At 39.6% G+C, this 72,089-nt stretch overlaps 2 protein-coding genes and 2 pseudogenes across 4 annotated transcripts in view; 3 read left to right on the forward strand and 1 right to left on the reverse strand.

Moving 5' to 3' along the window:
- The first annotated feature begins 13,583 nt into the window (after positions 1-13,583).
- On the forward strand, positions 13,584-33,383 carry LOC104613398 (rac-like GTP-binding protein 2 pseudogene; annotated as a pseudogene).
- Positions 33,384-35,044: 1,661 nt separating this feature from the next.
- LOC104613385 (uncharacterized) lies at positions 35,045-42,384 on the forward strand (annotated as a pseudogene). Its single transcript, XR_016085219.1, has 6 exons — positions 35,045-37,841; positions 37,925-37,997; positions 38,430-38,465; positions 38,721-39,542; positions 39,640-39,989; positions 40,168-42,384. The product of XR_016085219.1 is annotated as an uncharacterized LOC104613385 (transcript).
- A 10,884-nt stretch (positions 42,385-53,268) lies between these two features.
- LOC104613388 (uncharacterized) lies at positions 53,269-69,294 on the reverse strand. 2 transcript variants are annotated; one of them, XM_010281179.3, is made up of 6 exons: positions 69,114-69,294; positions 62,017-62,093; positions 54,529-54,701; positions 54,071-54,169; positions 53,835-53,986; positions 53,269-53,733 (listed from the first exon to the last, which is right to left on the reverse strand). In XM_010281179.3, exons 3-6 carry the CDS (start codon positions 54,697-54,699, stop codon positions 53,358-53,360), a joined length of 798 nt encoding a protein of 265 aa, XP_010279481.1. In that variant the 5' UTR covers positions 54,700-54,701; positions 62,017-62,093; positions 69,114-69,294; the 3' UTR covers positions 53,269-53,357. The 2 variants fall into 2 exon arrangements, with proteins under 2 accessions (XP_010279481.1, XP_010279480.1); XM_010281178.3 differs by lacking the exon at positions 62,017-62,093.
- A 145-nt stretch (positions 69,295-69,439) lies between these two features.
- LOC104613389 (uncharacterized) overlaps positions 69,440-72,089 on the forward strand; it is a 5,337-nt gene continuing 2,687 nt past the window's right edge. The window contains exons 1-2 of the mRNA XM_010281181.3: positions 69,440-69,568; positions 71,376-72,089. The exon at positions 71,376-72,089 is cut by the window's right edge and continues 172 nt beyond it. Coding sequence (XP_010279483.1) covers positions 71,413-72,089 — 677 coding nt within the window. The 5' untranslated portion in view covers positions 69,440-69,568; positions 71,376-71,412. The remainder of the gene's footprint in view (positions 69,569-71,375) is intronic.

Below are 72,089 nucleotides of genomic sequence, written 5' to 3' on the forward strand. Positions count from 1 at the left end.
TGAAGCAAACCCAAGGAAAGAACTTGCTCTAATACCACTTCATGTTGGACAGTAAGACAAGTTACATGCAGTACCTCAAGTATACAACAATAAGAACAAGAAATACCAAGCTGAAAACAACAAAATAAGTTAGATTTTTATGGGTTTTAGACCTCACAGTAACAATGGCAGCTAGCTGGCCTCCTGCACGGACACGCAGCGATGAAGGGATTGGTAGGTGCCAAAATGGGTCAACTCCTCAAAACCCAAGCTCCCAATGCTTGAAAACCCTAGCTAGGGCTAAGCTACAACTCAAACAAGAGAGAAAGAACCAAAAGACCCCTATAGGAGCAGCCCCCTTCTCTTTTATAAGACTCATTAGCTTGCTGGACAAGCTAGTTAAAATATTTATACATAAGCCCCTAGAATGTTTCCCTCTCACCAACAACTCCTTAGGAACAAAACTAACTTCAAATGAACACCTAAAAGATAATTTTTGTTACAAAAAGACCCAAGAGACCAAAACCCAACATAAATGCACCCAACTACCCTTGACCAAAACTTAACTTATAAAATGAGGAAAATACCCCTGGTCCGAAACTGTCAATGAAGCTACCCAAAGACAACAATTTGGAATCCCACTACATAAAACATGAAAAACAGAATACATTCACAATTTCTTTGTTTTTCTTCTTTTTTTGCCTCATCACATACTCGCCATACTTGCAAAAGACAAGAAAAATATTAGCTGATCTAATATTAAATTTTGAAGTAAAATATAAAGGACATGTTGGCCGACCTACCTACGTGGCCCAGGCCAGGCCCAATAAGCATATACTCGACTAAGAAATTATCTACTTGAAATTTCCGACGCACAAGGCATTGCACCTCAAGTCACAGACCTTCATCGAACTCTATGCTGAATTTCTAGCAATCCCTCCACCATATAGTGTCCATGTTCTAACCGCTCCTATAAGAAAGGAGGAAGTATTTGTTCTTCTAGTCTTTGATGTTGGAGGGAAAGCCGACTAACAGCTTGTAACTGCGACGGAAGGGAAGATAAAAGGAAATCAACCTGAAAAGCACAACAACGATAAAAGGTTGCAAGGGAAAGCGGAGGCCGACGACCAACGCCTCCTCAAAGACACAGACCTCATCTCGGTCGTGACTCCATGGAAAGTGATCTAGGTCGAGCTAGATGTAGTCGAACTCATTGGGTATTTGATATATAGTGTACAACTCAACTCTACGCTCACTGGTTAGCTCAGAATGACCGAATGGGGCTTCCTCCTCTTGGGCATCCACCTCCACCTTTGGTTGAGACATTGAGGTCTTGGCCTGAGAGCCCTCCTAGTCTTGTGACAAGCCCCCTCCCCTATCATCCATCTAAAGTTCAAAGACCTACCCTCAGAAGGACCAGAACACATAGCTACAAAGGAAGTGACTCACTAGTTGATGGGAAACAGAAAGTCAAAACTAGTGACAAACAAACTCGGATAGGTGAATGAATAACAACACCTCGATAGATCTATCCTCCGATCGGTAACTCTTTGCCTCAATGAAAGCTCCAAAAACAGTGTGAGTGGGACCCTGGTGGGGACCCCCTATTTATGTTAGACAGTTTTGTATGCCCTTAGCTTCAATCAGAATGATGTACTTTATGAGTTTATTGTAAATGAATAAAGATACATATTTGATTCATGTTCCCTTGATATGTTTCTATGTAATACCCTTAAACTGGACACTTAATGAGACTTGTGTTAGTTTAGAATGTTCACAGCCAGTGGGTCGGTCTGGGGAGACCTATCTTGACAAGGCTGACACTGTCGTGCCACCAAGTCGGTTGGGGTGGCTTGTCTCAGCTGCCAGGGTGAGACCCTAGGCACATACAGTGTAGGATTAATTGAATCTTTGAACTGGACCAGATTTCTAGTATTGCCCTGGACCTTGGAGATTGATGGGCAAAATTGGAAAGTTACACCTGACCCCTAGACTCGATTATGATACTACACTAAGTGTCGGATTGGGCTGTCTTTGATGTACCAATCAGTGAGATCCTTAGCGGGGGTCAAAACCTGGGTATGTTGGGACAGTCCGAGAATTCATCTGAGTGGGTGATCATAGTGACAGGATCAGCCCCTTTGTCGGACAAAGGTAATGATCGAGGATGCACTCTCACTGATGGAAACCAAGACTGCCGGCAGCCGATTTCAACCGTTGAGATTTGTTTTGCAAAATATATTTTATATAAGATATAAAAGTATATATGTATGGTTTCTAAATTGTTTGCAAGAAGGTTTTAATTCCCGGGATCCATAAGTGGAGAGTGCAACACTGTTCCTTGCAGCCGAGGGAGAGGTCCTCTCTTGTCGGGCAGTGTATGATCATTATGGGCTGAGAGGTTAAGTGTAAGACCATTGAGGATAATGCCTGATGGGCTAATCTTCCATCTGCCCACAGTCCCTGGGTGTTACAAGGTGGCTTGGCCCAGGGACCACTTAGTGTAAGTGTTGGGCCCATACAGCTCATTTGATGGGTTTCAGGGGGTACACTGTCTTCAGCAGTGCATTCGGCTAGGCCTTGTAACAAAGGCTGGGCTGAACCCATGTGGCTGATGTGTAGATCAATGCTTGGGTCCCACGCCATACAAGGAAGCCCAACTGGGCAGCAATTTGGAAGCCTTTTGAGTACATAACCTTAAATGGGCTTTAAGCCCATTTCGAACTGGGCTGATTTGATCAGTCATTTAAAGGGGGCAAATTCTAAAGAGGGTCAGCTGAAAGGATTGGGCTTAGACCCTATCCACTCAGAGAGTCCAAGATCTAAATGAGATTTAGATCTGGAAACCTCCTAATAGATTAGGAGACAACTGATCTTATCTGCAGATAAGATAAGGGTTATCCCTTATCACTAAGGGACTTCTAACCCAAATATGATTTGGATTAGCAGTTCCTAATCTGATTAGGAGCTGATCCCTTTTGAGATTATAATAAGGGGAAGGGGGCGGCAGCCTACAACACAACAACATCCATAGCATTCTTCTCTTTGAAGAAAGAGAGATTGAGAGATTTCCTGCATACTGCGAATTCTCTCCTGCCGCCACCTTCCTACTTTTGCCATTCCTTCAGTTCGATCTCCAGTTCTTGGGAGCAATCAAGATTGGATCTTGATTTCAATCTTTTAGGGAAAAGATTGGTTGGAGCTGTACTCAAGTCGTCCAGTTGATCCTTAAGAAGGGTCAAGTTCTTTTGGAAGAACGTTGTTGATTCTGCTCCACCCTGCACTGCGCCATCTTCAGTGGGAGCAGTCTTTGGATTCTTCCTTGGGCGTGAACACCTCCATTGGGAGATATTACATCTCTGTATCAGGTATATTCCTCTCCCATTTTTTTTTTGTTCAGATCTGGTTCAGTTTATGGTTCAAGATTGATCCTTGAAAATATGATTTTCTAAATAGGGAATACGATTCCCAGTTGAAGGGAGAGATAAAATTTTTGAAATTCGCCCCTTATTCCGCAATCTTTTGGGCGTCCATAGGATGGATCTCTCATCCCTTCAATTTATAATTTGCTGAGAAGAGAAATCAATGGAAGGCACACTACCAGCGAATCAATGCCTAAGAAGAAAAATCAATGGTCAAGGCACACTACCAACGAATCAATGGCTGAGAAGGCCTCACCACGTATGAACTATTTGGATTTTGAACCTTGTGCGCCCCTTTCAAACATTTAAAATTCAAATTTGCCACAGTCCCACCTATTCTCAAGCCAGATCAAGTGGGCGAGCCGAGCGACTTATGAACCAGCCAGATAGATTACCATATTGAGAGCCACTCCCTTCGTTGATCTGACATTGACTCGGGAGTGGGGGTAATTTGGTTCTCCGAATGACATCACGACATGTGGCTTTGAAGTGACACCTCGACGCTGAGTAAGCAGATCACCTCAGCAGGTTGGCTAGTAACTCCTTGCCAGGGCTGACCTAAAGTACCCTGGCTTGGTCGACCTGAAGGACCTCCAAACAAGGTGCAACCTACCTCAGAGACCAACCGAGCTAAGAAAGGTACTATCGACAACCTACAAGGCTTGCTCGTTGACTTGTCACATAGATTCGTTGCCAGATTGAATTCTCTAGAATATTAATGAGTTGACTATTAGGCCGGCCTACCTGCATCACGTGCATTAGAGTCAATCTAATGGATCTTAACCCTCTGTACAGATTACGTAATTGATGTCATTACTCTCTCGCAACTTAACGGAAACAACTCTACGAGAGTCAGGGACCTATTACAGGAGATCTCAGACCACTCTGACCTATATAAAGGTCTCATTTTCACCTGAAGAGTTACGTGCGATTAAGCTCTCGCACTCTCTAGTCTCCCAAGAACTTCTAAGAAATCTTCATTGACTTAAGCATCGGTGTCTCCACCCCGGGTAAAAGCAACCTGGTCACTCTAATTCTCTCTTTCGTAGAATCACACAACTCGACCAGACTTAGCTTGGCCACCGACAAAGTGAACATCCAATTCAGCGTTCAAAGCATCTGCCACGTGAGAGTCGCTGGATCGCACTCCACCAATAACCATTATAATGTATATTTTGGAATTGATGGCAAAATTGATTAAAATTTAGTTTAATTTATCCACCTATGGATTTAGCAACTTTTCTTGATTTTCAAAAATTGAGAAAAGTTGTCAGCCCTAGATCACTCGATGTATGGGTCAAGTGACCATTTCACTCTTCCTATTTGGGCAAATTAATTAAATTGTAGTCTATTTTGACCACATATGAGTTCAATAACTTTTATTGGTTTTCAAAAACTAAATTCTCAACCTTAAATCAATTTTCTCTCTTTATACTTGGAATACTAACCCACACCTCATAATATTTTCCTTCTTGGTGCCAAAAGTTGTGGCCTTTCTATTTGGTGCCAAAAAGTTTTTCACGTTTGGAAAAGCATTGCCTATTTGCTTCATACCCATTACGCATGAAATGTCTAAAGTATAATAAACTACATTAAGTTTGATCCATTATTACCCATCTCTGATGCATACATTTTTTTTGTGTTTTTCACAAATCTCATCATTCCTCAATCTGCACTACTGTCCCAACATGTTCTAAAGTCTCTTCGGGGGTCCCAACATGTTCTAATGTGCAGTTACATTCTTATAGGTGTGTTTGTATAAACCCAAAAGCGTTTTCCATACAAGATATCTTCCTTTGATCAAAACACTCTACAAACACCAACTCCACAACGACAAAACTTCAAACTCATCTTGATACAAGAATTAATTAGAGCCTCTTGACTTTTCATACGATGATAAAAAAACAAGAAAAAATATTATTAATATTATTTATATGCAAATACAACTTAATAATTAATTTAATTAAAATAATGTTGGACATATTACTTGGGCATGCAAAAATTTTTCGTCCATTGTTCTCAGGCTTGCCATGTTGAGACTCGAGAAGAATACATTAACCTAACCCCATACGGACATAAAACTTTCATATTATGCATGCTTGTGGTTATAAACAGTAAAACAAGTTTGTAATAATTTATTTAAAATTCCAAAATGTCCTTAATTATATATTTGTCTATTTTTTATGCAATGGTTTTCCTTTTTAAATTAGATAATTCTCTAAAAGCCAAGGCTCAATCTAGAAACCATATCCTATGGACTAGTTCTCAAAACCAGATCTCACATCCTGAAAGTATCATGTGAACTGAGTTTTCAAATCAAATCAACAATTTGGTCTTACATAAGTCACAACCCCTTAAACAAGAATATATATTTATAGAATTTTTACTTTAAGGAGATCACATCTCTCCTCAACCAACCCCACCCCAAAACATATCAATATATTATTAGCATCATCTATATTTAGAATTACATATAAGCCCCTCTCAGGGGTTAAATTTCAAATAGAAAATAAATAGAAAGAAGACAATGAACAAAACAAAATACATCAAACTTCCACTTTATCTATACTAGTAAATGTGCACGTGTGTTGCATGTGACAGTTTCAAATGATGATGACAACAATAATATTTTAATGTTTTTATTAGAATTCAAATGTTGCTGACTTCCACTTGATCAAAGCATATTGTACTGGTGGGTATGTTGTCTTTCAACCTAAAGACCTAATTTCAAATGTTCTCATGGTTTGTATCAATGTTTTCAACTTGCGGTTGAACCAAACAATTGGATATATTAGTTTTCCACTTGGACATATTTTTTTAGTTTGTTTTAACCTAAACCACCTTTTTTTTTTCTGCAAAAGGAACAAAAAATCATTGACTTGGTGAACAACCAAATGACCTTATTGGTTAAGTCACTAGCCTATTTGATCAGGTCTATGGGCCGTGGTTAAGACATTAATTAAGTTATTTATTTTTAATCATTTCCATCTTTACTAACAATAATTCTCATTTTTTTTAAATATACTTTTGCTTAATATGAAGAATATATAAAATTAATGGCATATTCAAAATTTTCTATAAAATTTATAAAGAATTTTCTATATTTTTTTATTATTTAATTTATGACATAATAAAAGTTACTTATTTACTAGGAGGAAATGCAATTCCATTATATTATTTGAACATTGGTTTTTAATATTGTGGTCAAATCAATTGATTAGATTGATCAATTTGTCTCCCAATTTAGGATTATAGGTTCATTTACCACCAAACCACTTATCCGTAGTGGCATAGCTAATTAAACCATTATACATGGTTAGTAGGGTCGTGTGTTAGATATTAATGTTCTTTTTCTTCCTAATTTTTAATGCTCAACAAATTTTTACATTTTTGTAACTTTATGTATATTATTTAATAATAGCATCATGTGTTGACCCATTTGACAAGGATAATTGAACTACTAACCCACCACCTAAATGGGAAAAACTATTTTGCTTTTCTAGTTGATTTTAAATTTCATATTTCATTCCCATCATTAATATAAAAGCATATTTTCACATTTATTTTTGTTTAATATGATGAATATATAACATTATAAATGTATCAAAATACTTTATACGGAGCTTATATTTTTCTTTGAGAATATATATATATATATGTTCTTAATATTTATTACTTAGTTATGACATCATAGATTGACCCATTTGACCCAAAAAGGTTACACTGTTAACCTGCAATCTAAATATGAAAATGGTTTCATTTTTAGATTGATTTTATATTTCATTTATATCACTCATAAGAATAACTCTTGTTTATCACACTTATTTTTGTTTTATATGATTAATATATAATATTATAGATGTGCCCAAATTTTTTCCCTAATTTTTTGTATTATTCTATTTTAAAAATTTTATTTTCTCCCATTTAACTTGAAAGGTTGAACAAGTAACACACCCCTAGATGGGAAAATGGTTTCATTTTCCATCGGTTTTAAATTATATATTCTAAGTCCATTACTAATATATAATAACAGAGATGCATTCTATTTTTTACTCTATTTTCTATTTTTGTATTTTTTATATTTCTAAATTTTAATTATTTATTTATGACATCATGAAATTATCCATTTAACACAAATGGTTGAACCACTTACCCACCACCTAGATGGAAAATATGTTTCCATTTCTAGGTTTATTTTAAAAATATAAAATTTCATTTTATTAATATTATTGTGTATGAATTTATTAGGGTAATTTAATGATGAGAAACAAAAGTAATTTAAATGTTGAATTCAATGAGAGAGAGAATGGGATTTATTTATCGTCTTAAATATGAGACTTAATGAGAGGTAATTAAATATACTTAATAGTATTATTTTAATTACTTTTTCTACCCTCTCAATAAAGACAAACCCAATTTAAGAAGAGAGGTATTTTAGTTAATAAAAATTCCAGAAACCCAAAACCTCATTCATACTTTTATTATAGTATAGATATAGATATAGATAGTTAATAATTGCATTTTCTACAAGTTGCGCAGTTGTTTGTATTGTTGTTTCTGTTATCTTATTTGGGACATCTGCAGGCATGCTTAGTGCTTAGCATGATATGTTACTCTCTTTTAGGTTAGTGCAAATTCAACCTCATTGTTAAATCCATCTGATATTCTCAATCTTTTGGACTCCCTAATGCCTATACAATCAAGTTAAAAAAATAAAAATAAAAAAGTTATTGGATCCCATCATATTTGCATGCATTGTATTGTATGTGCTTCTAAGCTGCTTGTTAGAATTCCTTTTTGAAATCATGCCTTTGACATTTAGTTGTTAATAACACTTTGAAGCATGCCTCTGTTATTGTGTTATGCAACTAAGAGGTATGGGCCTAAAGAATGGTATGCAACAGTCTAGGCCTACTAACCAATCAAGCCAATGGATCTGATAAAACTCGTTGTAATCTGTTCACATTTTTTAACTCTTCAATTTTGACTTAGAAACTCCTAAACTTCCTTGGGGTTATTGGAACAATTATTCCTCTATATTTATAATAAGTCTACCGGTTCTGTTCTAATGGTTTAAATTTTTTATCTTCTTTCTGAACAATGCTTCCTCTTTTATAATGAGGAGCAAGAAATGTAGGAGGATTCAAAGATTCTCATCAAGCGAACTAATATCGATGGAAGGAGGTGGGACGACTAGGATTTCCCTTTGGGTTTTAAGAGGATTTATGTGGGTTTAGGAATAGGTGAGGGATTTCAGGAGGGGACTTTTTGTAAACTTCTAAAATGAAGGGGGGGGGGGGGGGGCTAAGGTTGGGGTTTTTTGTAATTTCGAGTGAGGGTTTATAGGAAGGGTGTGATGCTGATCCTTAACGTAGGGAGAGACCAAATGGCGCTTTAGTATTTTTTTAGGGCCTGCGAACACATGCCAAATTTGGTAGCTTGGGGTTCAATGGTAATATTCTAGCAATGGGAAAAGTGGAGTGGATTTTGGTAATTTGGGATTAGGGGTATTTTGGTAATTTAGGATTAGGGGTATTTTAAAAATTTAGTATGAAGGTATTTTAGTAATTTGGAAGGAGGGGTATTTTTAGTAATTTATGATTAGGGGTATTTTGGTAATTTAGAAGAAATGAGGTATTTTGATAATTTGGCATAAAAGCTATCTTTGGAAATTTAATATGAAGGGTATTTTGGTAATTTTCCATGATGGGTGGTATTTTGGGAATTTAGTATCCTTATGCTCTAAAGGTAATTTGTGAATTGGGTCATTGAAATGGAGTTTACGACTAGTTACGATCAAATTCTGGGGTTTGAATTTGATCCTTGATCTAAACAAGTATTTTCAAAGTTCTAAGTTTGATGATCATGGTGTGAAGGGTTTGGTTTAGGTCATCGGATTGGAGGGGCAGATAGGACCGAGCAAAAACCAGTTAGGTTCAGCGGTGGATTTTGAGGATTTGCAATTGAGATTCGGAATCTTTTGGTTTTCTGATGTTTCAAAGGGAGATTAGAATGGTTTGATCGGGTGTTTGTGGATAAGTTAAGGTTCAGACAAATAGTTGAGCAGAAATCGAGTGTTGACAACTGCCCCTCTTTGTTGTGACATAGCAGGTTACAAAACAACAATGACCAAAAGAAGCACATTGAGATTTTTGCGAAAGGTAATCTTAAAAGAAGGTTAATGTGAGGAAGGAGGTTTAAGGCAAGGCATTGGTTCCCGTGCAACATCTTTCCATCATGTGAAGGCTAGCTTTATTATTTTGCACTTGCTTGATTGTTGGGGAATGACGTATCCTCAAGGAATGGGGCATAATGCGCATCTGAAACCCAAACAAACCCAAAATATAAAAAGGACCCAGAATTATTTCCACTTCCCATTCAACTATTACTATGATATTTAATTATTAATTTGCATTTTAATGTCAACACATAAAGAGGGTTAGTGCATAGAGACTAACATGACTTTGGAAGAAAATTTGTAAGGGTCAAAGCAAAGAGAGTGACATGACTTCATCAAAAAAATGGTGAAGGTCAAAGCACAGAGGTTTACATGTCTCTAACGAAATATTGGTGGGGGTTAAAGCATAGAGATTGACATGGCTTAATCAGAGAATTGACGTGGGTCAAAGCATAGAAGCTTACGTGACTGCAATGGATGGACTATTAACAGGGGTCAATGTTAAAATCATATCAACCTTTTGCTCTTGAGAAATCAGAAAAAAAAATTCCTTACCTAAAACCAGCGATCTTGAAGAAGCCATGACTACTTGTCTTTTTTAGGAGATCACTTCAACCCCATTTCAACTATCTATTCAATGGGAGAGCTTCTCTGTGGATTGGGATAGATTTCACGGAGCTTCTTTGTGAACATATATTGGTATTGAATGGTCCATTGCAAGACCATTAAAAGAAAAGAATTATTCTAACAATCTCCCAGTTGGTCTTGCAAAGATTTATGAATTAGTGTATTATTTCATGATATATTATTATTATTATTATATTTTTTAAAATACTTTATCATACTTAATTAATCATAATCCATTCACATTCCTTATGGCATTCTTAATATTAAATCGAACTAAGACAAATGAGACTGTCAATACAAGATCACATAGATCATTATATCTCACTAACAATGTAATGTCATTTCATGGTCATTATACTGACATCCCTCCATAGTCCATAACTAAATGTGGAATGATCCGTATGATGTGGTGATCAATCACATCTCTTCCACCTGTATGGTCCCTTAGATCTTTGCTATTTACAACCCACCAGAATCCTTACAATGGAAAAGTAGATAATTTGGCATAGAACAAATAGAACAAAAATTATATTATATATGGGAACAACAATGTTGTATTCATTCTATTAAAAGATACTCCCCTAACCATGTGAATCAAATGATTCTACAACACCTATATGGGTTACATGTTCTATGAACAATTTTACATTAAGAGCCTTAGTTAATTGATCAACTATCATAGTTGTAGTGCTTGTTCCCTAACCTTCTCTCTCACAACAAGAAACTTTATGTCCATGTGCTTGGATGCATCCAAACTCTTATTGTTTTTAGAGAAGAAGACAGCTGCAGAGTTGTCGCAAAGCTCTGAGATAAAGTTCTGTAACCAGATGGCTTGCTCAAGCCACAAATTTTTCCTGCATAGTCAACAAAGCTGTAATTGACTGTTTAACACTCTTCCAAGGGATAATACCTCCAGCTAACATACAAATATAACCAAATGTCGACTTTATATCATCCGGACAATTAGAAAAATCTGAATTTGTATATCCAACTACCTCAAGGGTATTAGATCTACTGTATGTGAACATGAAATCCTTGGTTCTTTGAAGATATCATAAAACTTTCTTTGCTGCTCTATAGTGAACCTTTCCAGGATTGCTTTGATATCTGCTAAGTTTACTAACTACAAAGGCAATATCTGGTCGGGTGCAAACATGAGAGTACATGAGGCTTCCAATAATTGAGTCATAGGAGAATTTGTGCATTACTTTCTCCATTTCTTCAACCTCTAACTCAGTCTTTGAACATTGATTCCTAGTGAGTTTCTCACATTTAATGATTGCAACATCCCCTGACGAACAATAGTCCATGCCACACCTCTTGAGATATCAATATAGGCTCTTTGAGACAGTACCAACATGCCCCTGTTTCTATCATGATGTATCTGGACACCGATGATGAAAGAGGCTTCTCCTAGGTCTTTCATGTCAAAATTATCTATTAAAAACTGCTTAGTTTCTAAAATCAATTTCGTATCACTACTTGCAAGTAAGACGTCATCAACATAAAAGACCAATATAATAAACTTGCTCCCTCTAATCTTGAGATAGATGCATTCATCTACCACATTTTCTTTGAAACCAAAAGAGGTGATGATTTTATCAAACCTTATGTACCATTGTCTTGATGCTTGCTTTAAGCCATAAATAGATTTCTTTAATTTGCACACAAGGTTTTTCTTGCCTTCCACTTCAAACCCTTCAGGTTGAATCATGTACACATCTTCATGTAATACACCATTTAGAAATGTTGTTTTGACGTCCATTTGATGTAATTCTAGATCAAAATGAGCCACTAGAGCTATGACAATTCTTAAGGAATCCTTCTTAGAGATAGGAGAAAAGGTTTCTTTGTAGTCAATGCCTTCCTTTTAAGTGAAACCCTTTGCAACCAATCACACTTTGTATCTTTCTATATTGCCACTTGAATCTCATTTAGTTTTATACACCAATTTGCAACCAACTGCTTTGGCTCCATCAGGCAATTTTACGAGATCCCAAACTTCATTTTCCTTCATTGATTCCATCTCATCAATCATGGCACTTAGCCATTTGAATGATTGTTGGCAATTGATGGCTTCTTTATACGTGGTTGGATCATTTTTAGAGCCAACATCAAAATCACACTCCTGTAGATAACAAATGAAATCTCCAGAGATAGCTGGTTTTCTCACCCTTTGAGATCTTCTCAATGGTACTTCTACTGGAGGGTCATCAATTTCCATAGGAGAATGTGGACCTTCCCATATATGATCATCAACCACTGCTTGGTAATCGATTTTCTCTTCATTTTGAATAGGCAAGACATAATGTTGAGACTCTAGAATAACAACTAATGTAAACCTCTCCTCAAACTCAATGTGTTGAGTAGACACATCACCACCAACAAGCCCATCTTCAATAACTTTTACATTTCCAGTTTCTATAATTCGGGTTGGACATGATGGACAATAAAACTTGTAACCTTTACATTTGTCAAAGTATCCTACAAAGTGGCAACTCATTGTTCTAGGATCTAACTTCTTCTCTTGGGGTTTATATATCTTGGCCTCCACCCTACACCCCCAATCATGCAAATGGTTTAGACTAGATTTTCTACCAGTCCATAATTCAAATGGTGTCTTGCACACTGCCTTACTGGGTACATGGTTCAAGATATATGCTGCATTTTTTAGAGCTTCTGCCCAAAGTGATTTTGGCAATGTAGAATTGCATATCATACTTCTTACCACATCCTTCAAGGTGCGATTTCTTCTTTTCGCTACTCCATTATGTTCGGGAGTCCTAGGCATAGTATATTGTGCAACAATACCGCACCCTTCTAAAAACTTGGCAAAAGGTCCTAGATGTTGCCCAGATTCATTGAATTTCCCATAATATTCTCCTCCACGATCAGATCTTACTGCTTTAATCATTTTTATTCAATTGATTCTCAACTTCAGCTTTGTAAATCTTGAAGAATTCCAAAGCTTGTGCCTTTTCATGCAGCAAATAAATATAACCATAACGAAAAAAAAAAAATCATCAATAAAAGTAACAAAATATTTTTCACCATTCCAAGCAGGTATAGGAAAAGGCCCACAAATGTCAATATGTGGGCCATAGCCGAGGCCAAGATTTTGTTGAGGGAAGTCTTAGCGACGCTTCCCATAGACAGTGCCCATAGCCGAGGCCTCCACAGATCCGCCTATGCACCGGTAAGCAAAACAAGGTAGGGGCAAGATTCCTTCTCACCCATCTCTAGTATGGACACCAAAGTCAAGGCCAAGGCCTCCTAGCAGTGGGAGCCCCCACGTCCCTTAGGGAAGGAATTGAAGATCAAGTCGACGCCACTATAGGCCATGTGGGACGTCCAAGAGGGGGACTCTATTGATGTCGATGGGGGTTGGCCGAGCTCTAATAAAGGGGATGATCCCTCTGAGGGATTGTCTTGCCATGATGAATAGCGACCCTTTCACTATCCAGGAGCAGGGTCTGGAATTCCTATATGAGATGAGCTTCGACTAACTTTTGCTTCATTGTTTACTTGTTTTTGTTGACTTTACTAATGGAGACTCATTTGTTACAGGTATGTCGGCATTACGTTGGCTTGGGGAATCGGGTCTACCTCCTCCTTGGTCACCTGAATTGGGCTACGAAGAAGAACGAGTAGCTCACAATGTGACTGCCTCAGCTGAGAGTAGCTAGGATGTGACTCTCTTAGCTCTAGGAGAGGAGAAGCAGCTTCAACAAACGCTGGAGAATGATCTGAAAGGCAGAGAAGGCTCAGACCGCTAGGCTTCAAGAGCAGCTGAAGAAGTCCAAGCTAGAGCATGCCTGTCTCGATGGTGTTGCATTGGAAGCCCAGAAGCGGGCTGTAGAGGCCGAGGCGGGGGCGATGGAGGCTGAGCATGAGCAGCAGAGGCCGGGGCGAACTTCAAGGATGTTGTCCTTGTTTGGAAGATGATGGTGGAATACAAGAAATGCCTCACCGACTACGTGGCCAAAGCCTACCTAGAAGGGATTGAAGACATGAAAAAAGAGTTGTTGAGGCTGGTACCAGACTTCTAGGTGGATGAGTTAAAGGTGCTCCCAGACATTGATGTCCTTCCCCCCGAGGTTCCTGTCGACACCGCAGCTACCGAGGACTCCATTGTCCCTCCTACCAAGGGTGGTGTGTAGATGGCCCGCCTTTCTGCTTTCTTGTTTGTTTTTGGTTTTTTTGTAAAGGGGCTCAGCCTCCCCGTCCGAGGCCAAAACTTTTGTAAGTGCTAAGAATTGAATATTTAATGAAATAATCTTTTTGCGTATCTTGTGCCTTTGTTATTTTTTTGCCTCTTCTCTTCTCTTCTCCCTCTCTCTCTTTTTTTTAAGCTAAGGGGTCTATGCCCCCCTCCGAGAGGTCACAAGTAGCAAAAGTTATTATTCGAAGTGGCCCGTTACTTAGTCACTTGCTTTAGGAAGTTAAAGGGCATTGGCCGAGGTCAAGCTATGCTGCCGAGGTGCTCGAGGCCCCTTCCCTCGGTGGGGAGGAAAGGGAGTTACCATCATCTCTCCTGACTTGCTCCTTGTCCTTAGGGATTGGTTGGGTGAGGTCGAGGTGAACTGCCAAGGTGCTCAAGGTTGTGCTACGCCTGACATTTGTCGCGCTAAGTGCTTGAAGCCGTGGCCTGATGCTACCGAGGGTCGAGGCGAGAGGTGTACCTTGGCCGACCTGGCTTTACCTTCTTCAGAGGCGCCCAGGGGCGATCCTTCGGGCGGCCAGTGTTACTGAGGTGCGCTTGACCGAGGACACCACGTCTTTCCTTCTTGGTGAGGTACTTAGGTTATTTTTAGTGTGTGTGTTTGTTGTAGGCCAAGGTTTGCAGTCGAGGCCCCTATTACTCCATCCTTTAACGTTTAGGCTAGGCAGACATTTAGTTCACGAAGAACTATGTCCCGCCCATAGTCCGGTCCAAGCGTAGGGGCCTCATGGGAGGCTGTACGCGTTGGTCGGTCATGTGGCCGAGGGGTCCTGGCCACTTGTAAAAATAATAACTTGTACACTAAAACACTGGGCTGAGAGGGAGGAACTTTGCATTAGTATTCACTGTTCAGCCAATAGAGGTTACATTCACTGGTAATACATCTGGACATTCTCCAAGTTCCATGTCCGAGGGACTAGTCTTCCATCTAAGTGTTCGAGCCAAAATGTGACAGGGCCGACGACTTGTTTGAATTTGTAAGGACCTTCCCAGTTGGGGTCGCGCTTGCCTACACCAGGCTCAAGCACCATGACTTTCCTGATTATGAGGTCTACTTCTCTATAGTGTCTCTCTTTCACCCTTGAGTTGTAGTAGCGAGCCATTCCCTGTTGGTAGGCTGCTATTCTGATTTGCACCTGTTCTCGGACTTCTTCCAATAGGTCTAGATTTGTTCTAAGTTCTTCGCTATTCTTGGCTTCATTGAACGCCTTGATTCAAAGCGTTGATTGGCTGATCTCTACTAGAATGACGGCCTTGGCACCATAGGTTAGGTTGAATGGGGTTTCCCCCGTGGCTGCCTGAGGTGTCATTCGGTAAGCCCATAGGACGTTGTTCAGTTCATCAGCCCAAAGGCCTTTGGCTCTGTTGAGTTTGGTCTTTAGTCCTTCTAGGTTAGCTTGGTTGGTGACCTCGGCTAGGCCGTTTGTTTGAGGGTAGCCCACTGAGGTATATTGCTATTTGATGCCGAGGGAGGCACACCATTCTCAAAACCTCGTGTCATCGAACTGCTTCCCGTTGTCGATGACTACCATTCTAGCCGTGATGGTAGCCAGGGGCTCGGCTTTAACCCATTTGGTGAAGTACGACTAACAGACCGTGCCAGGCCCATACTGGCCCGACTCAGCATGGCACGGTGGCTAATGGACCGTGCCAGGCCTGGTACGGAGGTCCGTGCCATGCTGGGCTGGGGGTTCACGTGCCATGCCCACAGCTCACGTGTCAGCATGGCCAAGCCCACGACATGGCCCGCCAGGCCCGTAATGGGTCGCACTCGACCCGCTCAGGAATATAGCCATTGGACCCCCTCCCAAAGGGGCCCAACGGCTAGTTTCAGCTTTTGTGGGGGGTTTATAGAAATACCCCCCCCCCCCCAATAGCTATAAACAACCATATTTGGGGGGTATTTCTATATTTTGCTTATGGGGGGTTGAGAAAATGACATAAATGCCCCCAACAGCTATATAACAACTAGTTTAGGGGGCATTTTGGGTAAAGTTATAAGTAACTTTATAATGACCAAAATACCCCTCCCAATAACTAAATAACAGATAGTTTTTTGGGTATTTTGGGTAATTGAATTATGTTCAATTCCTATAAATAGCCCTATCCTCCACCATTCTCATCACATAAATTCAACAATTCTCTTAATTCTCTCTCTCTCTCATAGTCATACATTCTCAATTATCTACAATCTGAGAAATTCTGATTAGCTGATTGTCTGATTTTGCATTCTCCAATTCTCAAGTCTCAACTTTATCAAAGTTTCAACTTTCAACAAGAAGAAGGCTTGCTCAACCAGCTTAAGTATCTCAATTCGGGAGGCTTAGACGTTGAAAGGCTTCAACCATTGAAATCAAGTTGGGATTTTGAACTAGCAATCTGGGTAAGTCGAATTAAATTAATTTTTATCTTTTTAGAATTAAGAAAAATGGCTGGCCCTTCTCAAAACCGATTCCCCAACATGTTCACCATGGATGACATTCAATCGGATCACGATAGTATTAGTGTTAGCACTGATGCGTTTGATGTCGATGGAAGTGGAACTCTCACCCCTAGTAGTAGTAGTACTATAGGAAAAAGGAAGGCTTCTAAGCTGAGTAGCCTGGTTTGGAAAATTTTCAAAGTAGAGGATATTGAGGGGAAGGGGAAAGGGGTCGTTTGCCAAAAATGTAGGGAAAACTTTAGTTATTGTAGCAAGGGTGATACGGGTCATTTGAGCAGACATCTGCTCACACATGAGCAAGAGGAAGATGAAGGGAGAGAAACAACCCAAACACAAATTGGGAGGGGGACTAATTTTGGTACTTTTAGATATTCACAAGAAAAAATGAGACAAGAACTTGCTCAGTATATTGTACATGCAGAACAACCATTTATGTTAGTTGAAGATCCAAAGTTAGAAAAATGGTTGCGTAGTTCTGTAAACCCATAATATAAAAAAGTTTCTAGGAATACTATAAGAATTGATGCTTTAAAATTTTTTTATTCATATAAACAAAATTTAATTTCTTTGTTAGCAAATCTTAATTCTAAAGTTGCAATTACTTCAGATGTGTGGACATCCATATTTAATATTAGTTATATTTGTGTTATCGGCCATTTCATTAATGAAAATTGGCTTTTGAATAAACGAATTTTAAGTTTTACTAGGCTTGAATGGCCACATAGTGGCCCATCTATTGCTGCAAGTATTTTAAATACTTTGCATGCTTATGGAATAGAAAGCAAATTATTTTCTATTAGTTTTGATAATGCTAGCAATAATGATTTTGCAATAAATATTTTAAAATCTCAATTAAAACCATGCTTAAATGATAAATTATTTAATATTAGATGTGCATGTCACATCTTAAATTATGTATTCAAGATGCCTTGAATATTATTTCAAATCATACTCCAAAAATTAGAAATTGTATTATATATATAAAAAGTTTAGGGGCAAGAAAACAAAAATTTCAATATTTATGCCAAAATTATGGTTTAAAATATAAACCTTTTATATTAAATGTAAAGCATAGGTGGAATTCTACCTATGCAATGTTTGAAAGTTGTATATCTCATAAACAAATTCTTTCTGATTTTTATAATTTAAAAATGCCTAATGATATGATATTTGAGGAAGACCAGGAAATGGTAGTCTGTATAAGAGATTTTTTAAAACATTTTTATGATGCAACAAATGAATTATCTGGAATTTATTATCCAACTAGTTCTAATTTACCGTATCAATTAATGGTAATTACTGATTGTTTTGCCAAATACAGAAATAATTCACAATTTCAATGTATTGCTGAAATTATGGAAAATAAATTTAAAAAATATTGGGAGAACATTTCTCCCCTTTATTGTTTGGCTACAATATTAGACCCTAGGATTAGGAAAGATGGTTTAGATATTTTACTTGAAACATATTATGAAAATATGAATATTGATAAAGGAAATAAAAAAAGATGAAATGAATAATTTATTGTTTGAGATGTATAGTTTGTATGAATATGAAGTTGTAGGAAATTGTTCATATTCTTCTTCTTCTCCTTCTGACTTTGAGCCCAGTAGTAGAAGAGAAAAGCTTTTTTATTTAATAAGTAGAAGGCATAAATTTGCTAGTTCTACAACAAGTTCATTTAGTGAACTTAATTTTTATTTGCAAGCATTTTTTTCTAATTTAGATGAAGTATCAAATAATTTTGATATTTTAGCCTGGTGGAGTGAACACTCGAAAAATTATTCAGTTCTCGCCGCCATGGCACATGATCTACTAACCCCTCTAGTGTTCCATCGGAGTCTTGTTTTAGTGTAGGTACTAGGGTGCTGGATGACAAAAGAAGTTGCATGAACAATGAGAGCACAGAGATGTGCATCTACTTCAAGGATTGGCTAGATGCAGAAGATAGATTACAAGACAAGGGAGGGCATGATACAACACTAGACATTTCACCCGAAGCAGATGATGAAAGTCATGAATGATGATTCATGAATTTGACTACTTGTAGAATTTTTCATTTTTTCAAATTATTATAAAATTTTTAAATTTTATTTAATTTATTTGATATATTTTTTTAATTTTTTAACAATGTAATTTTGTATTTTCAATTTGTAACCATATTGTATTTTTTATATTTTATTAATTTATTCCATTTGTATATTTCATTCATCCAAGTATGCAATGATCCAATCGTTGTATTTGTAATTCACTAATTTGTACCATTCAAATTTAAATGAAATAAAATTCCTATTTTTCTTCCAATTTGTTATTCCATCATTCTTATTTAAATTTGGTTAAGTATTTTTTTCATTTATGTATTAAATAACTTAGATTTCTCATTACTTAATTTTTTAATTAGTTCCTAATTCCCAAAGTTCATAGGAAAGTTAAATATTTTAGTTTTACAATTTTACTTAGAAAAGAAATCAAAAATTTCAAAAAATAAATAAATAATAAAAAAGCAGTGCAGCCCGGTTTGGCCTAGGCCCAAGGCCCGCCCTGTGGCCCAGCCCGGAATGGTCCAAGACCATGGCATGGCCTGCAACTCGGCCCAACCTAGGCCCGCATGTTAGCATGGCACGGCACTGGCCCTCTTGGGCCTGGACTGTGGGCCATGCCGGGTCGACCCGCAAAATTTCCACCGGGGAGGACGGCATAGCCCGTGGCAGCCCACGAGCTAGCACAGCACGACCTGCCTTTAGGGCAGGGCCGCCCACCGGTCGTGTTGTGCCAGCCCGGCACGACCCACTTTACACCTCTACCTGTGGATTGAGGGAAGGGGCCAAGGAGCTCCATGCCCCACTTGGTGAAAGATCAAGGGTTGTTGAGGGCCGACAAGGTTTGTGGCTGGTCGGTGGGAGATGTTGGAGTGTCTCTGGCACCGGTTCCACTTTCGCACTAGCTCGGCTGCATCCTTCTGAACTGTCGGCCAGAAGTACCCTCGCCTTAGTGCTTTTTGGGCCAAGTATCTACCTCCAAGGTGGTTGTCACAGATTCCTTCATGAATCTCTCAGAGCATGTACTCGCCCTCCTCTCAACAGAGGCATTGAAGGTAGGGCAAGGTGAAAAATCTTTGATATAGTTTCCCTTCAAGTAGAGTGTAGTGGGCGGCCTGCCTTTGGATTCTCCTGGCCTAGTTTCTATCTTCGGGCAGTTGCTCGGTCAGGAGAAAGGAAATGATGGGATCTATCAAAGACAACTCGGCTTGCATTGGAAGTACTTGGGCTTCTTCGATGGTGAGCCGAGCTAGTTTCTCCACACAGATAGTGCAGCCGAGGGCCACACTAGAGGCAGTTGCTAGCTTTGATAGGGCATCGGCTCTCATGTTTTTGGACGACGAGACTTGTCGTATGGAAGTGGCGGGTGAGCTCCTGCACCTTGGCTAGGTATTTGGCCATGCTCTACTCCCTAGCCTCATACTCAGCATTGACTTCGTTCACCACTAGATTAGAGTTACTGAAGACCTCAATGTCATTCGAGTTGAGGTCCTTCGCGAGCTATAATCCGGTGAGGAGGGCTTCGTACTTGACTTCGTTATTGGATGTTGAGAAGTCGAATCTCAATGCATACTCTACTTCGGTGTTGTCGGGGTGAGGAGTATGAGCCCAGCTCCACTTCTCTTGGAGTTGGATGATCCGTCAACAAACAACTCCCAGTAGCCCGAGCTTCCTCCACCGGCTGAGGCCTTTCTTTCTCTTTAGCTAATGGCTCAGCTGAAGGTATATTCTGCCACGAAGTCAACAAGGTCTTTTCGCTTAAATTGCGGGCCTTGGCTAGTATTGCAATTCAAACTCAGATAGCTCGATGACCCATTTGGTTAGTTGTCCCGAGGCCTCAATTTTGGCAAGGATGGCTTTGAGGGGTTGATTGGTTAGGACTGTAATGGTGTGATCTTGAAAGTACGACCTGAGCTTCCTAGCCGAGACCACTAGGGCAAAGTCCAACTTCTCCACCTTAGGATATCTGGTCTTAGCATCGCAGAGGACCTTGCTGATGTAGTAGATTAGTCTCTACACTCCATCTTCTTTGATCAGTAATGAGCTAATGGCCTCATCCCCGGCTAAAAGGTATAAGTATAAGACATCTCCTGGCAGTGGCTGAGTGAGGAGGGGAGGTGAGGCGAAGTACGACTTCAACTATTCAAAGGCATGTAGACATTCTTCTATCCATTGAAAGTCTTTCCATTTTTTGATGGCCCGAAAGAAGGGTAAACATTGGTCGGCCAACTTCGACATGAAGTGGTTGAGGGCAGCCACTCGGCCGATAATCCTTTGGGTCTCCTTGACCAACTAGGGTGGTGCCATATCTAGGATAGCTCAGATCTTTTCTAGGTTGGCTTTTATACCTCGCTATGTGACGAAGAAGCCTAGGAACTTGCCTGATGTGAAGTTGAAGATACTTGCTAGGATTGAGCTTCATGTTATATCTCCGCAAGGTGTCAAATGTCTCGGCTAGGTTTGAGGTGTGTTGATTGGGTCTCAGGCTCTTCACCACCATATCATCTACGTAGGCTTCGACATTTCTCCCAATTTGATGCTTGAAAACCTTGTTCAGAAGGCGCTAATAGGTGGCCCCAACATTCTTGAGGCCGAAGGGCATGACCTTCTAATAGTACGTGTAATGCTCAGTAATGAAGGAGGTCTTCTTTTCGCCCTCAAGGTGCATTTTGATTTGGTTGTATCCAAAGAAGGCATCCATGAAGCTAAGTAGTTTGTACCCTGTGGTGGCGCCAATGAGGTGGTTTATCCTCGGCAAAGGAAAACTGTCCTTGGGGCAGGCTCAGTTGAGGTATATGAAGTTAATACAGATCTGCCATTTCCCATTAACTTTCCTTATCATAACCACATTTAGCAACTAGTTAGGGTAGTGTACCTCTCGGATGAAGCCCACATCGAGTAGTTTGTCAACTTCCTCTTCTATGGCCTTCCACGCTCATCCTGTGAGTAATGACCGAATGGTCAATTTCGGGCAAGCTAGCGGCAAACCAAGCAAAGACATTGGCATTAGTTCAAAGGAAACTTACCAGTTCGGGTAGGCTCTCTGGGAGAAGGTTGGACCCGATGCAAATTGTCTTCTTGGGCTTGGCCTTGTCTAGGGGAACCAAGATGAGGTCATCGGCCAGCTGGCCTTGGCTCGCTGGCTCCTCCCTAAGGTCGAGACCATCAAGTGGTAGTGTTTCCTTGTTTTTACCCTATAGTGCTGCCACATAGCACTATTTGGTGGTTTGCTGGTCCCCCCCGAACAACTCTGATGCGTGCTTAGTGGGGAATTTGAGGGAGAGGTGGTAGGAGGAGATAGCTGCCTTGAGTGCATGGAGGGTCAACCTCCCGATGATGGTGTTGTAGGGGGAGCCGATCCTCATGACCAAGAACTCGTTCATCCATGTCACCTGCTGAGGCTCTGTCTGTACCATTACAGGTAGGATGATTCTTCCTTCTAGCTTGACCACATTGCCAGAGAAGTCGACGAGTGGTACGTTGGTAGGCTAAAGGCGCTCGGCTGCCAGCTTCATCTTCTCAAATGCATCATAAAAGAGGATATCGGTCGAGGATTTGTTGTCCACCAGAATCCTCTTCACCATAAAATTTGCTATGATGACCGAGATAACGTGCGCATTGTCATGTGGAACTGAGATCCCCTTCAAGTCCTTGTCTATGAACACGAGGGTTTCTTCTTGTTTCAGCTTCTTGGGTGTCGGTCCCTAGATGTTTAGTTGCCTGGCGTAGGCCTTGCGAGCCGAGGCTGTGCACCCGACGATGACGTCTATGAAACCGGTTAACTGTTGGTGCTACTACAAGGATGAGGGTCCGCCCTCGCCTCCAACGTACTGTCCGAGGTGGCTATGGTGAATGAGGAACTCAATTTCATTTTTCAACTCATAGTAGTCCTCGGTGTCATGGCCGATGCCGCGGGCGCACTTGTAGTACTTTTTTGGATTTCCCCTCTTGGGGTTCCTCTTCATCTTCTATGGCCACTTCATGTATTCCTCCTTCCCGACCTACATCAGGATCTACATCCAGGTGGAGTTGAGTGGCATGTATTGATTGTAAGCTAGGGCTGAGGCTGGTGGCTTCTTGTTATCCTTGTTGTTATTGTTGTTGTTGTTGTTGTTGTTTTTGCGGTGGTCTCTGTTCTTTCTCTTCTTCTTTGGACCTCTGTGATGGCGGTCAGCCTCTCCTTCCTGACTATCACCAGCTGAGGCCTCCTTGGCGGTGATGTACTTCTAAGCCTTCTTGATAAGTTCCTCCTTGGACTTCTACGGGGTCTTGGCTACCTAGCACTTGAGGGCCAAACCGGGTAGGAGGCCATTGATGGCAGCGTGCATGGAGACCATGGGGTCGAGGTCTCAAACCTCGAGTTCTTCTTTCTTGAAGTGATCGATGTAGGACCGCAGACTCTCGCCACACTTCTATTTGACGGCCATCGGGGAAGTGACACTCTTCTGGCATCACTTGCTGCTGATGAAGTGGGCAAGGAAAAGGCTGGCAAATTTCTCCCGCGAATCGATAGAGCGAGGAGGGAGCCCAGAGAACCATCGGTGGGTGGCCCCTTTGAAGGTCACCCGGAAAGTCCGACACGCCAGGGTGTCGGAGTATTCGTAAAGGAACATGAGTGCATTTAAACTTTCCAAGTGGTCATCCGGGTCGGTCATTCCGTTGTACATTACCAACGCTGGTGCCTTGAAGTGCCGGGGGAGAGGCTCGGAGATGATGTCTGAGGTGAAGGCATCCATCATCCCAAATGGATGGCTTTTATTGGTTGAGGCTTCAACTCGACATTCTCTGACTTAGCGGAGCTCCTCCTTGATAGCTCCAAGTTGCACTTGCAGATCCACAATGCATTGGTCGAGGGGGGTCTGGGCGCCATCCTGGTCCTCGCGGACTTAGTGGGGGTCAACCTGGACCCCCAAGTATTCTGATGCGGGCCCTCCATTCCTCCTGGCTTATCTATCATTCAAGAGGTCTCAGAGATCTGAGACGTGTGAGGGAGAGGCATGGCATCGGCCCTCGGCCCTAGAGAGGGGGCTGTGATGGCTTGACCACCCGCCTTCATCTCGGGAGTGCTCTCTTCAGTGGCGGTGATGGTGCTCTGAGTCTCAGTAGTGGTCGCGAGATTATGTAGATTCTTCCCTTCTTCGACTAGGGGGTCGCGAGGTCCTCTACGACTGACTAGCATGTCGGCTGCTATCAGACTCTGAGGGGTCAGCCCTATTAGACCCGACTGGGCCGACGGCTAAGGGGTCTAGAGACACACACTCTCCATTAAGCCCCAAGCTTCCAGCGGAGCAACCGACCTTAGGGTGGGCACCTACCGAATGCCCCACCTCATCCAATCTCCTACTGAGGTTGTCAAGTCTGTCAAGGACCATTTGAAGGTCCCTTGTGACCAAGTTCTGGGTGTTCCTAGTGTTTCTTTCCGTGCTGACTAAAGCTTGGGCTTAGGAGTTGATTCTTTTAGTTATTTAAGGAGGTTTTGTTGAGGGAAGTCTTAGCGACGCTTCCCACAAGCGGATATGGGTGGTGAGGTGTTTACCTAAGATGAAGATGAAGGTTGCAAGGATCTAAGGAAGACGATCTAGCCGAGGGGTTTGGAAGCAAGGGTCACTCGAAAGCAAGAGCGCCTAGAAGCAAATGGTGAGGAAAAAACGTGACTAAGTCCCCTATTTAAAGAAAAATGGATGGTCAGGATTGCCTCCGATCCAACGGCCATGCAACGACCTCCTTCACAGCCCTATCCACTGACCGCCATGCATCGCTCGCTTCGGAAAGATGAAACGATGCCAAGCAAACTTGATTGCCTTCTCGTCGCAACTCACTAGTTCGCCCAATTGCGCTGAACCTGGGAGTGTGTGACTCGGCTCGCCTAACTACTATCTCCCTCATGGCTTGCGGACTAGTAGCAGTGAGTTTCATCCTACAAGCAAGTAAGTCCCAAGCCCGGACCTCCAAGTGTCGTGCCTTCGGCACCCATAGCTGAGGCCAAGGCCTCCACGGATCCGCCTACGCACCAGTAAGCAAAACAAGGCAGGGGAAAGATTCCCTCTCACCCATCCCCACTAAGTACACTAAAGCCAAGGCCGAGGCCTGCTAGCAGTGGGAGCCCCCACATCCCTTAGGGAAGGAAGTGAAGATCAAGTCGACGCCACCGCAGGCCACATCATGCTCGTCCCTGACAAAGTCGAGGCTGAGATCCTCGTCAAGAAGGTCCAATAGCGCCTCCCGATACATCCGATGCACTCCCTTCGACCGAAGTCGAGGTCCTCAGCTCAGACCTCCACCATGGCCTTGGGAGTGGGGAGAAAATGATGTAGGCACATGTGGCCTGGTCCAATAGAGGATCGGTAAAGTTAGTTTGCAGCATGTAGAGCGGACGCAATCAGGGCGCACGTTGGCAGAGCTCGACGGGCTTTCCGAAACCAATGTCGTGGAGTCACCTGGTGGCCTTGGGTGGCTGCGCTCCCCGCGTACGAATTGCATCCACACTGTCCAAGCTCGCCTACCCCGAGGCAGCCTCAAGTATAAATTGGAGGTAACCCTCTCAAGGTAAGGGACTGGAACTTGAAATCAAGAGCAAACACTTGAGAACTTACTCTCCTTTGTGGCCTCGTCTGAGTGTTCCCACCTCAGGCTTCATCCACCCAAACTCCTCCTAGTACTAACTTGAGCATAGTCTCCGCCTCGGGTAACAACCTGAGGCCTCTAATGTCTTCCTTCATCCCTTACAGGACCGACCTCCTAGTCCTCGGCCACCTCGAACCTCAGACCACTCAACGACACCTTGGCTTAGGAGCGAAGTTACAATGTTACCCGAGGCCTCTAATGTCTTCCTTCATCCCTTGCAGGACCGGCCTCCTAGTCCTTGACCACCTCAAACCTCGGACCACTCAACGACACCTCGGCTTAGGAGCAAAGTTACAATGTTGCCCTCAACCCATTTCGACCGATAACAAGTTTCAAAAGATCTGAACTTCTTATGTCTCCCTTCTTTCTACATATGTGCCAAAATTTGTAAAATCCAATTTTTTTAGTATTCCTTCCTTTGTCAACCTTTCAATTCTTTTTCTGGAAATGTGGCCCAACTGTTTATGCCATAACATTGATGAATTTTCATTAACAATGCAACATTTTGTACCGACAACATTATATGCATCCATTAATAAAAGAGATGAAGCATATGCAGTATCAAGATTCAATTTATGTAATCCATCACATAATGTCCCAGTACCAACAACATGAGATTGAGAAATTAAACTAAAAGAACCATTTCCAAAATTAAATTAAAACTAAGAGCATCAAGTTTAGTAACTGACAAAAGGTTTCTCCTCATACTAGGTACATAAATAACATCTTTTAAGTCTAAAACAAAATCAGTGTCTAAAATCAGTCTATAGACTCCAACTACTTCAACTTGAGATTTGAGACCATTCCCCATCACCAGATCTCTTTCTCCATCACTTAACCTCTTGTTGTTGAGAAAAAGCCCTGCATATTATTTTAAATATGTTGGATTGCCCCAATATCAATCCACCAAGTATTAGAAGATACATCAGCAAGATTAGATTCAGAAACTACATAAGCTAGCAAGTTACCTTTCTTCTCCATATTCTTTTTGAACTTTAAACAATATTTCTTCATGTGCCCCATCTTCTTACAGTAAAAACATCAAACTCCACTATTCCCTCCTTTCTGCCCTTGAGGCTTGTTCGCCCTAAATTTCTTGAACTTTCCAACATTCCTTTGGCTTTTGAAAAACTTCTTCTTATTTGGCCCTTGGGGTGTCTATATAACAAGATTCACACTATCAACTTTACTTTTCTCTAGCCTTTCCTCTTCTTGTACACACATGGAAATCAGCTCACTAGGGCTCCACATGTCCTTTTGAGCGTTGTATGTGACTTTTAGTTGATCAAATTGATATGGGAGAGAATTCAGAATAAATTGGATGAGAAATCCATCATCCACATTCATCTCTAAGCTTTTCATTTAGGTAGCAAGATCAACCATGTGAAGTATGTGTTCTCTTACACTTCCCGCACCCTCATATTTTGAATTTACTAATTGTGTCATTAAGGAACTACCAATCGCTTTGGTGGAGCCAAGAAACTGCTCTTGAACCCTAATCATATATTTCTTAGCAACTATCTCATCTGGGATACCACCTCTAACATTCTTTGAAATTATCCATTTTATTACTATCAAGGAAATTCGATTGGCCCTCACCCAATCTTCATGTTTATCTTTTTCCTCTTTTGTGCTCTGATCAATGGGCTTTGGAGGTTCGTCCTCTAATAGGACAAAATCGTTCATGAGAATGGCTATGACCTATTTGTTCTTTCCAGTAAGAGAAGTTTAAACCATTCAGAGTTTCAATACTGGACAAATAGCTAAGAATTGTAGCAGTATTCAAGGATGAAAAGAAAAGGAAAAACTACTCACTACATTGCATCTCGATTCCTTATGCATGTTAAGTTAAAATCATGCCATAAGATGCATAATATCAAAAAACCAAGAGTGACCACGAAATCTTAATGGATCTAGTTCAATGAGAAAAGTCGATGTTCATTGTATTTTCACCTTTAGGCAACAAAATACAACATACAAATGCTCTCTCTCTCTCCCTTTTTTTATCTCCATTATGGTGACAAAAATCTCCACAAGACGGATTAATACGAACATCATACATTTCCAAGAATTTACACATTTGGGTTTAAATCCTTGTTATTTAAGTCATTCATATCAAACATCTTGTCCCATTGGTTTGCACAAAATAATGACCCACCTTTGGGTGCGATCACCATTTTGATGCAAAACAATGCAACTTGTCAATGGGTAATTACCAACCACTTGAACACCATACAAATTTTCAAAATCTGACCACTTTGGTAGTTACAAGATTTATCCAATTTGAATGATTTGGAATTTATTTGGCACATGATAATTCAAAGGTATAGTGAATTAAAATGTCACATATCATGCAATAATCATAATTTAGATTTGTAGGGATGAATACTAATCAAAATAGAATAACAATAATGAAAATTAAACGATAAATTAGGGTCAATACATACTAAATCCATTGAACCAGTGCCAAAATGAATTCCAAAATTCATCAAATTTTACCAAAATGCAATTTAGACCATTATAAGGTTGTAAGAAAAACTTTAGACCAAAACAATTTAATACAGCCCCTAAACTGGCCAGTTAAAGTTTTAGGTTTTACCAAACTGAGGATGAACGTAGGGTTTTATCAAAATTAGAGTGTGGGACTCACATTTATGGATTCGGGAGATCAAAAACATGAGGGGTAACAAGTTTCATCAAAACCCATTATGTATAAAGACATGAATCGGCCTGTCTTTACAGGTAAACCGGTATGGTCAAACCGGATAGTCAAAATTAACAGGAACTCATCAAATTGACATAGTGAGTTTACTCGTAGAACTTGTTGGGACATGGCAGTACAAAATGGGTGAGGCTTTTTCAGGTTCAGGTTGACCCTCGAACCCGTCATCTTCTTCGCCCATTTTAGGTCTAAACAACCTGAATAATAACAACATCTGGGCTACTATATACTTTCCATTTCAGGCCAACATTCAGTTGGAAATTGGTCATGAATGGACGGGGACCAAAAGTCGACCATTCCCTTCCGATTACCTCATCGGAATCCGGCCAAATCGCCAGAAAATGAGAATCTGAAATTTTGTTTGTTTGTTTGTAATCTTATAGTTTCTCATCCATAGGTCGAGCAGCCTTGGCTATAATACTAATTGTTAAAATCATATCAACCTTTTGCTCTTGAGAAAATAGAAAAAAAAATCCTTACCTGAAACTAGCAATCTTGAAGAAGCAACGACTACTTGTCTTTTCTGGGAGATCACATCAACCCCGTTTTAACTATTTGCTCGATGGGAGAGCTTCTCTGGATTGTGATAGGTTGCATGGGGTTGGGGACCCTCCTTTTTATAGCCATCTCAAGGAACGGTTACCTTCCCATCAAGGTAACACGTTCATGGCTTTGAATGCTCTGTGAACGTATTGGTGTTGAATGGTCATTGCAAGACCATTAAAACAAAAGAAGAAATGTTTTAAACATTTATTTGCAAGACTCCATGGAAAAATATCGTCGTTCAAGGTGGAGAGGCTTAGATGACTCCTATAGAATACTAGGTGGGTCAGAGCATAAAGGTTGACATGGATTCTAGTTGAAAATATTGGCATGGGTCAAGGAAAAGAGGCTTACATGACCCTAGTGGAATATTGGTAAGAATATCATCAATGAAGTCATGATTCAGTCAATATATATTTTTCTTACCTCACTTTCTTTCTCTTTAGATTTCTCTCTATTTTTATCTTGCATTTTTTTTTGCATAATTATTATTTAAATAAAAAATCTTTAATCAAGTCAAACACTCAATTAGCTTTTTAGAACACCATAATGTGAGAAAAACACCTAAAAGGGACTTTTGGCAAATGAAGCAATGGTTTGTACAAAAAAGCTTAGAAGAACCAAAATGCAAGGAAGTAAAGGATATGATGTGATGGTAGAGTCCCACAATAGAAATTGAGAGTGCACCAAGAAGGTTGAAACGTCTCCCAAAATGTGATGCATAAGGAAGTATTCAATTATTGGGAAATGCATAAGTACATGAAACATGGTGAATGGTAAGAAGGAAAAAACTATAAATTCAAGGGTAAAGTGCCTTTAACATTGACTCATATAAGAGTAATTATGCCCAAAGGGGTCATACACTAGTTTGTAGTGGGTACCCTCTTTCTAGGACCATCACTTAAAAACTTGCTGACTTTAAAAGGATGCGTGATGGAAGTGTATGGTAATGATTAAGGACTTACCTTACGAAATAGGTTTACCAAGTGTTTTTTTTGGTTACCATAAAATGTGGGTTTTGAAGTTGATACTTTGGTGCAAAAAATGTAGATTATGATTTTTAATTGTAACCCAAATAGGTTTACCAAGTGTTATTTTGCTAATTTCTCAAAAATCGAGGAGGTTTTGCTTTTCAGGATGAAACATGGCATGGAATGGAGGTTACAAATGACATGTTAAAAATCCTAAATAATTATTAATATAGGCATTGGATGGTTGAATCACCATTTAGGGAACATATTTCAGGGGTTGATCTCATCATCCTTTTTCTCTTTTCCCTTCTATCTCCTTCTTTTTCTTTCTCATCTCTCTCTTTTCTTTTTTCTTTTAAGCTCTTTCTTTTTCTTTCTCATCTCTTTTTTTTTCCTTTTAAGATCCTCTCACAACCACAAGGATGGGGATAGCTCTTTATATCTTTCATCAACATGAACCATGGCTTCTTATTGATTAGGGGGACTTAATTTTATGACGAAATGTATTTTGGAAGGGAAGATCAAGTCTAGTGGGTGGATGTCATCATGAAATATTCCATAGTGATTGATTTTTCTTAGCTGCCTTAGTTTCTTATAACTAATTCTTGATTCTCCTTCTGCCAATTAACTATTGCACTAGCCTTCCTTGAAAATTGTCCAACTTTCCTTGGTTATTCCCTTAGGTTGTGTTTGGTTTGAAGGAAAAAGTAGGGAAAAGAAGGGAAAGATAGAGAAATTTACAAACCTTGTATAACTTTCCCTACTTTTCCCTTCATTTCCCTACCTTTTATTTCAAACCAAACATAGCCTTATTGACAAAGTTGCTAAAAGGTCTTCCTGCTTTTTTTTGTCTTTTTTTCTATTTTTTCTCCTTTTACCTTTTTTTTTATTTTTCCTTTCCTTTTTATTATTTTTGCTAGAGCTCTTTCTTGATTGTTCTAATTGTACTTTACCTAGTTTTGACACCCATTTGTTAAGAGGTATTTATTGTGAGGAAAGAAAAGTTGATATAGAGCCTCAAAAGGCTAACTAAAGGACCTTATTTCATATAATCAGGATTGAATGCACAAAGGTCAAGCAAGCGGCCAAAGATGACATCCCTTCATTTCATTATCGACAGTGACACATATCGAAGAAGTATAGGCTTAGCAATGCAAATGTTTGGTTTAGCATTTCTTCACTCTTGGTACAACTAGGGTTCCTTTGGTAGGAGAAAATTCCCCCTAAACACTCTCATTCTTCATTCTTTCCTTTTTTCCTTTTTTTCCTTTTCTCTTTTCTCCTTCTTTGGTCTATTTTTTCTGTTTTTTTAATCCCTTTGATAGCCCTTGAGATGCATCCTATGGATTTGGCTAGTTTTTCAAAGAAAAAAAGTCTAGTGCATAAGTTCAACTAGTTTACTAGCAATTTTTGCAAATTCATAGGGTCACCAAGGAAATATAAATGACCAAGGATGACCTTCAATCCTTTCTTTGATCAATCGACAAAGCACTAGGTTAAATGGTGCCTTTATTCTTTGCCGGCTCAAGCATTATATTTGTAGCGAGTTTTATATGCTCTAACGGTTTTAATGGTACCCCAGTTTAGACAACGAGAGTGGCTTTATTAAGGGTTAGGGGTCAAGGATGGTTTAGCAAGTTGAAAGGAAACATCTCATAAAAAAGATTTTCAACTATAGAGTCTTGATTAACAACAAACTTTTTTCATAGGCATACCTTTGGGGCTTTCCACGCGTCATGAGTCGAATGCAGTTATTTCAAAAAGGGACAAACTCTACCTTTTTCTATAGGCAACTAGCCCTAATTGGACTAACTATTCTTTTATAAGTAAGCAGTTTAAGAAAGAGAAAAGGGAATGGGAATAATACTACTTTTTTTATGGAAGTGGTTGAACCCATGAAACATGTTGCTCTTGTACCCCTTTGAAAGGAATCAAGTGGCACGTAGTCCAAAATGTCTTGGAATGGCAAGAAAAGAGAGGATAGCAAACTATATACACAAAGGCAGTCTTGATGATTGGGCGAAGGGTAGAGGGCATTGACCCCCAACCTCAAATTCATGCAGCTGGTTCGAAGCTGAAGTTGATACCCAAAGTTGACAAAAAAAGCACTCATAGCATGTTGAAGAGACAATTCTTGTTCTAGGTAAAAGATGGTTCTTGAGGCCCCGAGAATGTAACAAGACCTTGAGTAATCAATTTCTAAACAACGATCTTGAGTTTTTTTTTTTGTATTGAATTATTTGCCTTTGCCCCAATAGTGGTCGTATTTCAATTTTCCTTGGCATAGTATAGTACTTTTTCTAGCACATTAATAACTCTTCTAAAAGGGGGTGAGAGCCATCAACAACAATTTTGAGTTGATGGCAATTATGAGTGGTGTGCCACGAGCTTCTATGATATTTACAATAGGCATTCTCATTACAACACTTTGGTTTATGCTCTAACGGGGTTTCTCTTGAGACACCTCTAAATATCCATCTTTAACCAAGATAGATAGTAGCTGGGAGTGTGGATAAGGTAATAGGGTAAACTCTCTCTCTCTCTCTCTCTCTCTTCCTTTAGAGAGCTTATTGTACCTTTAGAGTAGGTCTATAATCGGATCAGACTTGGATCAGATTAATCTAAATCCACGTTTGATTCGACAAGATATTAGCTGCATCCGATTCCAATCCAAAAATCTAGTCGGATTGTGTGAAGAGCATCTGAGTTTGAAATCGATCGTATTTTTTTGGATTTCAGATTTTAATCCAACTCTTACTGATTTCTCCACACCAATATAAATGTTTAGCTAAATAAAGGCCATTATAAAATTGTTTTTCAAAAACCTTAAACTTTTATTCAAAAGTTTTGAAATAAAACAATTCTTTACTTGAAACAAAAATAATTATTCAAAACGAATGAAAAGATAAAAAAGAATAGGAGATCGATCTGTAATCTATAATCAATTAAAGATTAATTTGTAATTTGTAATAGGATTAAGGAACTTGTCGTTTTCATTTAGTTGAAAAAATGAAAAGATTCAACGGTGGTAGCTTTGTTCAGGTGAACCAAATTCACTCTTACTGTTCGTGTTTGCTTAGGATTGGCTGACGGGGAGTTTGAGGAATAGATTTCCTCATTTACCCCTAAGTGACTTTATTTATGATAATAATGTATAATATATATAATATATATATATATATATGAGGTGCATCCGAGTTCGATTTGATTTTTAATCAGATTCTACTTTAACCATTCGAATCCAATCGGATACGACATGCATCCCATCCGAAACTGAGATTATTGGATCGAGCTGCGACTTTTCATATATTGTTGACAGGCCGTCTTTAGGGGGTCTCAAACATTTCATTGTATATGGGGCCATATAATCTATTGTATCCATTACAAAGGGTATCTGGCTGATCATATTGGCTCTGGTGCAATAACATCTGCTCAAGGAGAAGAATTGAGGGAACAAATTGGTGCAACAGCTTATATTGAATGCAGCTCTAAAACCCAACAGAATATCAGAGCTGTTTTTGATACTGCAATCAAGGTTGTCCTTCAACCTCCAAGGAGGAAAGATATGGACAGGAAGAAAAGTCATATAAGATATTTGGGTGGGGTTGATTGACCTCATGAATTTGGTAGGATAATTAATCGTAGCAACCAACAACAAGGTGACAGCATTGAGAAAATAATTTTCCCTTCTCATCCCATTCTTTCTCAACAATCAAATAGATCATGAGGAAGGGTGAGATGAAACTATAACTATAAAATTGCACTTCACTTCCTCTACATTTGGGTCGAGAATTTCTGCTCACACTCACACAAGAGACAACTGAAGCATAGACTTACATCTGCTCAACTGTCAATCTCCCCGATTCCGCGTAGGCCTGTAAACGGATCGAATTTGATTCGCTATCTGACGGATATCGAATACATCAATTCGAATTCGATTTCGATTATTAAATCGAATATTCGATTCAATTCGAATTTGACTGATTGGCGGAAGAGAAAATCCCATCCTTCATGAGAACTTCTTCTCCTTCCTTCACAAGAAAAGAAAAAAAATAAAAAGAACACAGAAAAATAAAAACCAGTGAATATATGTGTGAACCTGCAAAGAAAGAAGGGAGAGCGATGGATGCAGTAGAACTTCAAAGGGTGCAGAAGGGTACCTGCTGGCGCACATTACTTTTCTTCACAGTATGAACTCTGGAACAATGTTCAACACTGCCCATAGTTCTTTGGATGCATGGAGAAGGTAGAACTTGACTAAGAAATTTGTGATCTGAAAATTTTAGCATAAGAAAAGAGCTGAAAAATCTAAATCACTATCTCATTAGAAAAAGAGCTAAAAATTTGGAAAATTTAGCATAGGAACCAATCTGTAACTGTAAGACTATAATCACCTTGAGAAAAGAGGGAGGGCACGGCGACAAGCATGGGTTCTTGGCGGTGGGCAAATGTGAGTGTGTGACGGCGTGGGTTCTCGGCGGTGCAAATGCGATGGATTTCCAACGACAGTCGTGGGTTGCAACTGCAACACAAAGCTAATGATGCTGGACGATTGAGGCCAGAGGGTTGCTTGAGCTTGAGCAGCGACAAACGAGTGATTGGGCGAAAGAGGCGGCATTGATCTTGAGCTATGGCCGGTGACCGATGCTTGACTGCTATCACTGACGTTGTTGTCGGTAATGGTGGTTGCTTGGGTAGTGAGTCACAGACTAAGATAAGAGAGGTAGAGGTAAGAGCCTAAGAGGAAAGGTGAGATGAGCGACGACGACATCTGAACTCCAACGAAAGGCTGGTGGTTGGTCGGACGGTGAGGGGCGGTGACCAGTGATAGACCAATGGTGGCTACTCGGGCGGCAATCGACGACAACGAAGGAAGTGACGAACAGAGGGTTAGGGTTTTTCTTTAGGGTTTTAAGAGGTAAAACTGAAAGAGTTCGAATGTAAATTATGTAATGTTCGACTTTGACTTGAAATTTTCAAACTAATATTATTTTTCATTTTCTTTTTTTTTTAACTTTTATATTATATTATATTATATTATATATATATAATCGATTCAGATATTTATTGAATCGGATCAATGTATATCCGAATTCGACCCAATATTCGATTGAATTATCAGAATTCAATTCGATTAAATCGAATATCGGATTCGAATTCGGATTTTCGAATACGTTTACAGGCCTAAGTCCGCGTTCTGTGCGTGCACTGGACGCGTATACCCGCCAACGAGAGGCGACCACGTCGGCTTATGCGAGCAAAGTATAACGTTAACGGACCTTTACCCGTTACCTTTGTCCGGTTGAACCGGACATCATCCTCTCCTCCGAGCCCTAACCCAAGCATCTCACCGGCCACTCACCACACACCGGTGGCTGTGGAGCGGCGGCAAGAACTCCAACATTCCGGCAGGAACTCTCCAGCGATTCCATTATCCCTTATTCTTCTTCTTCCAATGTTATTTTTGCTCTTCTCTTCTCAACAGATCGAAGATCCCTTATAGTAGCTCACACTGGCAGGTAGTAGTCACTGGAAGATCCCTTAACAACTCATATTACCCTGTAAGCATTTGATTTGTTTACCCTGAAATTGTGGGTTTAAGGCTTCCGAGTCCAAAACCTCCTAGTTCGACTGGTTTTTATTTGATTGGAGCCATGAGATAATCGAATCTGCTTTCGACTTCGGCGGCAAAATCAACATCTTCTCCAATTTCAGAAACCGGATTCCAGGAAACCCATCTTAGAGTGCAGCTCAAATGGTGCCGAGAACTTCATTTTCTTCCTTCTCTTCTTCGTTATGTTGTAGGCAAGCTTCTGCTCATACGGGTACTCTCTGCCTCTGTTGTCGTTCTCTTTCTTCTTTCTCTAATTACACATCTGTGCCCCATCTACCAGACTCTAAAACCGTGGAATGTTCTTCCAACTCTGATATTCCCCACGAGGGTACCCAGTCCCAGTTGGAAATTATGGTGGCGGATTTATACCGATCAAGAAAAATGAGTTCTGACGATGCATTAAGTTTCTTCAATCGAATGATTGATTTGAAGCCAACTCCTTCAGTTTATTCGTTTAGTCTTCTGTTACGGGCAATTTATAGAAGCAAGCACTACAAAGGGTGACTAAGGGTCTTGAGGTGGATGTTTTCAGTTTATTCGTTTAGTCTTTCATTTCAGGGTGACTAAGGGTCTTGAGGTGGATGTTTTCAGCTATAATGCATTGATAAATGGATATTGCAGAAGTAGGAGGATGGATGAGGCTGTGAATCTGTTTGAGGAAATGCATCACAAAGGATTGAAGCCTAGTCCTGCTAACTATACTACTCTTACGCATGGATTATGCTAAGTAGGGAGAGTTGAGGCTGCCCAGGCTCTCTTCAATGAGATGAAAGACAAGGGAATTCTCCAGATGTGATCACATATAATTGCATAATCAACGGCCTTTGTGATTTGGGTTTGCTGAAGGAAGCCACAGAGTATATGAATGATATGGTGGATAGAAGAATTTCACCAAATGCCATTACTTACAGTTCTGTGATCCATGGATACTGTAACTTGGGACAGTGGCAAGAAGCGAGTAGATTGTTTGGTCAAATGATGGATCAAAGAATTCAACCTGATATTTGTAATATTTAACATACTGATGAATGTTCTCTGCAAGTATGGGAAAACAAAAGATGCACAGAGATTTTTAGAGATGATGATCCAAAGAGGGAATCAACCGGATATAATTACTTATAATACAATGTTAAGTGGATATTGTTTGGCAGGGCAAATGGATGGTGCTCTAAAGCTTTTTGATTCCATGGAAGCTAAAGGTCTTTATGATTCTATTAGCTACACTGTACTGATAAATGGGAATTTCAAGAGTGGTAAAATAGATGAGGCTATAAGGATCTTTCAGAAAATGTCTTATAAGGGATTAAAGCCAACAATTGATGCCTATAATACACTACTTGGTGGACTATGCCAATTTAGGAAAGTTGAGGCTGCACAGAATCTCTTCAATGAGATGGTGGAACAGGGGATATCTCCAAATGTTGTTACTTACAATTCTATAATTTATGGACTTTGCAATTCAGGGATGTTGGAAGAAGCCACAAGGGTTTTCGATGAGATGGTCCATAGAGGAATTACACCAAATGTGATCACATACAATCATTTAATCCAGGGCTTTTGTAATTCAGGGCAGTTGAAAGAAATGATCAGATGTTTCTATGAAATGATGGAGCAGAGAATTTCTCCTAATATCATGACATTCAACATACTAATAGATGCTTCTTGTAAAGAAGGGAAGATTAGAGAAGCACATGCACTGTTTGTTCAGATGATTCATAGAGGTGAGGAACCCAATAGAACATCATATAAAATATTGATTGGTGGATATACTTCAGTAGGCCTAGTGGATGATGCATTGAAATTATTTCACTATATGCTGGCTGACGGGCTTATACCAGATGATCTCACCTGCAACATGTTGATTAATGGCCACTGCAAAACTAAGAGAATAGATGAGACTTTGAGGTTCATTCAGGAAATGCATAACAAGGGATTGAAACCAATAATTAGTTCCTATAATACACTACTACATAGACTGTGGGAAAGTGGTCAAGTTGAAGCTGCAAAAACGCTCTTCAATGATATAGCACCTGATGTTGTTACATTTAACACAATGATCAATGGCCTCTGCAAGGGAGGGTTTTTGCAAGAGGCAAATGAGTTATTCTCACAAATGGAAGAAAAGGGTTACTTGCTTAACACAGTGACATTTAATACAATTATCCATGGCTTTTGTCTAAAGAATGAGATGCACAGTGCAATGAAGTTTCTCCATAAAATGGCAGAGAGAAATGTGCCACCAGATACCTGTACACTCTCCATCATTGTTGACTTACTTTCAAAAGTTCAGTATCAAGAAATTATGGAATCGCTTCCTAAAACATTTTTACGTGAGGACGAACAAGAAGGTGATATAATGAACATTTCATCATTAATACCATCTATTAAGGGGCATCTAACATCTGGTGGTGATTTGGGCAAATTATATATCAAATTAAAAAAATTCATTGAGTGAAGGTGAGTTATCTTTTCTATAAATGAAGCAAATTTTCCTTTCTGGAATTTGAGTTAGAACTGATGCATTTTTAAATCTGGAGCAGATCAGATGGTTGAACTGTTGGAATGACCAAACTCCATTTCTATGGTTCAGGTTAATCTGCAGGCTTTAAATTGGTAAGAAAATCATTGACTTAGTCAAGATCAGCCTGTTTGTCCCATTTCTAATTTATCATCTAATTTTTGAATGGTCAAAATATCAAACTTTTATACTTATCAGGAAAATGCCAAACTTTTATTAAGCATGAATGTTGTTAGGTTCCTTTATTTATTTTATCCATATTTTATAAATTTATTGCCTTTTTATTTTTTAATCTTATTTTCATTTTTTTATCAATTCTTTAATGTAGTTCTAATTTTGTGTTGTATGAAATATAAGACATCAAGGCCATATTCTTCTATTCTTTAACTTGGTGGACATGTGAATCTATGTTAAATCTAAAGTGGAATGCTTATTATATATATATATATCTTCATAGATTTTCTGTCTTTGCAAAGTCCATCCATATTGCAAGCCAAAGTTGCTGACCTGAGCATTTTTTTCTACAGGTGGAGAGTAGAGATATTGCTGGTTTCCCAGAACAGGTAATGAATTCAGTGAAGTCTCCAGTATTTCCACAAATCTCATGATGATTCCTTAGATTTTCACTACCTAATAAATTAACTCTTCTTGAAATAAATTAGATGTTGCTGTACCAATTAAATTAAATGTAATCATCTCTCGCATGGGATTTCTTTATATAACTAGATTAGATGTTGTACCATGTACCAACTAAAGAAAAGAAACCTTGCAGTGTTCTCATCACCATAGTAATTTATGCTTTCCTTTATGATCCTCAGGTTTTTCTTAGGAAAGTGATTGAACTTCACAAGAAGTATTTATCCTATGTTAATGGCTGCTTTATGCATAATGTAATCTTTTACAAGGTTGGTTTTCTATGCAGTTTTCCTTGGATCACATTCTTTTATCTATTTCCCTTTGTTGGTTTTTATGCATCAAGTTTCAATTAGTTGAAGTTGATGCTCATTGGCTGTTTTGAATTGAAGGCACTTAACGAAGCTTTTGAGGTTTTCTGCAACAAGCAAATTGCAGGAATCTCCAGTGCAGAAAAATTTGCAACATTCTGTGACCATATATATACATCCTCAAAAAAGGTGCAGAAATCCAGTTCAAACAACCAAACTTGAAAAATCAAAATTCATAATCAAATTCCATTTTTATTTTCCATGAACTTTTATTTTTGTTCTCTAGATCTTCCATAAACTTGGGTAAGGTATGCAAGATAGTCATTTTGGACATCCCATCCAAGTGTGAAAGATTTCCATTTTTTGTTAACTTGATGCTTGGCTCTTACACAATCTAATTGATCATGTCCTGAAGTTAAAACCAATTCTTTATTTATAGGCTTAAGTCAGAAAGCTGGGGAAAAGTCACATCCATAGCAGTCCAAGTTGGGGTGTAGGGTCAAAATTATGTTTGAGTTCTTTCGCAACTTTTACTGATACTGTCATTATTTATTCTCAGTTGTCAGGACAACTTCTTTCAGCTTATGGGTATGGTGCTCCAGTGTTTGAATCTGGTATTTATACTTACCAAAGTGATGTTTACAGCTTTGGAGTTGTAATGTTAGAATTTCTTACAGGGAGAAAGTCTTATGACAGGTTAGAAATGTACATCTGAGCTTGTTGGCTTTGTTTTTCTTTTCATTTTTTTTTTTTGTAATGGCTACTTATTCTCTTCTTAAAACAATATGGATAGGTCACAGCCTCGAGGAGAGCAACATTTGGCAAGATGGGCCATTAACCAACTCCATGATATTGATGCATTGTCAAGGATGGTTGATCCTTCCCTCAATGGACCTTACCCTGCCCCTTCTCTCCATATAATTATTGTGCGTTGTTCATATTTACTGCTTGTAATGTTGACTGGGTACATTATCAAGCAACCAGATCTAAGAGGAACAGTTCTGTTGCAAGTGAGGATGATATGGAGCCTGAGGTCAATGGACGTGTTGCTGGTGCTGTTAGGCGATATATACCCATTGATACTTGTGATCCTCCAGGGGCCATTCTTCACTTTTATCTTTGGGATACATATGATGCTAACAGGTCAGTTTTTGGAATCTTAGTTCTTTGAGCTTGAGTTATTTGCATCTCTTCTCATCTTGAAAGTTATGACACTTTTTCCCTGTCCTGGCCAAGGACAATAATATGCCCCAGTCATTTATAGAAAGCAGCAACATTTTCTATCGCATCCTCTAATAATCGTTCTATTTTTGGGGTTCAGCAAGGTTGATGATGATCATATCTCGAGAAAATTTCAGCCCAAGAGCATCTGGTATCTTATTGTGCTTGGTTCCCTTGCAATACTCAACGTGAATATATTGCCCCGCTTGCATTTTGTCGTATCAAAATCAGAATCTCTCTATGAGAAAGAAGAGTTGAAACATTGTAGTTTGAACAATGAGGGATGCCCATCAATTGGAGATGAACTGCAAATGTTCAAAGAGATCAATTTGAAGCCACAAATAGAGGAGACTCAAGAAAACAAAGGACTAATCTATCAGGTAGTGAGAAATTTGACTCTAGAACTTATTGCGTTGCAAAGAGAACATTTCTTGTACAAACCAAGAATTTACCAAATTGAAATTAAGAGGTGTAGGTAAATGGTGTTCGCTTAGACCATCAGAACATAGGAGGTGTTAAACTAATACTATGCAAATGCCTGCGATGAGTCCATTAACTCATAGCACATCTACAATGAATTCACATCCGAAATAGGTTGCGATGAGCCTTGGACCTGTGCATACTTGCAATGAGTTCAAAGTCATCATAGAATCACGATAAACACAAAGTCACTGTAGATTAGAAACAAATCATATTAACACGCATTGTTAAAATAACGTGCGTGATGGAACACCCCGTGGACCTAATGAGGACGCACAAACTAAATAGTGATGTCACCCGCGCCACATCGGTTTAAGAGGGTTAAAGAAAGTAGCATACATGTATTATGAGAATTCTCAAATGAAAGGAAAGTTCGTCCTTGAGATATCTCGTAAGACATTTGGCGAAACCCTAGCAATGTTTCCTGACAACTAACATCGAATCCAAGATTCCCTTTCTTAATGGGAATAAAAAATTTTTGGTTCCTTCCTTTCAGGACCTTGGGATCTCTCCCTATAAATGGGGGTCTAATTCATAACGGGATAATCATTTTATCACCTCATTTTCCCTAGACCTTTAGCCTACCTCCTGCTCTCGGCTTTTCTTTGTCCTTCAAGGAGACCTCGTACGTAGCCTAACCACTTTGCTCACATTAGAATCTCTGGTTATTCCTTGATCATAAAGGATGGCCGCACGTAGGATCAACATTTCCCCCATTCCAGAAGAACACGACAACAACCAAGAAGACGTCAACCCAGAGACTGGAGATCAATTTGATATGGAGTAGTCTAAGCAAGTTGACATCGAGATACTCTCAAACAAAGTCTATGAGTTTGAGTCCCATTTCGATCACATGGAGCAGATGTAACAGGAGACGAGAGCCACTTTGCAACTTCTCCTCTAACAATCAGCCTGGATTGAACGATCCCCTTTTACTCCAGCTACTCCTCTTGCACCCACCCCGCCAGCCACCAGATTGCCAACCACAACCCTATTGTACCTGAGCAGCCTGCCAAAACTAACCCTGTGCCTTTACACACTAACCAACCCACCGTTGAACAGCCTCAGGTCACCCCTCAAACCAACCTAATGATAGAAGCACCACTCAACCGCGATGAATTGAAGGAATACGTTCAAGGGTTGATGGTGGAAAATCATAACAGAGCCTAGGCCTCCATCTTGCAGAAACCCTACTCTAACCGGATCCTTTACAAACCTTACCCCACTGATTACGCCCCTCTCCAGCAATGGCCACAATACGATGGGAAGAAGGGAAGCCCGCAAGAGAACGTGAATAAGTTTGAAGACGTTCTCCAAATCTTTGGTTCTCGACGGAGATCTGGAAGTCAGAGAGTTCTCCAAATCTTTAACCAAACCAGCTTACACTTGGTTCGCCAATCTAACTACGAGCAACATTGACTCGTGAGCAGAATTGGCGAAGAGGTTCTTGTCCAAATGGTTCACCCTGGAGCGAAGACTGACAATGGCAGACCTGCGCAATACAGAGCAATGCGTAGGGGAGGATCTTTTAGCGTATGTGATGAGGTTTCAGAAGCTGACCCACTCGGTCTTCGACAAACATGTCACTGAGAAAAGCTTTGTTGAACAATGCGTGCAAGGCATGCAGCCTCCCTTCCCTTCAGTGGTATCAGAGCCAAAGGTTCAATCTTGAATCAAAATAAACTAGATCTAAAGCAAGAACCAAATCGGCAGTATTGTTCTACCCGATTTGCACAATTAGCAATTTTCTGAGAATTTTGTTCTCAGTTTTTGGCCATTTTGATATGAAATTAATTCTTTATTATTTTGAAATAATTTTACAATTGTTCTATCATTATTTCTTGAATTTTTTGGTTGTTGGTGTGATGGAGATCGAATTCTTTAATGGCGTCAAGATTTGTGCACCCTGCAATTTCATTCTTTCAATTTTGGTCTGTAAATAATCTTTTTTTTTTTTACTTTTAGACAAAATGTGTAGGATTTGATCTGATGTAATTAACAGAAAATTAGGTTTTTCTATTTTTTTATATTGGAAGACTTGCTGGAGCGCGCAGAGGAAAAGAAGATTTTTGTAGAAAAGAAATCTGCAATTTGCAATTAACCCTTTTCTTGCAGGTTTGCAGTTTGTTCGGATCAGATTCAGACCATCACACTTGCAGCCCTATGTTATGTGTTTTCTTTCTGTTATTGAATGTCAATTTTGGCTATTAATTAATTCAGATCAAAATATTGAAAATTGTAACATGTCTTAGACACCAAACCCTAGGTCGAATTGACCTAGTTTGGTCCAAACTGGTTTGACTGAACCCATGGTTCGATGGGGTCTGATCTCAGTCTCATGGGCCACATTTTAAGTGGCTTAAATTCGGTTATGGGCTAGGGTTTGATGGCCCAATACATGATACAATTCGGCCCTCCCTTGTAAGACCTAATTTCTACTAAGTTAAAGCAAGATCAACCCAATTATCTACATAACTACTATATGGACCGAACTGCTTTTTGCAATTTAGCCCATATACCTAGATGTTATTATTTGATAACACATGGGCTTAATGGGCTGATTATGTGTTAACTTAAATTAATTAGGACATTTACAAGTTTATTAATTGATTGGATCAATTTGTGGATGTGAATGTATGTGATGAGCTAAATGTGATTCGCACATGGGCCAAAAGTACTTTTCCCATGTTTAATCGTATGTGGCTCTCTGCGTACACCATGGCTAAATGCACATCATTGCCATGGTGCCCTCAAATCATTGGATAATCTCCCTTCTCAATGGACCCCAAATCAGTTCATCCCCAAGAGAAACCCTGTGGAATCCTATCCCGTTTTGGGCCCATTTGAATCTAACTTTATAAAAGTTAGTGGGAGCCACTTTGGTTTGACCTAAATCAGAACTAGAGACTAATTTTAACTTGTTCCCTCCAGTTAATATAAGTGCAAGTGATAGGTAATTTCATATGATGAATTCTCTAAAGGCCTTCCATCATTAATATGAAGGTGGGCTAAATCGGCAATGAGGAGATGCACCATAAAATTGGGCTATTCATTTGCTGGTCCAATCGGTTGGATTGCTTCATAAGATGATGGGGGCATTATAGATCGATGTGGGAGAGGCCTATCCTAAAATGGGAGACTCTTTCACGGTACCTTGGGGTCCATAATATGACGAGTCGGCACTTACTAGACAGAAAGATTTAACCAAAAATGGCAATGAATCTGGTCTGAAAGAGGCCAAAGGGAAAGCTCATTGGATGAATGGATATGATCCTTCACAAAAAGTGGTGGGGTTTTGCAGCTGAAACAGTTGGTTCCATGCACCTATGTGATTTCCCACATTTCCAAAGACATGCGTCGTGTCTCTATCACTGAGATAGGAGGGAAATCTCACAGATGAATAAATGGATATGGAGCATAGATAAAAGACCTTTCTATGTAATTAACATGAATTAATTTTAGGTTGTGGACTAATCAATGTTGCCTTTTATCAGAAATAGCAAACGGACAATTTGCCAAGTTGTTGGATGATAATAAGCTTAAGGGACCCAATTATGCTGACTGGTTTCATAACCTTAACCCGGTTCTAACATCCGAGAAATTGGACAAGGTTGCCAAGAACCCTACTCTAGAACGTCTGGGTGACAAGGCTTCTGAAACCCGCAGAAGAGAGTATCAGGAATGGGAAGAGAAAAATTCTCTTGCCCGGTGTTACATCATAGCATCTTTAGATAATGCTATCCAGAGGCAATTCAATAAGATCGAAGTCTCTAAAGACATCCTGGATAGTCTAAAGACTATGTACGAGGAGCATAAACATTTTGCTCGTCAGAAGGTCCTCAAACTATTGATGACCACTCAAATGACCGAGAGCCAACAGGTCCATGACCATTGTTTAAAAATGATGGGTTATATTAACGAACTGGAGGCTGTTGGTTCTCGGCTGGATGAGAACACCAAAACTGATGCAATCTTAAACTCTCTGCCTCCCTCCTTCAATCAATTTGTCATGAATTACAACATGAACAAGCTAAAAGTTAGCCTTTAAGAACTCAACAATATGTTGCAGAACTCCGAAGAACTGATAAAGAAGGATAAGCCGATAGTCATGATTGTTGAAGGTGGCAAGTTAGCAAGAGAAAGTGGAAGGCCAAGAAGAGGCCTCAGAAGAAAGTAGGCAAGCCGAAAAAGCAAAATAAGGACAAAGTATCAAATGTATGTCACTTTTGCAAACTGCCATCAGTATGTGGAAACCAAGAACAAAGAAGGTAATTTCGAATCTCTTGTCATAGAGACCAATATGTTGGTCACTTCTAGACCGGTTCATGGGTCGAGTAGCCCGATGGCCCGACCCACACCCCGGTCGGGCTTGGTCATGTAATTAGGCCCACGGTCCTAACCTTGGGCCTAACACAGTAAGCCCGACTATGTTTTGGGTCGGGCTCGAGATTTGTCAAAAATACCCAGCCTGAGCCCGGCCCGGCCCGACTCAGGATTATATATTTTATAAAATATATAATATGTATTTTATATATTATATCAAATATATAAATAATATAATATTTATTGAAATGTATATTTATAATTTAATATATACATTTTTATTCTTTTCTTTATAATCTCTCTCTCTCTCTCTCTCTCTCTCTATTCAGTCGCTTCAGCAATAGTAATAGTATGAGCTAAATTTCGGGCTCGAGCCCAGGCCCGAGCTTTGGGATTTTTATGAGGGTCGGGCTCGGGCCCAAGTTGTAGGCCCGATGGTCGGGCCAGGCTCGGGCTCGGGCTCGGGCCTTAGAAAAACTTGTTAATACAGAGTGAAAGCCCAGCCCGAGTCCGACCCATGAACATGTCTAGTCACTTCTACATCCTGGTGTATTGACTTCGGGGCTTCTACTCATGCATCTAACACATTGTAGGGGTTCAAAGAAAGTAAAAGGCTGAGTGACGACGAGGTGATACTCTACTTGGCGACCTCTACAACTATTGCAGCTACAACTATAGGAACTATAGAATTAGTTTTTAGAGAAGGCATTGTCAAAGTTAATGATTGTCTTTATGTACCAACTTTGAGAAGAAATTTGATTTTTGTTTCAAAATTGTGCAAAGATGGTTATTCTATTTTGTTTAGTAATACGATTATTATTAAACTGAATAACAAATTTCTCACTTACGGAAAACTTGAGAATGGTCTCTATGTTCTTCATCCTTCTCTGGAAACAAACATAACCGAAACTACGTCAAAAATTACCCCCAAGAAAAGATCGCGTGATACGGTTAATCCCACATGCCTGTGGCATTACCGACTTGGCCACATTAATATAGATCGTATCAAAAGGTTGGTAAAGGATTGCCCTTTAGATTTTCTAACTATAGAACATCTTCTAACTTGTGAACCTTGCCTTTAGGGTAAGATGATAAAATGACCATTTGCGGGAAAGCCTGAAAGATCTACGGGCACACTTAACCTAATACATACTGATGTATGTGGTCCCATGAATGTTAGGACACATAACCAGCACATTTATTTCATAACATTTACCGATGATTATTCTCGATATGGTTATGTGTACCTAATGAGACATAAGTCTGAATCATTTGAAAAGTTAAAGGAATTCAGACAAGAAGTCAAGAAACAGTTGTGGAGACAAATCAAGGCCCTTCGATCAGATCGAGGAAGCGATTATCTCTTCGATGAATTCGGGGACTACTTAAAGGACAATGGGATTGTATCACAGTTGTCTCCTCCTACTACACCACAAATAAATGGTATGCAGAGAGGAAAAATCAGACTCTATTAGATATAGTCCGTTCACTTCTCGTCCACTCAAAACTACCTATATCCTTTTGGGGACACGCATTGGAGACTGCAATATATGTGCTGAACCGAGTTCCAACCAAATCCGTTCCTAAGACTCCCTATGAGCTTTGGACCGGTAAGAAACCAAGTGTAAGACACTTGAAGATTTGGGGTTGTCTGGCACATGTTAAAAGAACGAGTACTAACAAATTGTAATCCAAAACCAGTCGTTGCCTATTTGTAGGCTACCCCAAAAGCTCTGTAGGATACCTATTCTATGACCCAAGAGAGCAAAAGGTGTTTTGTAGTCCAAATGCCTATTTCTTGGAAGAATGTTACATCCTGGACAATCATTGTCGAGAAATTGTTCTTGATGAGGAGAGCTCTGGAGTAGTGGGAGATGTCCCACACATTCCAGATAGCACCCAACCTAGAAGATCTACCTGGGTTTCTAGGCTTCTAGTTCGTTACGGCTATGATCAAGAAAGTTACTTAATGGAAGCCACGATCAGTGAGAAAGATCCCCTAACTTATACGGAAGCTATGTTGGACATAGATTCCTTGAAGTGAGTAGATGCCATGAAAGTCAAGATGGACTCAATGGTAACCAACAAGGTCTGGACTTTCATAGACCCACACCCTGGGGTTAAAGCAATTGGTTGCAAATGGATCTACAAGAGGAACAAGGGCCCTGATGGAAAGATTGAGACCTATAAAGCTCATCTTATAGCGAAGGGGTACACTCATAAAGAGGGAATCGATTATGAGGAAACCTTTACGCCAATGGTCATGCTTAAATCCATACGGATCCTGCTACCTGTAGCAGCACACCATGACTATGAGATTTGGCAAATGGATGTCAAAACCGCGTTCCTAAATAGAGATCTTATTAAAGATACCTATATGCAGTAGCCACAAAGTTTCATTGTTGCAGGTCAACACATGGTGTGTAAACTTAACCGATCCATCTATGGACTTAAGCAAGCTTCAAGAAGTTGGAACATCCGGTTTAAAGGAAACCAGTGGGAGATAAGGTTATGTTCTTGGTTTTGTATGTAGACGACATTCTACTCATTGGAAATGATGTAGGAATGTTGACTACGGTGAACGAAAGATCTTGGAAAAGCCTCCTACATCATGGGACTTCGACTCTATAGAGATAGATCGAAAAGGATAATAGGATTATCCCAATCTACTTACATTGACAAGATTGTCAAAAGATACAGCATGGAGAACTCCAAGAAGGGATTTGTCCCTTTTAGACACGGAGTCACTCTCTCCTAGGGTATGTCTCCCAAGACTCCCGGGGATATTGAGGGCATAAGAGAAGTTCCCTATGCCTTAGCCGTAAGGAGCATTATGTATGCCATGTTGTGTACTCGGCCAAACATTGCTCAAGCTGTGAGTATAGTAAGTAGATACCAATCAAACCCAGAACAGGAGCATTGGACAACTGTAAAGAACCTATTGAAATACCTTTGAATGACAAAAGAGTTTTGTCTGGTATTCGATGGTAATTAACTACAAATCCTCAGGTATAGTGATGCTGATTTCCAGTCAAACCCAGATGATAGAAAGTCTACATCTGGTTATACCTTCACGATGGGGTCCTATGTAGAAAAATAGTCCATGACCCAAGCCAAGCACATTGCTGTAAGTAAGGCTGCCTAATCGATGAAGTTGTTCATCTTGGAATTTGGAATCCTACCATATTACCCAATCCATTGTTGTGTGACAACACTGGATCTATGGGAGATTGTTAGTAGAGGGGACATCTAGAATCAGAAAGTAGCATCAACGAAGAATGTGGCAGACCCATTGACTAAGCCACTAACATAGAAAGTGTTTGAGAAATACGTGGACAGTATGAGACTCTAGCTTGTACCTGATTGGACCTAAGTGCAAGTGGGAGTTGTTATACAGTGTATGCCCTTAGCTCCAATCAGATTGATGTACATTAAACATTTATTGTAAATTAAAAAAGTACGTAATTGATTCATGTTATACTTGGTGTGTTTCTGTATAATTACCCTTAAACTAGACACTTATGAGACTCGTGTTAGTTTAGAATGTTCTCAGCCGTTGGATAGACCTGGGGAGGTTTATCTTGCCAAGGCTAACACTAATGTGCTGCCAAGTCGGTTGGAGTAGCTTGTCTCAGCTGTCAGGGTTAGACCCAAAGCACATATAGTGTGTGTTTGCTTAAAACACTAAACCCGGACCATTTTCTAGTTATGCCCTAGACCTTAGAGATTGGTAAGGAAAACTGAAAAGTTACACCTAACCCCTAGACTCGATTGTGGTACTGCACTGAGTGTTAGATTGGGTTGTCTTTGACATGCCAATTTATGAGATCCTTAGAGGGGGGTCAAAACCTGGGTATGTTGGGGAAGTCTGAGAATTCACTCGAGTGGGTGATCATAGTAACAGGATCAGCCCCTTTGTCGGACAAAGTGATTGATTGGGACTATACTCTCTGATGGAAACCAAAACTACCGGTAGTCAATTTCAACCGTGTTTGAGATTTATTTTGCAAAATATATTTATATAAAAATATATACATATATATATATATATATATATTATGTTTTATGAAAATGTTTGCAAAAGGTTTTAATTCCTGGGATCCATCCGAGTAGAGAGTGCAACACTGTACCTTGCAGCCAAGGGAGAGGTCCTCTCTTGCCGGGCAGTGTTTGATCATTAAGGGTTGAGAGGTTAAGTGTAAGACCATTTAGGGCCTTTATACCTGATGGGCTAATCTCACTTAAGTCCATTGTCTTTGGGCCTTCATAGGATAGCTGGACTCAATGACCATTTAGTGTAAACGGTGGGCCAATTAAGAGCCCATACTAATAGACTCAAGGGTTCAATGTGCTTAGTAGTGAATTCAGCCAAGCTTTGTCACAGAAGCTAGGCTAAACCCATATAGCTTTTGCGAGGTCAATGTTAGGGCCCCACGCCATACAAAGAGAGATAAGTTAACCAGAAATTAAAAGGGGACGTGAGCCAACTTGCTTAATGGGCCTAAGGCCCATAATTAACTGGATTAATTAAGAAGTCACATGACAACTTAAGCAGTCATGTAACTTGGGTGAATTTGGGTATGGATATGGGCTTAGATTAGCAATTGGATAAGAGGATAAACCTTATCCACTTAAGGAGTCCAAATCCAAATAAAAATTTGGATTAGGAAGCTCCTAATTGGATTAGGATAAGCTAATCTTTAAGGCTTATAAATAGAGGGGGGCGAACTGCTCCAAATTACACCTTTCTACTCTCAGTTTTCTCCCTCTATTCTTGCCTCCCCAAACCCTAATTCGATCTCCAGATTTTGGACTGATAGAAATCAGTTCCTACCTCTGATTTTACAAGAAAATCATATCAGATTTTGTGCTCATACTCCCTTGCTCGACCCAAGCTGTTGGATTGCAGTTCTTGCTGAAGGACTACATTGCTAAACCTACTTCATCTCAAACTACGCCATCTTCAGTGGAAGCGGGTTTTGGTACTCCATTTGGGCTTGAACACCTACTTTGGGAGCTACACGTGTGGATTCCGTATCAGGTATTGCTCTCATTTTCTTTTGGTTTCAAATCTGTTTCGATTTGGTTCAAGAACGACCCTTGAAAAATGCAATTTTTCTAAAACTGAGAATACAATTCCCAAAAAGGAGAAAAGAAATTTTTGAAATTTTGCCCAGTCACCTTGCATGGTTCGGCCATCCATATGATGGATCTCCTTTCCCTTCAGGCCTCATCCATCTTCCACCTCCTGTTACTAACTTGACCATTGGAGTCTCCGCTTCGAGTGCCAACCCGGGGCCTCTGACAAGCTATCTCACCTCGCAGGATCGATCTACCCGCCCTTGGCCACCTCAGACACCTTGACTTCGGACACCTCGCACCTCGGCTTAGGAGCAAACTAACAGTATTGACCTCAACCAATCTGAGCATCAACAGCATTTAAAGAAGACTTTCTGCTTAACTACCAGTTTACTTCTCTAGTATATCTAGATACAGAGATAAGAACATAAAAAAAAAAAGAATGCATTCCGTACTTACCTTTATCAACAAAGAAGTCTTATTTAGAATGAAAAATTACCCCCATCAACTAAAAACCCTTTTCTCAATCCTATTGTAAATTTTTATTTTCAATTTTATTGTACCATTTTATTCCAATTCCATTGTATTTTTTTTTTCAATTTAATTTTATTACTTCATATATGATCAATTGTACACATTAAATTAAATTAAACAAAATTTTTGGAATTTTCTTTTCAATTTGTTGTATATTTTGATAAGCTTTTTATTATTTTTAATTTTTTTCAAATCTTTTGTCACTTTTTACTTAACAAAAATGTGAAAGAGGAAAGAGAACGGGCCAGTGACCCCGCACAATATGGCACTGGCCAGCCTGAGCTTGGGCCTCAACACTCAGGTGGTGCTGGGCTTCCCTTTTGAGGAACTTGTGCCAGGTAAGCACGACCCACTACAGTGTGGCCCACAAAAGTCTAACTAGTACTGGTATCATAAAATGACAGGTTCATTGGTCAAAATTCTTAAACACTCCCTATAGTTTCACCTATTCGTTAATTTGACCTTCTGACTTGTTCACAGTTGGGCTTTACCACTAGTCAATAGAAAATGTTGAGGCCCGAACCTGAGCCTGGCTCATGGTGGTTACACTCAATGTTTAGTGAACCAGACCGGGCATAGAACCGGAGAAGAGAGAGATTCACAAGTCAAAGGTTCAACCGGAGTCGAACTGTGATGACATAGCATATACATATATATACTATTGGTCATATAAATACTATATATAATTAAGGTTCTAAATATCAATATAGGTCAATACGTCGGCATGGCGTGTCAGTCTATATCGGTGCTTTTTTTATGTTTTATTTACTTTTTTCAAAACTAGTTCAGAGGGGTTGGTTTAAGTCCCAACTATCCTCTGAACCATGGCCTGACCCAATACACCCCTTATAGGGGCGTATTGGGAAGGCCCCGATACAATATGTATCGGCTGATACATAACGATATTTTGAAAGTTGTATATAATATATTTTACAACTTTTAATTTGCTTAAATAAGGTGGATGGATGGTAAGTTTCTTAATTTTTAAAACAATCAACTAGGGTTCAAGCCTTTTAACTTATATTTTCTTTAAAATGCGTGCATAATAATGTAATATGTATAATAAAGTCATTAATTAGAATAAGTAAAGAAGTGGATTAGTGGTAATTAAGTAATTCGCGAAATTGACAAACTGTACCCTTACTATTTATGTATTGTCTTAAATTACGCATGCCCTTAAACACTAACAAAAAAATGAAATATCGAATTTTCCCTTCACCATTCATAAAAATTTCAAAATAAAGCACAACTGACTGTGTAGACCAGTTCATTTTGCCCTTGTTAGTGCAAATTAACAAAACTACAGTTTTAGTTGTCCATCACGTTTGAAATTCAACCATGGCTAGCAAAGAGCGAGGGCAGGAACTAGAGCAAGAATGCCTTTACAAGACGAAGGCCGTACAAAGCAAGAATGCCTTTACAAGATTTGTCTTTTGTTTTAAATGAAAAACCTTTCTTCACTCAGCTCTTTGTTCTGTTTTTCTTTTCTTTATTCTCTGTATTTTATGTTGCTATGTCTGATCTGGTTTTTTTCCTTCTCTGGGTTTTCGTTATGCTTCGAAATTATCGAAGTTCATATCTATGTATCTTTCCTGCTATTTCTGCGTGAAATTTTTTGGGGCGGCCATCCAAACCTTCTCTCCTTCCCCTTTTTCTTCAACCCGCAGCTGATCAGCTCCCCTGTTTTTTCCTTCACATCGTTGGGCTGGGGAAAACGACCGCTATAGTTGCATCATTGGGTTGGGGGATAACAGCCGTCGGTTGGATTGCAAACCATGACAACATCAGCTGGGTTGCCAATGACGGAAGTCGGTTTGAGCGATTTTAATCCCAACAGAAATGGGGCCAACGCGCGGTGCTGGAGGTGATGGTGGCTAATTCCTCTATGTATCCTAATTAATGCATGAAATGGAAAGAATTGATGATGAAGTAACGGCAGTGGAATGCTTGGTAGGATTGTGTGCTTTGGTGCCTTCTAGGTTAAGGTTTGTCTTGACCAAGTTAGATGGGTTTTGGAACTCACTTGTGTTGTGGGGTGATGACAGGGGTGAGGAAGGAAGGAAGAGCGAAAGGTTCAGGTGGAAGGCTCGGTCTTCAACTGCTTAAGAATTTGCCTCCTTTCAGCCAAGTTATCATGGATGTGTTTAGCAGGCCTAGTTAGAACTTAAAAATTAGAAAGCAGGTCGTGTTGTTTCTTTAGAGACATCAAAGTGATCGTGGTGTTCCGTCGTCACTATAATTGTCACCAGTGACGATGTTCCAACAGCAGCAATGAACAATAAGGATATTTTAAGAATTTTAAAATAATAAACAATTACGTGATGTCACATGTAAATGGAATGACGGAAAATTAACGACAAAGGAGGTGTTAGAAAATTGTCAGAAAACTTAAGGATAGCTTAAGATTATATATAAACAATAAGGATACAATTTGTCAATTTTGTGAACAGTAAGGATAACTTAAGAGATTTAACCTTAAGTAATCTGTGAAAATAAGAGGTATTGAGTTCAAATCTCGTTAACAATACTTAAAAATTTCATTTATGTATGAACCCGAGTGGTTTCATGAAACTGGGACCGGTTCACCGGTTTAACCAACCAGTTAGCCTGTTTACAACAGTTTTTGAGCAAGTCCGATTATTGGGATATGACTGAACCAGTCAAGGCCCTGGCTCATGGTTCAACCGGTTCAACAAGCTGGTCCGATCCAGTTTTCTAAACACTGGTTACACTTCAAAATATTTCTTGACCACAAAACTGAGAATCCATCCAGCCAGCCAGGAAATAAAGCCGAACCAAATAGCTAAACTGCAATTAACATTTTACATAGGGTACTGTTACTAACAGCTTAAACAAAAAGCAATTAAGTCAGAATCAAGCCTTGATCCAGCCTAGAAATATGAACAATGGGATCTGAGCCAGAGCCAACAAAAGCAAGCAATAGTTGTGCATACTCGAAGCATGACTCCTCACCTCTGCAAACAGAACTCTCTTCATTGTTTTAACCAAGAAAACCCCCATGGACAAGGCTGTCCAAGTCATCAGAAAATAGTAAGAGAAGCTCCAGATGATCCTGCCAAGTATATTCACACAAACTCCTGTAAAAGCATATCCCCCATATGCCACCATGTCCAACAATGGGGCCTCTCCACTTCCCAATGTATACAACATTAATTTAAGCACCAAGACTTGTCCAAACCAACAACCAAGTCCCCATGTGAACTGTAGACTCAAGGCTTCTGGGCTAAACCTGGCAAAAATGAAGGGCCGATAAAAGAATTGCTGGGTTAATGAACAAAAACATTGAAAGAAAGAATCCCTCCCTAAATGGCTAAGAATGCAGATGCTTACCTTCCAAGAAGACCCATTAAGAATCCAGAAAGAACCACATAGGTACCAAAGGCCATTAAGGGAATGTACAAATCTGGAGCATTGATATCATAAATTGGTGGTTTATAGGAGAGCCTACCACCAACTGGTTCGGTTATCCTTGTCCAGTGCCCCTGCCAGAAATGAATGCAAGAAATTACTTTTGCAAACTTAAAGGAAGAAAGCGAGAACCAACTTCTGGATAAATCCTTGCTTACTCTGTGCAGAAATGGGAATAGGACAACCTTCAATTTGTTTCTGACATACTGGTCATTCACTTGAAAATAGTACTGGGGATCAGAGAAATACCTGCTTATCTGCACATATTGGGAGAAATGGTGAGAAGTATACAATCAAATATCCTACATCATATGGTACAATTTCCACATCCCGATGTTCTTCCCCATGGATAGAGTGTGACTTGGTATATTGGAGCATTGAAGCAGTCAACAACAATTTCCATGCCCATATCCCAAATGGAATAGGATTAAAATTTACTGTCCACGAGGAAACCCATCCTACATTACTATTTATCTGTGAAATCAGTGCATAAAACCAAATATACAATCAAAACATGAGGAAAAGAAGTCATATTTCCATTTATTTTCCCCTTATGTTCATTATATTCCCCTCTTCATTGGATATAGTTGTACTCTAGCCTCAGCATACTACATACATTGCTTTGTACATACTCAGAGCTTGAACCCAATATTTTCTCTCCATATGCACCTAGTCCACCTCGGATGAGTCCTGAACCAGCTCCATAGAAAGCATTACCAAATGGATTAGGTTGGGGATTCAGAGAGGGTCTTGGCACCCCAGACTGAGTTCCCAAACTGTCGTACATCCCTGTAATGTAAAGGAAAACAAAGAATGGTAAAATGAGATTCAAGTTTTGCAGAATAAAGCCTCAAGCTCTCTTGAACAAAGGAGGAAAAAGGGGACAAAGCTCTCTTGACAAGAAGTAAAATTCTTGTATGTAAAATAGTCATCAATAAAAGTCAAGTAGAAAGTTCACAGAATGTAGAATAAAGCCTCAAGCTTTCAAGACAAAGAAGATACTGGTGGAAAAACAGATTTCAATGGGTTTTTCTTTTTCTTTCTTTTCTGGAAAGAGTTATTGTTTTAGAGATTGGATTCTTCTACCCAAGGCCTTACTACCTTATTTCCTACAAGTACACTTAAAATAGAGAAGAAATTCATACACAAGTGAAAGACATGAAAATTTTGAAATCTGCCAAATTACTTGGAGAATATTTAATATACATTCTACTAGTAGTACAAGTATTGATCATACCTAATCTATTTGAGTCAATAAGTGAAAAATATTTATTTTAGCAATAAAAATTACAAGCATCAACTAAAATAATGTTATTTCCTTATGCAATTAGTTATATCCCAGGAACCTTCATAGGTCAATCACATAGTCAGCTGAATTGCTTGATCCTACTGACTTGCAAACTATTTTGTACCATTTGGCAAGTCGGTCCACAATAATTTCTAAAAGTTTTTCCATGTCAACAAACTATCCTTTAAGGATTCTAAAATATCAAGTTCTTCTAGGAAATCTCTCATTTGATTACACAAAAGAATGTATAGTACCTAACACTTAGGAAACTTGAGATTTTGTAGAAGGCAACCAAAAAAACAAAAGAAGGTGAACTGAAAAATGAATTTTAGAAACCTACCCATAACAAACTGGGTTCATTTAATAGCACTGGTTTCTTTTTATTTTGATAGGTAATAGAAACAAGAGAAATGAACTATGAACCATCAATCTGAATCTGAACTAAGGGAACCAAGAAACTAGTTAACTACGGTCAATCCACAACAACCCAACAAGAAGAGATGAAAAGGCTAGGTAAGGATTTTTTTTTTAATCAATAACAGAAGATTTCATTGAAGAAAACTAAGGAGATAAAGGGAGGAGATAACCTGTCTTACCTCCTCCCCCAACAAGAAACAAACAAAGCAGAAAAATTACAGTTGAACCCCAAACAAAGTACCCCAATAAATCATTTTGACTGGGGGAGGATGGCATAGGGTGTTCAGGATATCAAACACATAACTATAAGTGAACTCCTTGAGCTTCAAATGAAAATCAAGGAAAAGTGTAATCAGTTCACCATTGTACTTGCATCCAGTATTTGGTGTGCTAAAACTTGCTCAATTTGTTTGATTTTGGTGTCATTAGAAAGCTTATTTAGTTACTAGTTGGGACTCGTGTCATGCACGGGTTTTATTAAGAAAAATTGAGGAAGGAGCTCTATGATATTTCCAATTATTTTTTGGGTCATGTCTAGTTTTCTCTATACTAAAAATTCATTAAAAAAAGAGAAATTACAAGGGGAAGGTGATAAGAAATCACCCGAGAGAAAAATGACTCACAGAAACATTGACAATCAAATTCACTTTCAACATCTCTGACCAGAAAACAACTCCAACAGGCCCTTCTCATAGACAGAATTATTCATCCCCATCAAGATCCTTTTCCAGACCTCCTCCCTCAACCCACACCTCCCCTAAAGGTCTTCTTACTCCTCTCCTTTTTTTGAATTCTTCAAAAGCTTTTCTAGAAAAAGCTTCTCCACCCAAGAAAAATAATCCCAAAGCCTTGCCAACCTCAACATCCCTATTTGCAAGTCGCATCACATTCAAACTTCCTTCAAAACTGTAACTAGCTTGTCAACTTTCCTTGAGGCATCACAATTCTCCTCCTTAACTATTTCTTCTTCCTTGAAAGCTTCCAGCCTCCTAGTTCCCCTTCGTGCTCACGCCCTGCAGAAAACATTCTGTTTGTCACCTCCATCCCCACCAAAAACCTTCTGATTAATGACTTTCTTGCTTGCCCTCTTCTTTTATACACCCTTCTATATTTACTGCAAGGACAGGCACCAACCAGCCCCCTTTCAAATGACAGAAAACCTTCGTAACGTGCATCAGCTGAGATTTATTAAAACCTCCAAGTTTCTTCGCATCTACCACTCCATCAGAAACACCAAGGAAACTGGAAAACCCTTCTTTCTACCCAAAGCCACTCCAACCTTTCCCACTACCACTTTTTCAACTAAAAGAATTTTTCAAACTCCTCTGAGGAATCACACTGTCCTCCACCCCAACAGGACCTGGCTCAATGTCACCAGCACAAACATCCAAAGCTTGCAGCACCACTGCTTGAGTGGAAAAGTTTTCTTCAGGACACAAAGACTCAAGGAACTAAGGACTACCTACCTGGTAGCTGAAAACGAACAACACTCAAATCAACTTCAATCAAACCTTGTCGAGAAGCCCCACAGTTCAAGTTGCACTTTAGTGAGAGTGGCTAATTTCCTATACTCTAGATAAATTTATATTATTTTTTGTATATTAATGCTAAGTTTTTTATTAATTTGTAAATTTTATTGGTTTGTAATTATTTTTAGGTAAAATTATAAAAATCTCCTCTTATAACAATTCTACAAGCCACCCTCGTGTTTTGACCCCTATAGTTTTGAAAAAAAAAAAGCAAATACTTCCTTTCCGTTAGCTTTTCAGTAAAAAAGACACTGAAGTTACAAAAATACCCTTATCATTGTTAAAGTGTTACCATACACAATTTAAAGTTTCAACTTTACCCTCCACTAATTTATTTTGCCTAACAACTTTCAAAGAGTAAATCTCTACTCTAGTTGGACGAAGGTAAAAGCTGAAGTGAAGTAAAAGGAAGCAAATCTTTTTTCAAGGTATTTTAGTAAACTTACATCTGAATGAAGTTAGTTAAGGGTAAATTTGGTATTTAAAAAATTAAGGCATTATATCAACATTTCCTATTTCAAATACTAATGAAAGGAAGGCATTTATGGACAGAAAATTATGACCAATTTATGAACAGCAAACATATCTTCATGGGATTCGTGGGATTCCCCTTTCTTTTGTTCTTTTAAGTTAGACTTGTAGTAGTTTTAAGATTTATTTTGTTAGCTAGTTGTTTTAGAAGTCAAATTTTAGGTCTTTGTTCCGTATTAGAAATTTGTATCAAAGTTGTAATTGGTCAAGAAGTCAAATTTAAGGTCTTTTAGGAGTTCTAATCAGTTTTCATGTCAATCCAGCTATACGTATGAGTTGAGAGTGATTAGGATTTTTACATCAGGGGAACAAGTCCATATAAGGTCCATATTGTTGCTATATAAGAGAAGGATAAGAATTTGAATTAAGTTTTGCATTTGGCTTAGTTTTCTCTGGTTTTGATGCCAAATTTCTAGTTTCTTCAAGAAGCTATTAGGTATCAGTTCCTAAAGTACGTCTACATGCTGACTCTTAGGCTGTGTTTGGTTTGAAGGAAAAAGTAGGGAAAGGAAGAGAAAGGTCGGGAAACCTTTACAAACCTTGTATAGGTTTCCCTTCCTTTCCCTACCTTTTCCTTCAAACCAAACATAGCCTTAGAGATGCCTAAGTGTTTGTTCCTAGGCTACTTGTCTTTTTCTAAGCTTGCAGGCCCATCCTGAATTAGTTTGGTACCAGAACAGTTGATCTTGAAGTAAATTTGTAAACAAGGCAGTTAAACCACATCAACAAACAAGATCCCTTGAAGTGACAGGCAAGGCACATGGCAACATGGTCATAGGCACAGTTTAAGAGTAGTCCACAGGTCAATGAGGGAAACAATAATTGATATTAAATGGACAAGAAAGTCAGCCAAAAGTGTTAAGACCCAGGAACCACGACATCAGCCCACCTAGACTCCAACGGCTAGAACCAGCCCAGCTCGAGTAGCAGCTGAGAAATCTCCCTCTAACGGCAAGCCTGGACCACCTGTTAGATTTGTTTATGTGAGAAAGCCACGTCAGTAGTCTGTTATAACAGCCCATGTGCAACATGAGCTAATGATTATAAATATCGGAATCACAGAAGGAAATAGTATTGAGCATCACTTCTCAGAATTCACTTTTCTACTCTTTCTTAGGAGGCAGAGCTGCCCTCGAAGCAGCTCCTGAGGTGGGCAGTAACCCATCAATTGGTATCAGAGCTAGAAGATGTCGACCACCTGATCGACAGCCATGGAAGAATGAGTGGAGAAACTGGAAACCAACATACATCAGATAACTGGAGATATGAAGGAGTTGAAGGAAGTCATCACGGCGATGTCCTCCCAACTCTCTGCAATAGGAGATTGTGACAATTAAGGCAAGAGTTCAAGTCAATCTGGCTTGAAGAGGAACAGAGGGTTATTGGGACGACTGGCGAAGATCGATTTTCCCCTTTTCTCGGGTGATGATCCTATCTCCTGGATGAATGGTAGTAGCGGCCTCCATTCATATGGAAGGAGAAGCTATACTTTGGTACCAATGGTACCATCAGTCTTACCCCCAGTTGACCTGGCCAGATTTAACTGAGGCCTTGTGCTGGAGGTTTGGACCTTCTGGCTACGAAAACTTGATGAAACTCTCTTTAAACTCAGGCAACTCAGCTCTGTGTGTGACTATCAACAAGAGTTCGAGTGCTTGGCAGCTAGGGTCTATGGATGGCCAAAAAATGCTTTAGTCGGAAGTTTTGTAGGTGGCCTGCGTGAAGACATAAGAATAGAGGTGTAGGCCCTTCACCCTGCTATTGTCGATGCCGCTTTAGGGCTGGCTAGGCTGCATGAAGAACGCATGAATCGACTTAAGAAGATAAACAAAAATCTTGGCCCAATTTTAAAGACCCCACCCCATCGGCTAAATCCGGGAAACCCGAAACCCGCTGGTCCAATAGTTCCCCTAAGAAAATTGACTTGGTCGGAGATGCAGTCACATCGAGAGTGTGGTTTGTGTTATAAATGCGATGAAAAGTTCACTCCCGGTCACTGCTACAAGAGCCAGCAACTCTTCCTTCCATCTGATGAAACTCTTAAGGAAGACAAGCCCCCAACCTTGGAGGAAGAACTTGAGGTTGATACAAACGAACCGGAGATTTCCCTACAGGCCCTGATTGGCCTAGATTCTCCCAGAACTATGAGAGTTAGGGGAATAGTCAAGGGACGTCAAGTTTCCATCCTAATCGATAGCGGCAGCACTCTTAACTTCATTACAGGGTCGTTGGCTCACCAGTTGGGCTTACCGGTTGAACCAGTCAAATTATTCTCAGTCCATGTAGCAGATGGGAACCAACTCAAATGTGATGAGGTGTGTCGAGCCATAGATCTCTTGGTCCAGGGGCACTGGTTCAGGGTTGATTTGCATCCGTTAAACTTTAGAGGGGTCGATGTGGTCCTTGGAGTCCAAAGGTTACACCAACTGGGACAGGTGGTATGTGACTAGGAAAGCCTTACTATGGAGTTTACTGTTGATGGAAAACTGCGCACCCTTAAGGGTTTGGAGCCTAACCAACCCAGTTCGGCCGGTTACAACTCTGTGGCCAAACAGTGCTAGCTCATGGAACCCCCCCCCCTCCCACATCCGTTATAATGATGTTGGGCCCTAACCTCAGTGGGTTGGTGCTAACAACTAAGGAGGCCTTATAGCCCTCACCAGAACAGGAGCAGGCCCTGCAACATCTACTGAAGGCTTATGAAGACATGTTTGTTCTCTAATCCTGTAAGCCTTCCACCCCCTAGGGCCCAGGACCTCTGAATCCCCATACAATCTGGAGAGGGGCCCGCAAGTGTGCGCCCCTACAGATATCCACACTACTAGAAATTGGAGATAGAGAAAATAGTAAATGAACTTTTGCAACAAGGGCTGATTCAACCCAGTTCGAGCCCCTACTTGTCCCCAACTCTCCTTGTCAAGAAGAAGGATGGAACATGGAGGTTTTGTGTGGATTGTTGTGCCTTGAACCAGATCATAGTCAAGGATCGATTTCCAATTCCTATTATAGACGAGTTACTTGATGAGCTCAGACAACTATTGTATTCTCAAAATTGGACCTAAGGTCGGGCGACCATCAAATTCGGGTCCATCCGACTAACATTCATAAAACAGCTCTGAACCCATGATGGGCATTATGAATTTTTGGTCATACCCTTCGGGCTGACCAATGCCCCGTCCACATTTCAGTCAGTTATGAATGACATCTTCCTTCCTTTTTGTGTCAGTTTGCATTGGTTTTCTTTGATGATATCTTGATATATAGCCCTGATTGGACCAGCCATCTTGGGCACTTGGATGCCACTCTGGAACTTCTTAGGAAGCATCAGTTATTTGCTAAATCCTCTAAATGCATATTTGGCCAGAATCAGGTGCAATACCTTGGCCATATAGTGTCTTAGGGAACTTTCATAGCCGACCCAAATAAGGTGACCAGCATGATAAATTGGCCTAAACCCTCATCAGTTCGCAGCCACGGGATTTCTTGGACTAACAGGTTACTACTGGCACTTCATCCACCATTACGGACTCCCAGCGGGGCCTACTTACATGGCTGTTGAAAAAGGATGCATACACTTGGGATGATGAAGCTGAATCTGCCTTTGTGGTACTTAAGAATGCAGTCACATCACCACCCACTCTCGCCCTCCCCGATTTCTCCCATGAATTTATCATCGAGTGTGATGCAAGTGGTTCTAGCCTTACTACCCTATGAGAAGGGATCCACTCAGGTAGCTGTGGTAGAGGACCAACTACTAGCTATAGATGCTATCATTCAATCCCTCAAGCACCATTTGGAAAGATCAAGACAAGCTATGAAGATCCAGTATGACAAAAAACATCGTGACATCTCTTATCAGGGAGGGGACCTAGTGTATATCAAGCTACAGCCTTACAGACAAACATCAGTAGCCCGAAGAGCATGGCAGAAGTTTTCACCCAATTCTTTGGGCCCTTTTGCATCTTAGAAAGGATTGGAGAAGTTGCTTATCGACTTGACCTCCCAGCCACTACGCGGCTTCAACCCACATTTCATGTCTCCATGCGGAAGAAAACATCTGGGAGAAGGGGCCATCACTCAGTCCTCGTTACCTGCTTTCACTGACGAAGGAGAATTGATAGTTCAGCCTCTCAAGATCTTAGATTTCCATTGGGTTAAGAATGGCAAAAAAAGTAGTCCAAGAAGGTCAGGTAGTTTGGGACCAACTCCTTGCAGAAGATGCCACCTGGGAAAATTTCCAGAGCCTCAAATAGCAATTTCCTCACTCCCACCTTGAGGACAAGGTTGATCTCTAGGAGGGAGGGATTATTAAGACCCAGGAAGCACGACATCAGCCCACCTGGATTCCAATGGCTAGAAGCAGCCCAGCCCAAGTAGCAGTTGAGAAATCTCCCTCTAACGGCAAGCCTGGACCACCTGTCAGATTTGTTTATGTAAGAAAGCCACATCAGTAGTCTGTTGTAACAGCTCATGTGCGACGTGAGCTAATGATTATAAATATCTGAATCACAGAAGAAAATGGTATCGAGCATCATTTCTCAGAATTATTACCTAAACAAGGGTGGAGAGGGAATCTATGTTTTGGGCTCAGATGTAATTTTATTGTTTCTCCTTTTTTCTTTTCTTTTCTTTGGGGCTCAAATTGTAATTAGAAGATAAGAAAGTTTGTCTTCCTCTTTGTAATTATTCTTATATTGAATTAATGAATTTGTTATTGATAAAAAAAAATCATTTCTCAGAATTATCTCTTTTTTTCTCTTTCTTAGGAGGTAGAGCTGCCCTCAAAGTAGCTCCTGATTCAATAGCAGAATTTGTGGGGAAGCTGGGATGTAGAATGGAAAACTTGAATGTTTTGAAAGGTGGCCTACAAAAGAAGGAGGAAATCAAAATAAAGAAAAGAAAACTGAGTGAAGTTGAGAGACTGAAAAGGAATGTGGAAGGTGATAAGAAGTTCGGGGTAAAAGGAGATAGAAGGAAAGGGGGGAAGTAGTGGTTAGGTGAAGAAGGGAACTAAGAAAGAAGTGATTATGAAGATACTTAGTTGGAATGTGAGGGGTTTAGGAAGTGCAAGGAAAAGAGCAACGATTAAAGAGGTGATAAAGAGGTTTGACCCAGACATTGTACTAATACAGGAGTCCAAGAGAATGGAGTTTGACACTAGATGGGCAAAGAGAGTTTGGAGAGCCAGGGGGATTAGCTGGGTGGCTGCTCCCTAATGGGGAGCTTCAGGGGGGGATAGTGACAATGTGGAAGAGGGGTGTGGTTGAAGGATTGGAGGAACTGATTGGAAAATACTCAGTCTCCCTGAAGTTTAAGCAGCAAGAGGATGGTTATGCGTGGGTGCTAACAAATGTTTATGGACCAAATGATTACAGAGAAAGGGAAATTGTGGGAGGAACTGGCTGATGTTAGAGGGCTATGGGATAGGCCTTGGTGTGTGGGAGGGGACTTCAATGTGATTAGATTCACAAAGGAAACCAATAATACTAATCAGAGGGTGACAACTAGTATGAGGAAGTTTAACCGGTTTCTGGATGCCTTTGAAATAAAAGAGATATCTTTAGCCCACAAGACATTCACTTAGTCCAATCTCCAATCAAGTCCCATCTGCTCTAAGCTTGATAGGTTTCTGTTCTCTTTGGATTGGGAAGAACATTGGGGGAACTTAGCCTCTAAAGCTCTTCCTAGGCTGACCTCTGACTATTGGCCCATAGTGATCTGCAAGGAGGAAAGAAGGAGTGGAGGACCTGCCCCCTTTTAGGTTTGAAAATATGTTGTTACTTCATCCTAGGTTTACTAAGAGAGTAGGGGAGTGGTGGAATGAGTATAACCCAGTAGTGGGACGGGAAGGTATGAGGTTCCATAAGAAACTTCAATTTTTGAAAGCAAAGATCAAGGAGTGGAATCAATTGGAGTTTGGAAGGTTAGAAGAAAGAAAGAGAAATTTGATGGACCGAATTGAGCTCCTTGACTTGAAAGAAGAAAGGGGAGAATTTGGAGAGCCAGACAAGGAACAAAGAAGAGGTTTGAGAAGATAGCTAGAAGGTTGCCTACATAATGAGGAAATAAGTTGGAGGCAAAAATCTAGATGCAAATGGCTACAAGATGGAGATAGAAATACTAGGTCTTTTCATTCTATGGCAAATGAGAGGAGAAGGAGGAACTTTATATCCAGACTGGAAATGGATGGAGTTGCTCTGACACAATAGGATGACATAGCAGGAGCCTTTGTGGAACACTTTAAGTCCATCTTAAGAAGGCCTTTAAGTATGGGGTGTAGTTAGAAGGACTGGACTGTTCAGATATAGGGGTAAACAATAGACAGAGGTTGGAAAGAAGGTTTGAGTTGGAAGAGATTAAGGAGGTTGTGTTTTCTATGGACAGAACAAAAGCTCCAGGCTTGGATGGTTTTACGATGGCTTTTTACCAAGATTGCAGGGATATTTTGGAAGGTGACCTTTTGCTAGTGTTTGAGGAATTTCATTGGAGAGGAGTTATTAACCCTGGAGTGAATTCCACCTTCTTGGCTTTGGTCCCAAAAAAGAAAGATGCATCCCATCCAAAGAATTTCAGGCCAATCAGTTTGGTAAATAGCTTGTATAAGATATTATCAAAGGTGTTGTCTTTGAGATTGAAGGAAGTATTGCCAGTAATCATTGCACCAAATCAAGGAGCCTTTGTGAATGGAAGACAAATTACTAATCAAAACCAAGTATAGGTCATTTCTCACCAATTGCAGTAACAATGTGTTTATTAGGGAGATGGGTCTTGGGATACTGACCAAAAGTGGCCACCGTCATGTGGTTAGAGGCACTAAAGTCAATAATCCAAAGGTAAATTGATGAAGGGCAGTAGGTAGGAGACTTACCAGACAGACCAATAGCAAAAAAGGCAAAAGAAATGATCGAGGACATGAGTTGTCGAATCCTTTCTTCAGATATACCACCAGAAGTATCATTCTATCCAGCCACTGAAGCAATGGTAGAGGAGAGATCTGAGTTCTCTACGGAGGTTTGATCAGTATTTTAAAAGCGCAAGGCACAAAAAAAGGCGCAAGGGCCAATTTTCGCCACAAGGCGCAAGGCAAGGCGTGTGCCATGTTAAGAAAGGCGCAAAACTACAAATAAAAAGCTAAAAAATCAAAAAAAAATGTCAAAAAATTAAAAAAAAAATGTCAAAAAAAATTAAAAATGCAAAAAACATTAAACATAAAGTTAATAAAAAATATAAACATAAGTTTTAAAATAAATGTTTTAAAAAACCAATTATCTAAAATTAAAATACATAAACATAACATGTAAAGCGTATTCAAATGAAAATTTAAAAATAAAAGCAAACATATAAAGCATTTTCAAGCATGTAAAACCCACAATCTTTTTTTTCCTTAATTGCATTGCTTCAAGTAGCTAATGTGATGTAAAACATATTGCATTCTTGATTCTATGAGTCACCTTTGTACCACGCCCCTCGAGGCAAGCCCGAACAAGTCTATGTTAGGGTTTGAAATTCTTATTTCTCACATGAAAAATAATGATTTTATAACTTTAATTGCCTTTTAAGAAGATATTTTATAGGAATGAATGAATGAACAACATTAGCAAATAGGGGGTTCTCCCAGCCGTTAAACTCAAAAAAAAAGGTAAAAAGCGCAAAATTTTAAAAAGATGCATGCCTAGGCTAAGGCGCAAGGCACACTAGGCGTGTGCTTAGGACCTGGGCGAGGCATATACCCCAAAATGTGCCTCGCCTGTGCGCCTAAGCACGCCTGAGGCGCACCTTTTAAATCATTGAGTCTAATAGGCTTTATAAGTTCCTTTCTTCTTATTTGACCCACCACCTTTCTGGGGTCAAGTGGGGCAATCTGTAATGATGTGCCTGGATTGTTTGCAATAGGTACAAGTGTTCTTGTAGTGTGAGACAACATGCCCAAACTCCTTGCATTCATAGCACTGTTCTCGGGACAAATCCTTCTTCCCCTTAGGTTTTGTTGCAAGAAGAACAACATCTATGTTTAGATCCTTCCATCCATCAAGAGTGGTTTGTGTAACAAACCTGGTTCCTACCCTCAAGATTTCCCTAAGAATAGTATCCAAATCAAAAAGAATTCCTCGGCTAAGGATATTGGATCTGACAACTTCAAATTCTGGTCTGAGTTGCATTAGGAAATGCATAATCTTCCTTCTATCAAAGTGCTCTTTCATATCCTTCACACAACAATCTAACGGATCCTTTCCCATATGTACCAGCTCATACTCTGTCTAGAGATTAATATATCTTGCATAGTATTCCCGAATTTTCCTTTCTCCTTGATAATATGAAAAGATATCAACTTTTATTTGGTATTATCTAGAGGCGTTTGACTGTTGATATACTTTCTCAAGATACTTGTACATCTCATAAGCAATCCAACATCCCCTCATAGGAATTGCAATGTCAATTTTAACTGATCCTAGGATCTGTGATGCAATTTTTGCATTATCAATCTTCTACTAATGAAGAGCCTTAATATCTGAATCATCAGGTTTAGTTACAGATCCATCCAGATATCCCCAAAGTCCCTTTGCTTCAACATGAAATTGAAAATTAAATTTCCATAATGCAAAGTTTGTACCATTGAACTTGATAGGGAGAACTACCATTCTTTTTGACGCCATTGAGCGACAAAGACAGCAGTGCACACTTCCAAAAGAAAATATAGGCTTCAAGTCAAAAGGTAGAGAGAAGTACCATTCAGTTGATTTCTAGAAAAGGAAACTATAATGGTCTACTGAACCCAGAAGTAGATCAAAACCCTTCTAGATCAAAGCCAATCCAAAACCAAACCAAAAAGAATCAATAGATCTCCTCTGGGCAACACCAGATCTAAATTTTCAGGCTGATCTGATGTTTCTACAAAGAGATCCAAGGAGAGAAAGATTTCTGATGGCACAACAGTCCAAAAAACTGATCTGTAAAGTTTTGATTGAATCAGCCGTAGAAAAGGGATTCAAGGGCACTCGAGGGCTTCCCAAATGCTGTTATGGAGGCCTCAAGAGAACAGTAAAAACACGGATTGAACAAAGCTTTATGCAGATCCAAGGAGACAAACACTTTGGTGAGTGTGTCAAAAGTGACTATCAACACCCTAAAGAAAGATATTTATATTAATAAAAGGTAAAAGGACAAAACTGCCCTTAGTATACAAAGATAGTGTAAACACAAACTACTATACAAGAAAGAAAGTAAAAGTACAAAAATAGCCCTTGGCTAACTCTATCTCTACATTTTAAACCTGGCCTGGAGGTTGAACCATTTCCTCCTAGGTCATGGGTCAGCAGTTCAACTATCCAAGTCAATAGGTCACTCTGTATTTTGACCAAACTAGGACAATGACTGAGTCAATGATGGATAGAAAACAGTGCTTCTACATCCACACCTTAGAGACTGAGGACCTAGCTTGCAGCCGGATAGGATGGATAGCTTGTAATAGTCCAGTCATCTCATCCACCTCCCATTCATGCAGATTTCTTCAAAAATGGGGTGCCCATATGATGCAAATATGGAAGCAAGGAAAGAATCCATAGAGAAATAAATCAGTCTTCCAATTCCTATACCAATTTCAAAATTTTTGGGTGATATTGGTAGTTTTGTGCTTTTAAATTTATTTTCTAAGCTCAAGTTGTAGCTAGTAGGTGTCTTATGATACTTTCTTCGTGTATTTCTGTTGTTTGGCTCCAGGCTTGTTTTGTGGAAGCCCGTGTTTTGTACCCTTGCCTGCTGTCCTGTTAGCAGGTTTTCTTTTTAATGAAAGTATTGTTGATTATCAAAAAAAAGTATAGGTGTCTTAAGATATCAATATTTTTTTCTGAAACGCAACAAAAAGCATTGAATTATATTACTATAAGAAGGGTGAGACACCCTTAGAATTTACAAAAATGTTATATATAAAGCACTGTAGCATATACAATATATACCCCAAAGAAACATCAAAAAATGATAGAAAACCAATGTTCCTCCCTGTAATTTGCAGCTGCTAGAAGACTGAAAGAAAAAGTAAAGCTATCACGGGTTGGTGGCAATCTCCTACGCATTTTTGCTATAGGTTAGGAATCATTATCGAGGGTGTCTTGGATTCAGAAAATCATCAGATAAAGGTGTTAGAAATGAAAATGTCAGAGGATGGGAAGTGGGAAGAAGAGATGACATGCATAATTAAAACAATGGTGACAGAAATGACAAAGAGCAAGAGAAGCTTTCCATTAATAAATCAAATCCAGTTTTTGGACACATAGGCATGCAGTTATTTTGACATTTTGAGGTTATGAACAGCCTTAGTGCCTTTCATGGAGAGATGAAATTGTGTTTGATATTTCTCATACTCCTTTCTATAATCTATACCATACTGGATATTCTGTTGTGACTTGTGAAGTATATTCCCAGATTCTTCCAGCCCCTGGCCCCAAACAAAAGAGAGCTATATTAATGATACAATTGCTTTTCTTTTTCTAGTTCGTAAATATTATATGCTTCTTAGATTACACATCTGGAGCATTATTGCTGCAGTCTGCACCAAAAAAGACTTAACAATAAAGGCACCCACAGGAGTGTTATAATGAAAGGGCATGTGCAGATCAGAAGAAAATGGTAATCAACTGGGTATAGAATTGGAAGATAAGATTTGGAGGGGTTAATCCTCTGGTGTCTATACAAAAAAGAAAAAGGACAAAGAGATCACATTTAAGCCGATGCATTTAATGGTTTGAATAGGAATTAGGGGGCATGTTCTGAAATGAGATGTGTTGACCAAGCATCAACAAAAAGAGGAAAAAAGGAACAAAACCGCAAGAAATGAGAACCATAAGAGAAAAAAGAGAAAGAAACACTTTGGAAATACAATACCAATTTAAGGAAAGATCAACAGTTCACCACAACCACTGCAAAATTCCCAATCACAAAATAATAAATATATGCACCAAAACCTTCAAACAATATAAAGATCAATGACTCCAGAATGTAGAGATAATCCATGGAGACAGAGATGGAGATCAAACACAAGAAAAGATCTATTAAAAGGTATTTTTGAGTTGAAGCAAATAAATCTTCCTCCTCAGAATTCATACTCTTTATCCATATTCACACTATGCCAATCCATCAAACTTCATGCCACAGAGAAGTTTGTGATTGGCTTTGCTTCCTGAATTCAAGTACTTCAAAAGGTAAAGATCATTGCAGGTTAATACACATGACAAAAATACGTAAAGAATACTATATTGAAGTGCTCATCATATACAGAGTAATTATCAAGGTTATATGCCTGTCTAGAGAGAGAACTTATGGGGATCCAAAGACTCTGTTTAACCAATGATCTCATGCTTCTTTGTTTTGATGTTATTATTACGGTTAGGAACTAGGATTTGTTTCTTTTGCGCAAGTGAGAGAGAGAGAGAGATCTAATACCAGTTAGCTGTAGATATGCGTTGGGTTGCGCTGCTACAGTCGGTGGAATAGCGCGGTAGCGCCACCTGGTGCTGGTTCTAGCTTCTGCAGGACAGAGGAAGGGCGAAGGTGCCGATTCTATTTCTAGGTTTTACAGAGAGAGAGAGAGAGAGAGAGAGAGAGAGAGAGAGAGCGGAAGCAGGGACCAGGGAGAGACAAGAGGGCGTTTTCTTCAGCATTAAGCTTGGGAATTGGGATAACTGACCCATCGAACCGAACGGTTGAACCTATGACCCTGAACCGCCAACGGCCAGCTCTAGCGGTTCGACGTGACGGCAAGTCAGAAAGAACGTAAGCCGAGTCAAATCAAAAGTTTCTCTTTGTGGATGGAAGGTTGTGGATTTGTGTGTCTCAGTCTCGCGGATCAAATGGAGACAAAAAGCGAAGGAGTAAAGGAAGCGTCGACTTGAGATTAGGTAATTTCGTTTCGTTATTTTAAAAGAAATTCTTAGAGGGTTAAAGCTCTTCCAGTACCATGTTCCAAGCTTTCCGCCATCATAGATTTTCCTTTCCCTTCCATCAAATGATGTTAGCTAATCTCCCACTTCAGGCATCTTTCCCCCATAATCCACCATTACTACTGGCCTCAGATTTCAGACCTGTATATAAGGCCAACATATCTACCAAAGAAGATGAATTTCGATTACCAATTAAAAAAAAAACTTTTGAGCAACACATTTCACAGTTAACGTATTGGGACCTGAAGATTTCAGTTGCACCTTATACACACAAATATGAGTTTATCACACCACAAGAATCTTTACCTTCTTTCAGTCTGTAGCAACAGAATCAGGTCGATTTAAAGCTAAATGATTAGCAGAGATTTCTTTTTTTGGAAGAACGGAAAAAATCTAGAAACAGAACAAAAACTAAGACAGGGTTTGTCTTTCCAACATCGACATTCCAACCTAGGCAATCAAAAGCAAATGGGCAGACAAAACTAATACAAGTAAAACTATATTAGATGCAAGAGCATACACAATGGCCTAGGCTTAACCAAAATCTTAGTGAAAAACAAATAAGCCCAAGGCTACAAGCTTTTTTCACTAGTATGAACTGATTAAGCTAAGAAATCTCTTCTTTTTACTAGCTTGCAATGTTTTCTTTTCACTTAGCAATTTTCACAATTCAAGCTCTTTAGGTTTTTTCAATCCAAAACCACTAATTTTTAGTGGTTAAGAGCATATAACCGTTACCAATTCATTGGGAATGATTAAATCATACTTAGAAATGTTTAGAGTAAGTTCCCAACAAAATTGAAGGCTTACTAGAAGAGGAAATAGTCAACTGTCACAACTTAGTAGTTGACTACTATGCATGGGCCATAGGGAGGAATCTTTTTTCTCTAGTAGTTGACTATTTCCTCCTGATAGTTGACTACTAGAAAATACTCAGCCTTAGCTATGAGAGATAATCAATTATTGATTTTTTGTAGTCAACTATCAAGCAGTGTGCTAGTAACACTAGCATCGAGCGTCATAGGTAGTTGACTATACCTTCATAGGTAACAAACTATTGACTCCAAAAGTCTAGAAATCATTTTCTTAGACTTGCAAACTTAGATTTTCTATATTTAAGTCCAATGGTGGCCCACATTTCTGCTACAGAATTTGTCTTATAGCCAATTTGGCCATTTTTGTTAAGATTATATCACCTTTGAAATTTCTCATGATATAACCATAGGTGCATCTTCCATTTTATTTTGTAGAAGCATCAAAATTGATTTTTACTCTGTGGTCAAGTTGGCTCTGCCCAAGTTTTTCTTGTTCTTATTTTATACATAAATAAATTTTGTTAACCAACTGAATTAAAACATATATATACAAGGTATCCATTAACCAAGGTGGTGGCCATTTGATGTTTTCATATATTGGGCCACCAAATGAGCTGGTGCATTAAGGTCCCAAGGCTAAGTAATGGCTTGATGAGCATATTTAACCCAGAATTTGCCTGATTTTCCCACTGAAATTTCCAAAAATAGGAGTATGAAGAATATTAGCTACCACACTGATGGAGAAAGAATTTTGGTATATCTCGAGTCATTTGTAGGAAACAAGACTTTAGGGGGAAGAGAATATTAGCTGCCATTTTCTCGATGTTTTTCATGTTGTACAAAGAAAAACAAAACCTTATTGCCAAAAGATAAAAGAAGAAAGAAAAGCACTATTATAGTTTAGAAAGCAGGTTGTTTACAGAAAATATCGTTTCCCCCTAAAATTTCAGAAATCGGGTCTGCTGAGTGCTGAGATTAGCCGAATCAATGCCTGCAACTGCCATACAATTGAATGCTCACAACCCCATTATCGTAGAACACAGAATCTCACTATCACAGCCATCTGTGAAGAGCCTGATTTACAGGAACATCTTATGTTCTTGTATCGACTCTCATGGAAGAAATAAACCTTTGTGGAGTGCTTCAGAAATAGCAGAAGCTGTGAACGGAAGAATCATAAAATGGGGTCCCTCTGGAACAATCTCCACAGATAGTAGAACTCTGAAGCCAGGCCAATGGTTCTTTGCCTTAGTTGGGAAAAACTTCAATGCCCATGATTTTGTGAGCCCTGAATTATATGGAAAAGGATGTGTTGGTGTCATAGGTAATCATGTTTGCAAAAAATGGGAGATGGGTTTTATTCAAGTAGAGGGGGATACTTCAACAGCATTGCAGAAGATGGCAAAGTATGCTAGGAAGAGGTTCAATGGTCGTGTGGTAGGAATCACTGGAAGTGTGGGAAAGACTACTACAAGAACAATGATAACGCATGCTCTGGAAACAATTGGTTCAGTTTATCAGACGCATGGTAACCAGAACAATCACATTGGAGTTGCTTTGAGCTTAATTGGCATTCCAGGAAATGTTGACACTGCAGTTCTGGAGCTGGGAATGAGTAGTAAGGGAGAGATTCTGGAGCTTGCACAGATGTGTCGACCATCGGT

This window comes from Nelumbo nucifera, chromosome 4, assembly GCF_055504915.1.
Source record: "Nelumbo nucifera cultivar China Antique chromosome 4, China Antique-T2T, whole genome shotgun sequence".
In the NCBI taxonomy this organism is placed as follows: Eukaryota; Viridiplantae; Streptophyta; class Magnoliopsida; order Proteales; family Nelumbonaceae; genus Nelumbo; species Nelumbo nucifera.

Coding starts and splice junctions, on each gene's coding strand:
- LOC104613388 (XM_010281178.3), bottom strand. CDS start 54,699: ATGTACGACAGTTTGGGAACTCAGTCTGGGGTGCCAAGACCCTCTCTG. Junction 54,170..54,528: donor CTGAGTATGTACAAAGCAAT/GTATGTAGTATG, acceptor CAATATGTGCAG/ATAAGCAGGTATTTCTCTGA. Junction 53,734..53,834: donor TTAATGGGTCTTCTTGGAAG/GTAAGCATCTGC, acceptor CATTTTTGCCAG/GTTTAGCCCAGAAGCCTTGA.